The 72089-nt window shown below is 40.6% G+C and overlaps 1 long non-coding RNA gene across 1 annotated transcript; it reads left to right on the top strand.

Annotated features, from left to right (window-relative positions):
- Positions 1 to 21406: 21406 nt before the first annotated feature.
- LOC130142955 (uncharacterized) lies at positions 21407 to 48354 on the top strand. Its single transcript, XR_008819583.1, has 4 exons — positions 21407 to 23229; positions 32629 to 32780; positions 38321 to 38477; positions 42898 to 48354. It is a non-coding gene; the product is annotated as an uncharacterized LOC130142955 (long non-coding RNA).
- Positions 48355 to 72089: the final 23735 nt, after the last annotated feature.

Here is a 72089-nt window from a genome sequence, read left to right as displayed (position 1 = left end):
TCTGGCTGTGGAAGGCAAGCGTGGAGGTCCCATCCCCAAACCCACTGATTTTTAACAAGACAGCCATTACATATGCATGTGCATGAGCTTGTGACTGGAAGATGATCCCTGTTGGACATCCTTTCCTAGAGAGCTGAACATGAACTTTGCTGACCAACAGCTGTGGTCCTCCTTCAGCCAGAAACTCTGACAGTGACTTTAGTTGGAAAAAGTATGTACATCCAGTTGACACTGTGTACTGGACTGATGCTACATTTTGACCTTGAGTATTTTATTTTTTGTGTGTTCCAAGCCATTTTTTCTAAAGGACATTAAGAGGGAGAAATAGCATTAAAACTAACTGTGGTACTTCTCTATAAAAACTGTTTTATCTTCTAGGTGATGTTTTTGAGATTTTCCCTAGCATTTGAATAATAAAGACAAAAGTATCTCAGCATTTTATTACGCTTTTTGTAATTTTTCTCAGCTTCATTAACACAGACAAAATTATCTCCTCAATTTTGCCGTTTCAGTTCTCAAATTTCCTTTCTCATCTGCTGACACGATGGCACCCTGTCTGGGCTATGAGCATTTCCACAGATTTAAGTTCAGAATGCTGTGTTTTTACTGGATGTAAAAAATGTCCCGAGACGTGAGTTTTGCAACTACAACTTCAGTTGTAGTTTACGTCTGATTTGACATCGTCTCTTTGAAATGACAACAGCTTTAGAGAAGGTGTAAAAAGCAGCCGCTGATACCTTGTGATCACTATAAAATAGCATGAGAATGCCTACAACAGTAGGAGCAGTGTCCTGGCTATATTCCAGTTTGGCTAACTACATCCTGTTTTTCTAAATTCAGGCTTATTTGCGAGCTTGATCCAAAGCCTCCTGAAATAACTGTTTTCCCATTGCCATGTTCTGGTCCGGGACTGGTTGTGCTTCACTGCTAGGTGAAGCCTCATCCACGTCCCAAGTTTTTAATGAAGAAATAAACTTTGTTTTTACTAGGAAAGGCTGAACTTCACATCTGCATAGCAAATAAAGGGCCAGTAAAATCCTTTATGTCCTTCTGGCTAAAATATCATATATATATATATATATAAAATTATAATTCTAATTTTATCACTTAACAGTTCTTCCTTTGTCACACATGCCCCCCACCATGTAAAAAAGAGAATTACACCAGTATAAAGGTAAATGAGAACAAGAGGCAGGAATCTGTCAATAGACCTGCTCTGTAGGTAGGGGGAAATGCCAAGAATAAAGTAACTCACGGTGTGGGTGCGTCAATTGTTTAAAAATGACAACATTGTCTGATTCAGCTGTCAGGATATCAGAAACGTATATTTAGGAATGCATGGGATAACAATAAGTTGTATAGCAAACAATGAGTTAAAATTCCAATGTAAGAGAAATCTGCAGTCAAGGGACTTTCTGTGTAAAGCTAGCTGCGTTCAACTAGTTCAAAAGTTTGGTTTTGCAGCAAAAGCCTGGAAAAGGAACTAAACGTTAGGAATCTGCACTTTTGAATGTAATTAACACATAGTAAGCTACAACTTCTGCACAATTTCATATTTAGGGTGTCCGTTTCTTGTTTCCAGCTCTGTCTAGAACTATCCATCTGATTCTGCCAGGTTATTTGTAAAAATACAGAGCTGGAGGTCACATCTTATTAGATAATCATACAGTGTAAAGATGCTTCTCAGCTACAGAAAGAGGGTAAAGCAGTTGCTCTTTAACAGATGCCATGCTATATGAATTATGTCATTTCCATAGTTATAAAACAACTCGAGAAAATGTACTGTAACAATATGATGTATGCTAGGATTGATTACCCCCAAAATCCTTTCAAGAGGAAAAACAGAGCAGGGGAAAGGGAAAGGCTGTTTCTATCCAAGCTTCACATCCTAAAGGTTTAGCTTCTGTGGAGAAAAGCCTCACGTTTGGCTGTTATATAGGGTGGTCACTCCATTTGTGTATTCATTATGCGCATTAAACAGTCAAATATATTCCTTCCAGTAAATATGAATAGTTTAATTTGTTCTGGTGAAAGAGAGACAACTATCAGAAATAGCAATAAAAGTCATATAATGAAATAAGAATACTAGAAAATCTGAGGATTTTAGTACGGTCCATTATTCATTCAATTCCTGGCAGCCTTTATGATTACAAATCACTTGATTGACTAACTAGACATTCTCAAAGTGAATTATGAATCAGGTTCATTTTTCCTGGTTGAGAGTTGGTACATGTTGTAACTCTTCCACTTTGTGATATATCAAGTTCTTGTAACAGTAATAAGAGATATAATCAACTCTTTATTTCAGGACAAATAAATTGCCTTTTCAAAAATGAAATGTGGTTGCTAACATTTTAACAGTGTGCAATGTAATTCCTTCCTGCTATTCTCAGAGTGCAATCTGCTGTGATGACATAGCTTTCGAGTATTTGACTTTGCTGAAATTATTTTAAGGGCCTTATACCCTCAGTCTGTGCATGCTGACCTCCGTGAAAATTTGGCTCTGGGGCAAAGAGCAGCTAGCGGTCCCTTCCCTTGCAGAAAATGAGCCTCAGACACCTAAACCCTGGGACACAATTTGCCCTTTTGTGCCTGGCTCAGATCTCAGCTTGGGAATGCCGAAGAGTTTTAAAGCTGTTTAAGTTTACTTTGGGGGGGAAAAAAAAAAAAAGAAAAAAGTAAAATGAATCTCTTCTAAAGTGTGCTTGACCCTCAAATCCTCTTGCATGAAAAACTCCCTCAGGCTTTTGTGGAAATTATGCAAGGGGAATGACTGGCAGGCTGGGGTGGGAGTTATTTGTAGAACAAATGCACAATCAGATCCCAAATCCCCCTAGAAAAGGTTTAGTGTGAGGTGCATTTCACCTTCGAATGGCTACAGGGAAATAAAATTGGAAAAAAAAAAAAAAAAAGAAAGAGACCAGACTGAGGCTGCTCAAAATCTGTGCGAGTGTCCGAGGTGAAAACCACTATAAACAGCATTTATGCCTCGCATCTGCACATCAGATGTAGGCAGGGCTGCTGGTCTGGGTTCCCTGAGCGTGGTGGTCTCCGGACGAGTGTGTCCTGGCCAGCAGAGCCAGCTGCCACCAGGCTGGCAGGGGCTGGGGACAGGGTGGGCACACCATACACAGCCAGCTCTGAGGGACAGGGGACACGATGCCCGCTGGTACGCTGTGCATCTTCCCACACCGTGTTCTGAGCAACAGCCTCGGCGCAGCTCCCAGCTTTGCAGGGAGGAGAGGATTTTTCCTCTGGTTAGGGAGGTCATCCTGGTGTTTGGGTACTTATTTTGGCTCTGGTGAAGGGACAGGCTGATACTCAGTGGGTTCACATTATTTATAGAACAATTTCAAAGATTTTAATCCCCTCCCAAACGCAAAAGTATGTTTCTAAAGCAGGATCTTGTGGGAGAAAAGATGTATTACCACTTTAGTGTTTGGAAGACCTTAATGTGGTCATTCATTTTAGAAACAGTGGTTACAGACTTCAGATTTATTCCTTATTCATCTTTCTATCTCATTTCTAATCTTCTAATAACCTTAATTAAATGCTGAGTAGTTTAGAATATTATTAAATGGCTTTCACAGGATTTTTTTTTTTAAATTTCTGATTACATCATGAGTACAGATTATTGAATATTCCATTAATTTTAAAATTATGATTAAGAGGATAATCCCAAAAAAGATGTTTGTAACAATTTTAACTAAGCTGTGTTAATTGATTTAGGGGATAAGAAATGAGATTTAAAGGGTGAGCAAAGGGTAAAATCAAAGCCCGCGCAGTTTTAAAATCAAGTGGATTAAGAGATTGGTCAGAATGGAGGAGGTGGTGGGTCAAAAAGTGAACGAACGGTTCAAATAGAAAATTCACTTACCTTTAGGCCACGTTCCTGTCTTTCTCGGAATTGGTATGCCAGGGCATTCAGTGTAATGTGGTTAAACATGAGATGTAAAAAGGAGTTAAAAGTTACAGATCAACAAAACACACATTGTTGGTTGGAGGGCAAAGGTGTGCAACGTGGAAAAGGAGATGGAACAGCCAGCTCACATTTTATGGTGTCTGACAGTGTTGCACCCCTGATGTGCTCAAGCACACCAGATCAGCCCCCAGCACGCCTGTGTCCCACAGGGACATGGGGATGATCGTCTGAAGCCATGCAAGGAGCAGCTCTGAGGGGGCAATGGTTTGGTGCATCTGGTTTAGGATGTGGGGTGTGGGCCTTCCCAGCACGGCTACGCTGTCCTTGTGTGGGTTTGTAATTCACTAGCTGTCAGCATAGTATTAATTTTGCTAGGTTATTTCCTGGTGCTCTGAAATGTTCCCTGGGGGTTGATTATTGCAGCTTTTCTGGTGACCACCTTCTTGATGATGTCCACCTCCCCATTCCTCACCATGCAGAGGGCTTTACGTGTGATGTTCCCAGCTCGCCTCCTCTCGTAACAGCAGCGTAGCTCTATCGTACCTGGAAAACAGGCAAGACATTTTTACTTGTGTTCCTTAAACTCTGTATGAGTGACAGGAGACACTCGCACATTGAAGGAGTTTCTGGAGTCATCAGAACTTACGGAATTGACAGCACCCTTTGCGTTCCCAGCTGGGGACGTGAGAGGAAACCAGAGCCTGTGGCACTGGGACTAGGGAGAAGAAAGATGGGAAAGCGAATGGAGAGAACTTAAGCTACCTAAAACATCATATGTCCCAATGAAGCTGGGGAGAGGCCGACTGCAAAAAAGCCACTCTCAAATCCCAGAAAGAAAAGCAAGTGAATCTGAATTTAACCAAGAAGAACAAAATACTGTAATGACTGGTGGAAGCACTGGTTTTGTAGGCTCGGCTATGTAGGTTGGGATTTAATCTGTTTAGATCTTTTTCTTCCAAGCTTAACAGCTTTAATTATTTTTACAAAGAAAAAAACCCAATACATCCTTACACACTATTAATAAAAAAATCAAGTATCATTGATATTTGAAAACAGAAATCATAAAGAACATATTGCATTCACACCAACTACATACCAAGCAGAATGTTAATAACATTAACCTTTACTCTATCAGATATTTTCAAGAAATACCACTATATTTTTTGCAACGGCTCATATCTGTCATTTAACTGACATGTGATCTTTGCTAAGTTTGCCAAATCACTGAGGCCTGAATACCATTCAGCAATGTTAATTTTGTTTTCCTATTCCAGCCTTTACACAATTATTCTCATGGCAATCATTCTAGCCTTGAGTATAAATAATACTTCAAGTGGTTTGTTTATATCCAGAAAATGATGTGTATCTACATTAAGAGATTCTGGAATCTAATGGGAGAACCATGCATATTATTAAGCTGAAATGCCTATTTCTTTCCTCCCAGATGGGAAGTAGTACAGGGTAGTGCCATGGCATATGCATTAATTTTATTCCTTCCGCAAATTTTAGCACATATTATTTTTGCAGATTTTGAATCTTTGCCTCCTACCAAATATCCAGGAGATTTAAACAGGATTTTGCTGCAGAAAATTCTCAATCTTAACACTTAGGACCCTGGATAATTCTCAGGTGAGCTGGGGAAGAAGAGCATGGGAGCAGTTCTGCTCTGGAGAAGGATAAGAAAAGAAATGAGAGTTTGGTAGGAGGATTCCTTCAGGACTAACAGAGACAAAAAGAGAGACAGTAATTTTCCTGGATCCTGTATTGCAGTCCTACAGATTAGGTATGCTTGCTCTGATGGTTCTAGCAATAAATAAAGAGCACATTTAAAATGAGGGGGATTACAACTGAAGAGCCACGAAAACATAAATCCCAGTATCTGTCCGTTGGTGTAGTTACCCCATTAATACACACAAATACTTTTCTACTTAAAAATTAGTCTGTAACAGATTTCTTCCTAAGTCTGTGGATTTCTTGCACATTATCTTCCATGATTTTTATTTCATGTTATTTGCTTTTTCCAGTTCCAGGCCTCTTCTTCCTTTTTCTTTCTTTTTGGTCCAGCAAGACTTTTTGTTTCCTCAGGACTTGAAAAAGAGGAAGGAGCACGCTGCATTGCATGCTGAATGTTTGTGTGGGAGCAAGTTGTGTGGGAGCATTTCCTCCAGCACTTTATGGATATTCTAAAGGCCAAGTTTAAAATCAGGATTGTTGACGTTTGCAGATGTGTAAGCATAGCGGGGCCTCGGCTGGAGAGGCTGGTGGTCTGAGGAGACACAAGGCAGTACAAAATGAGGGTTGGACTTTGCGTGATTGCTGTGCCTCTCCTCACTGCTTTGCTTTATGGGTTCCTATAACTTGGTCTTTGCATATGTTTGGACTTCACAAGCTGTACCCATGACTTATAAAGAGTTTTAAGTCAACATCGGTTAAGGGCTGTGGCTCTGAAGACCGGAGCCTGGAGTTGATGTTGAGTCTTGAGGAAAGCCCTGGGGGGAACTGGCTCAGGGGAGTCCTGCAGGTTCGAAGTGTGGTTGTCCTTTCAGCCTGGCTCAGCCAACATTTGCAGCAAGACATCCTAGGTGAAGGTGAAGTTACTCTTCCAGCTCCAAAGAGGAAAAAGGATATCCATAGGTGAGGACATGGATGGAGACAAGGCACGTGGTGGTCCCCACAGCCCACCACCCAAAGCAGCTCCCAGAGCAGCCCTGCCGGTCGTGCTTGGGTGATGCCTCTGGCAGGCAGGCTGTGCCCTTCTGCTCTGGAAGGAGCTCTGCTGGCCTTCAGTGGGGGCCACGATCCTCCCCACTCTCCAAAGGCTTTCTGGATGGTGAAACACATCTGTCTCCAGAGCAAAAAAGTGTATTATGGCATACAGGCATACACTGCTTGATCTGAGCAGCCAGGTCCCCCAGCCAGGTCAGCCCCAGCTACCTAGCACATTTAGAAAACATGTATCTGGTGGCCACGCGTCCAGCTGCAAATCTTCATATAAATTGATCCTTTCAGTATCTGCCCAATCCATCTTGGTTCTAATTCAACCCACCTACAGTTAATAAATATCTCAGGATCTTCCCTCTCCTCACTGAGTAACTATGGTCACAACATCCCTAGTTTAGACATTTCAAACACTCTGAATTTAGACATCTCAGTTAAGTGCTACCACTAGATGGGATGAAGCCAGCCTTTATTTCAGCGTTCTTTTTCTGTCTTTATTTTTTTTTTTTCTTCCCCCTTCCCATCAGCATAGATGCAATTTTTGTCAGGATAACTTCTGTTGTGTCTGAATTCCTCTTTGTGCTCTTCCCAGCATTTCAGGCAGCGCTGCACTGCAGCATCACACCCCTCTCTGGAATGCTATTCCCTGAAGACTCCCATGGCACAGAGAGATGGGTAATGTTTTCTGAGCTTCTTCCACTATTACCACGGTTTCTATAGAGGATCAAAATGGATTATTTTCATCTTGACATGCAAATACCTAGGCTGTGCCCTTGGCTGAGATCTCAGCATTGACTACAGAAGTAAAAGATACGGGGGTAGCAGCTTTTTAATATCACATATGGAAGTGGCAGTCTTATTTCTTAAGGAAAGAAAAAAAAAAGGAAAAAGAAAAAGCGACTGTAGTCCATTGTGCCTCACAAAAAAAAAGCCTAATAAAAATATTTCTTCATGCACTTAGTGAATACTGTATTCACATGCAGTCGTTGGTCTGCACAGAGGCAGATGAACATTGTGTACAACTCAGGATCTTACTGTTGTACTCTGATCTGCCCATTTGCTGTGCCAAAATATCAATGGGAAGAAAAGGCACATGAATAATTTTATCAAGTGAGATTACAAACCTGAATACGAATATTTAATAAGAGACGGAATTAGGACAGGAGTAGGAAGGATTTCTGAGGTTCCTTGTGAAATGCTTATAGAGCTAAAAAGGTCAAATTGTTCACCAATTCTCACTCCACGTAACAGCAGTTAAGTAAATGAAATAACATGACCTGCAAATTGGTGCAGGATACAACTCGCAGAATCCGTTGATAAACTGTACAAGTCGTTGTGTGGTTTTGAGTTAACATGAAAGAAATGGTATCTGACCACGAGAGCACCCGCACTGACTCACTGTTTCTAATTATTATTATATTCTTTTTCTGAAACAACAGCAGCGACAAAACACCATCAAGCAATTGCCTCCTGGCTAGCATTCTCGGCAAACCCTCATGACTATTGACTCAAATGAGCAGCCTGGCAAGTTAAGTTGTTAGCTTAAATGAATATTATAGCAGAGACAAAAATGTCAGCCTGGGAACTGAACTAATAAGGGAAAGAATGTGCACGAAGCTGCCGGTGCAGTTTTAAACCTCAGGAAGAATAAAGGGAAACGCAGCCACCAAAATTAACTTGTGAGGCTGAGGTAAACAGAGCCCACATCCACCATTACGTACCGCAAAGCCAGTGAGTGCAAGACTCTTAGCAGCGGTGGCTTTAATACACCTTTACACACTGAAACTCGAGACAGGGTTTACGGTAGGTGGTGAATTAGGTGTGGGCTGAGAGTTTAGCAACCTGGTGACACTGCCAGCCAGTCTAACGTTCCTGCTTTTTGGCTTGCGTGCAGGAAGAGTGACAAGATGGGGTTAGATGACCTGGATGTGTCCTTCAAAGCAGCCTCCCGAGGAATAAAGAGGCTGTTTGTAAGCAGGGGGGGAATCACCCGGGCCCCGAGCTGTCCGAGCGGGGTGAGGAGTCGGAGGGGAAAGGTGATAAGCCACCTTGGGCTTGTTCGGCAGAGCCCCTGGCTGCTGTTCAGGCTGAGGTCTTGGACACGGTCCACCGACAGGCCTCCTGCCAGGGGATTTGTTACTGCGAGAGCTTGGCTTAGGCAGGATTTTATTACAAAAATCGTCTCGATTCTTCTTCTGTCTTATTAAAATCTATCCCACCCTTCCCTTCCACCCCAGGAGGAGGAATATTTTGTGTATATCTGGGTGAAACACACAAACAAATTCATTTCCCTCAGATCATATATTCAGAGTGATTTGCTTTTCGGAGTCAGGAGCTCAAAATGATGAATTTATTATGCAAAGTAATAATTGCAAATTATATTGGCAAACTCCATTCCAGAAAAAAATGGGTTATTAATATAACTAAAAGGATTAAAAAATACTGGCTGTTAACTTGGGGCTACTGTAGATATTTTAAGAGGTTATATATCTCTGTACCACCTAAACCACCAGAGGCAGCAGCTTTCATTTTAAAGGTCTAGTGAGATACCGTAATTAATGGGCCCACCTAACAGCATATGTCGCAGTCGTATTGAGTAGTAGCACATAGTGCATATTATGAAAGTGAAGGAAATGCTTAGCGTCATAAAAATTTGCATCTCTTTCTAGTTCATTTTTCAGTGCAAAGAAATTAAGTAGATCAGGGCTGGAACACAAAAGAATTTGACTCCAGTTTTTGGGTTAAGCTAACCTGTGCCTTTAGTGGGGTGACTGAACAGCATATTTTGACTTTATGGGTCCTTAGGGGGTCCAAAATGCCTCATTAACAGTCCCTTGAAGATATATAGTGCTTCCCAAGGGTGACTGGAGGAGCTCAGCTGCTCCAGGTGAACCCAGGGGCACGTGGTTATTCCTCCTCCAAGTTGCCCACAGGTTCCCTGTCTGACCTGGTTCTTTATGGTCGTCAGCAGAAAGGGGCCCCAACAGCTGAGGCTGAGGTCTCTAATGCAGCGATTGTCAGCTACATGAAATTTATTTGCTCTGCTGGATCTGTGTGTTATGTCAGGGGTACTCAAAGGATTAATTTGCCATCATGGTCTTCTTCACAGAAAAGCACAGCTCTCTGCAGCTACAGAAACGTTTTCCTTTCTGGCACACATCTCCCATTAGGAAGTACTCTGTGGTAGATTATGTTCTCCAGGATAGTTGAGACTTGCGGGTAATTATGAGAAGAATAAAGATAACGTGTTTGTAAACTTTGCAAGTAATGGTTGCAGTACTAATGCTGTAATTCATAGACATGGCACCATTGGAAAGTGCTGGAACTTGTTAAATTAAACCACCAGTGATATTTTGGACACAGTTTTCATGAAAACATTATGATCTGAGTGCAAGGATGGGTTTCAAGTGCTCCACAAGCAGCATTCCTTGGTCTGGCACACGTGCTGGTGGTGCTTTCAAGATGGTCCACAGCTCTTTGCTCCCCATGAGGGAGATGCTTGAGAGTCATCTGCTGCTACCAGCCCTGAAGCAGCTTCTCCAGAGCTTGTTCTGTGAGATCCTTGGTGTAGCTGGGCTTCAGACCACAGCACCAGGCATTTTAAACCATGCCTGCTTGTAGCTAAAGCCTTAAGTGATGTGCCTTTGTGAGGTGGGGATAAGGGTGATAGTTATTTAGCATTTGCAAGGCACTTTGAAGATACAGGAGCTGTGGGAGTTTACACACCACTGCAAGCCGAGAACAAACTGTCTAACACTTATTTCCTCACATCTTTTCTTGTAACGTGTCTCATCGACAGTCATTGCTATGAAAGGAATTCCACCTTGTGGAAAAAAGTCACTGGAAAAAAAAAGAGGGGCAATTGAGATGTTTAGTGTATAAACATTGAACTTATGATCAACAACTTCTTCACTGAACAACAAACCTCTATTTTGCTTTTCAAGCAGAGCAGCGAAGACCATGATTCACAGATTTTTACACAGATCCCAAGACCAACATGCTTTAGAACTGACAAAGAGGAGCAGCCTGCAGCCTTCAGCACTGCCTGCCCAGCTTGCAGTATCAACTGCAGGCACCAAGGTAAACCTACTACCACGGTGTCACAAGGCAGCTCCTCCAACGGGACGTCAAAGTGCCTTTTGGTCTTGGTCTTCCCAGGTAGGTGAGGACACAGACGAGTTAACTCCTTTATACACACACTAAGTCCAACTAAACGCATAAATAAAAGGGAATTTGAATTTAGCAAAACTCAACAAAGCTGAATAAATACTCAGCTAAAGCCAATTCTCTTGTTATTCTTAGAGCTATGCTTGTGAGGGAGATGTTTTGGAAATAGCTTTGGGTCATCCAAAACACTGGTTAATAGCCACTGCCAGAGATGTGTTACCTTGCTTGGTGTAGCAGTGTTTTGATAAGGTTTGAGAAGTTCCTGTCACTTTTGTTGTATGTTCTCAGTGAAATTGCTGTCATGGCTGATGATATCAGCAGCAAAGAATGACGTAATGGGAGCTGTATCACTGAGAAGCCATCGATCCGGTAAAACATGTGCCATAACGTTTAGCAATAAGTAGTGAAGAATTACAAATGTTTACAGCTGAACTCTGCATGCCAAATATATGAAACAAGTGTCTCCTCTTTCCTGCTAAAGTGCAAGATAGTCAGGCCAAGCCAGCTACAGAGGCTCCAGTGTGAGCAGGAAATGCTCAGATTAAAACCCATGTTGGTGTCACCCAAATTACACAAAAACAATAATAGAAAAATGGAAAGTCAGGTCTGTATTTCCTTGCCAGGGTCTCAAATCTGATTTTGAGGCTTTGGTTTTCTCTACAGCCCTGAAACCTGCAGAACTGTGGGATTTTACCTAATTTCATTCTTATAAATATTTGGCAGTCTAGACTGCCTCTACCACTGCTGAAGAGGACCAGGGTGGCCAGGAGTCTGTTCAGCCTGTCAGGTGTGTAAGAAAGGCAGTCTCTGGGTTGCTGGCTCCTGCGGACACCAAGGTGAGCCTGGGTTGAAGTGTCTCCAAGGCTGATCTTGCGGTAGGTGTCTCCAAGTGTGCAATCCGAAATGCTGAATGAGCAGCCTGTGTTTCCTACCCAGCACCTCAAAATGCATTCAAAACAGCTGACAGAAGCATCTATTCGCTTGGTAGCCAAACATCCTCATGAGTGTGGGTCTTGCATTCTTTTTCCTTTGTTTCTCAATGAGCTGAGAAAGGAATCACTGTTTTCTGTTAAAATACTTTGGGAAGAGGAGATAGAAAGTGATAGTGCCTGCCCCTTTCTCGTAATGCAATAGCCTTATTGTCAGAGCAGCACAGAGGAAGGGGGACACGTGGGTCCGATTTCCCCTTCTGCCTCGGGCAGCTCAAGCCCAATGTTTCCCACCCTTCAGAGGAATGGCTGTGGTCAAGGGGAGGATTCAGGATTCGCTGGGCCAGTGAGCAAAGATGAAAGGGAGCATGGCTTCAGGGCTCAGGGCATCCTTTCTGTTCCATGCTCTGCTCCCAGGATCGTTTCTGTCTTTTATTTAAAGACTGTTTCATGTAAGCATACACAGTCCTGGGAGTGGGATGACAGAGTGGTGTGGTTTCGCTGCCTTCTGCTGACCTGCATGACATGGACTGTGCCTTGCAAAAATGTATAAAATGCGCACATTTTCCTATGAAATGAAATTGAAGATTGGGACTATTCAATTAACAGAAATGAGTAAGGAGAAACATACTGGCACTGTTTGAGATAATTAATCGTACTGAGAAGGTAAAACAGGTTCTTCTGTTTATCCACTCCAGAAACAAAGTTTAATGAAGCAGAAGGGGGTGGGGGGTGGGGAAATGTAATCAAAGGAAGCTTTTTTTTTCTCCTTTTCTTTTTCTTTTTTAAACAAAGGCTGCAATTAACCTGTTGAACTCATTTCTACTAGGTATAACTTAGGCCAAGAGATTAGTAGGATTCAAAAAGGATTAGACATCTATATGCATAATGAAAATATCCATAAGCTACAGTGGGTAGAATACTATCTCAAACCCATTTACGGAATAGCTTGCCTCTTAATACCAAATGAATCCTGTGTACCAACTTCTGTCTAGTCGCGGACCTTGTGAAGTACCTTTCTTCCTATCCAAGATCTTTATGCAGCACCCCTACAGAAAAAAGAAAAAAAAAAAAGATGGCACCTAAAATATAATGCACTCTTCTGCATTACTGCTGTTCCAGGAAAGCAGCTGTTACATTGCTTACATGGAATAGTGATTTTATGAACTTATATATTTGTATACCTCTTAAATTGGCATTTTTACACTGTAAGTAACATTCAGTCCTGGTAAATAAAGACGGCGAGAAGCACAATCTGACCACCCAGCTTGGAGCGAAATGTTGGAGCTCTTTCCATAAGAGTCAATCCACAGTGAGGGTCCGATTTCCCACTTTAAGTCTACTCTTACTTGCAGTTGGAGCAAACTGACAGAAAAGGTCTTTACAGAATAGTTGTATACCAATAATGCAGGGAGAGAAATGGATGGCTACCAAATTCTCCACATGTGCATTTCATGCAGGCTGAGGCTAAAACTTTTCCCACCCAGTGAGTTATAGGTGCACACTGGTGTTTGGATAATCAGCGAACGTTTCTGAAAATGAGGGTTGGGTTCTTCTTCCTTCCCCTGGACTCAGTTATGGCAAAATAAATAAGGATAGGCAGATCTTAAAATAATTGTCAAAGCTGTATAATGTGGGTTTTAGCGTCTGCAAGGCCATAGAAGTTAAGTGAAGACTAACTCTTAGATTATATTAAGTCAATTGTTATTTACTGTCTGTAGTAAATGTAGAATCAGAATTGCCTTTGAATATAGACAGTGTTTTCTCCTCTGATCTCTTTTTGCTTGTCCCTCTGGCCAGCTATGCCTTCTCATCCCTGAGGAAGGCTGCCCTTCCAGCCCTTCCACACCCCTAGGAGTGAGAAGACCACCTGATTTTCTGGTTTGTGTTGAATGTATTGTATTACTGCTGTGAAAGTGTAAAAAGTTCTCGCCTTGCTGCCTGTGCCACTGTCTCACATGCTCCAAATTCAGAGAAACAAGCCCACCATCTTTACATCCACCATGCTTTGTTAAGCATCGACTGGGCTCCCAGGTGTCCTCGTGCCCTCAGGTACCACCAAAGTTTTTGCAGTCCAAAGATGTTCAGTGTCTCAAGTGATGGGGAGTTGAGAAGGTATTTCCTAGTGAAAACTCTTTCCACCATACAAATTTACCAGCTAAATTTAGTTGTGGGTGATATTTAATAATTCCATAGTCCTTTTGCTTTTGGTTTACAATTTGTCAGCATTACTTCATTACTGTTTGCAAAAGTAACAAAAGGTGTTGCAACGGGGTGTCATCTGGGCAAATTAAACCTGCAGTGGGATTTCAAATGCAGGCATTTGTCCTCTGGGATTAGGCATCAGCAGCCTGTGGAATTATTTCTGACATTTCATCCATCATACACTCAGAATAACTAAACAAACCGGTGCTGCTCTCTCCCTGCTCAAAGAACAACTTTCACAGAGCCTTCCCACGGAAATATCCCAACCTATTAGTGTCAGGAAATTGTGCTTGGAAACTTAAGAGAAAAAAGAAAAATCTTCCATAAGTGAAAGGCAGAGTTGTTATTGCACGTCAATAATGTGGATTGGGAGGTCTGCTCATAAACAGTGCTTTGGCTGGTGTAAATTGGAATGACATAACTGGTGTAGGTATATTGATTTTGTTCAGCCCAGGAATTTTCACCGTAGAAGTGACTAGATCTGCAGCTGTGAGAATCTGGACTTACTTTTAAAGAAAGCTGCCAAACTGGTATTAGGTGAAACCAGAGGAGGGTTGGGCCTGCAAAGATTGCTTCTTTTCCTCTTTTTTGTTTGAAAAAGCAAATTTTAAAATACACAAGCTTTCCACATAGCCTCTTGCACCCTGTGTTTTTCAGCCTTTTCTTGAAATGCCAAGCACATACTTTGGTGGCCAAAGTGTTTATTTCAGCCAGCTCATTCCTGGATAAATACGATGAGACTAGATTAGCTGTAGTATTTAAATACTGTAGCACCAGTGAACAAAAACTGGACTAGCTCATTATTACAGGATAATACCCTTTTAATCTATATTAAAGAAAAAATTGTATCTAATAGACCTCAAATTGGTTTCCCATTCTGGAGAGACCTCCAAGGATATATTGCAATTACAGGAGTTCCCCACCACCCCCCCCTCACCCACCCCACCCCCCCCGCCTTTAATAGCTAATATAATGTGCTTTGAAGTGATGTGGTCTCACACTGAAATCTACAATCAAACACCTAAACTAACAGAAAAGGTAAAACCCCACAAGGGAGAATTTAGAAATGGAAGTGCATAATCAGATAAATGAGAAGAAAGTTTTGAAAAGGATTGCAGAGGAGTAACAGGAGATATTGCTGGTGTGTTTCTTACTTCATTGTTGTTTTCCTTCAGTAAAAGTTCTATCAGCTGGGGAGAGTTGCTCACTTCTTTGAAGCTAGCTCTTGTTTCTCTGAAATCAGATTCCTTATTCCCAGGGCTCCACTCCGCGATGCCAGCACAAACATTACATCAGCAGCTGCACAGCACTTTAAAGAGTTAGCAAGGAGCTATCAGGCAATTACTTATTCCATTTTAGATCTCTGTCCATTATTTTCACTGAGCAAGTTTGAACCTGGGGGAATAAAAATCAGAGAAAGCAAATAAACATTTTGGAAGTCTGAGCATCTCACCTAAGGAGGCAAACTCACCTACTACTAATGAAAGAGTCCAGACCTGTAGGTGAGGAGTGCCAACAGGAAGGATAAGCCCTTTCCCATGAATAAAGCCTTGAAAAGTACTTGGGTCTTCACTCTGAGGAATATACAGAGTTTTGGTGGTGCTGAGCTGGTGCCAGCCTTACTTCTGCCAGGGGCAGGTGCAGTTCTGGCAGCTTCCATGTGGGCAGCATGGCAGGCAGGCTGGTTTCACCTGTGGCAGAGTTCTAGAGTTGGTAGGGCTGTGCTCTCTGTGAGTTGGGTAGGATGAAGTGAATGGAGAAACACAGCTTGAAATTCTTGGATTATTTCCAAAATTAAGGGCTCTTTTTAATTTTTTTTTTTTATTGTCACTGAGCCTAGATTTGCGTTGTTTTCTGGTGTGTGTGTATGTGTCTCTGTGTGTGTGAAATACAAGCTATTGTAGACAGAGACTGACTTTTCGTATAAACAAGTGTACATTTATCCTTTGGCCTGAAGTACACGATGAATAAAAGCATTAACAAGCTTCCCATAAAATAAGCAATAGTGGAACCATGAACCGCCTTTGCTTCAGAGGCGTCTGTGTGACTGGGGGCTGTTAATAATGCTCGCAGTGTCCCTCACTCGATACCAGCAAAGCCAAACGCCATCCCAGCCAAAAGGCAGCAAAATATCAAGCAGTCCCATGCAAGCTTATGAGAATAGATGGGCTTTGCTGTTTGCCCTCACCTCTGTTGGCTTGCATGGCATGTATAAATTTTACCAGTGGAAGTGCTACACTGAATATTTGGAGGAAAAAGGAAAAAAACATTCAGATACAATTTACTACGGTGTCTAAGTCAGAAAGTTTCAGGCTGTAACTTCCTCATGCTTTACAGTTCTCTAAATCTTTTGCTACCTAAACCCCATCCTTATCTGCATTGTCCTAGGAAAAAAAAACAACTTTTTTTTTTTTTTTACTTGAATGAAGCAAGGGAGAGCTTCTCATATGTACAGTTAGACATGCCTTGGCTGCTGTGGATGTAGGACTTGGGTATTTTGACAGGACACTTTTGACAGTTTTTCACAGTTGCCCCCCAAAGCAAAGCTGTGGGATTGCAGGGGAAGGACCTTTCCCCTCCGCTTTCCTCCTTTCACCCTAAAGCAGTGAGATTTACTTCCAGACGAGCACCCAAGGTGGATCTCCCTGCTTGCATCCTACCCGAAGACGTGGCCAACATTCCTGTGAGAAAGATGACTCAAACTCTGCCATTGATTTACATTGTGGCTTTTCATCTGTCCTCCTTTATTAACCTATGTGTAAGTGCATGCAGCTGATTAAATGTCTCCAGTACCAGAATTTCAGAAAATTGCAGATGGAGCGAATACTTGCCTGCCAGAGAAATTTGATAATTTTGCTGTGGGAGTAAGGTGTGAGCAGGTCTGTGCACTGTCCTGGGAGCCAGGCTTGCTTTCTGGTTGGCTTTTCCATCTTGGTCCCAGACCAGTTTAATTTCTCTGAGAACATATTTTTATGAGCTGGGACAGAAAGTGAGAGGGAATGAGGCAGGGTGGGATGGCTTGGGAATACAGCCGGGCTTTGCATAAACCAGTAGTTCAGTCATTCACCCAAAACATCAGAGGATCAGTCCTAATCCCCGAGTCAGTTATAAAACAGTGTCAACATGGAAGACAGCGCTGCATGTTTTTGGAGACATGGGGTTGGATGTCAGCTTCAGGGAGACATATACAGATCTGAGTTGCAGCAGAGCAGAGACAGGCAACTCAGGGCTAAGGATTTCCCCAGATGCTCTAAAATTAGGTTACTTTATATATTTTTTTTATCCTCCTAGACTTTTAAAAAAAATCTGGTTCTGCTTCTAAAACATTTGCCATTAAGGAAAGATATTGTGGAGGGTATCTATAACTGAGTAATTCGTAGCAGATAGCTTTTTTAATGAATGATGGATTTCCTTTTTTTCCTGTCCAGAAAGAGTGAAGTTATTTTTTCAACCTGCGTGCTGGGAATAGAGAATGTAATTTACGTGTGGTCCCTATATGGTGGCCGCAGCTTTATGGGTTTGTTCAATCAGACACACACAGTTTGGGGTAAACAGCTCTCGAACAACAAAGTACATGAAACTTGGTTACTTTGGTTTCCAAAGTTGTCCAGGAGATGCTGACAAGATAAAGCAAAAGTTGTCCTTAGTTCACTTTCCTGTACTGATCAAATAGTTAGGATGTGAACCTGTATGCCAGACTTATCTCTTTCTTGCACAAGGGTGGAAGCCCAAAGAGGATCTGTGCTCCACTGATGACCCTCGTTCCCTCCATCCCCTTCATGAAGCAAAGCACAGTGTAGAAGTTAGATAATCCCTTGTTTTATATTCCCTGAACTGCTCTCTATTTCTAAGCCTTCTACACACATGAAACCTTTGAAAAAAATTACCAGTTCAAAATGACAATGGGAGAAGGAAAGACACCTGCAGTACATTGTGACAGTCCTGCCCAGCTGGAGAAATCTTTTTTAGACAAAGAGGATTTGGTCGGGTACCCAGCCTGAAATCAAGACACCAGCTCTACTTAATCACTCTTTGTTTCCTGCCCTTTTATTTCCATGGAGGGAAATAAATACTTATAGATGAGAAGAACTAAATTTCAGACAGTTAAACGTGGGTGAGTTGAGTCCCACACATTTTTTACAGCTAGATATTTCTATAAGCAGTATAAAACAAAGTCCCTGTCAAATAAAGGTAAGTTTTATAACATTTTATGGTAGTACCTAAGCATCTCCCAAAAGACATGAAAAAGTTTCAAAAGGTTGTGATATCATTTCATGTATGACAGTAGCTGAGAGAGACAGCACAAGGCCCTAGGCTGCAGACAACAGCTTGATCCTGTATTCCTGAAAATCCTTAGAAATTCTGCCAAAGGGCTGGACTAGGTGTAGTGAGAATGCTAAGGAGAGATACTAGGCTGGGCTCAGTATACTAAGATTAGGCTCAGGGGAGATACTAGGCTTGTCAGGATCCTTTCTAGCTTGTTTTCGGTTCCTCGCTTGTGGTCAAAGGTTAATAGATGTATGTAAGAAATGTTCCAAGTGTGTTTTGCCATATGCACATGCATTCTGGGGAGAAAACCTGACTTTAACTGTTTCTACACATCAAGGTTGTACAGCACTAGAAGGGTCAATAATGGCAAGTCCAGGTGAAATTATGGCCCTGTTGGTGCCCAAGTGGTGTAAGCTTTCCAAGTAAAATTTGCAAATTTCTTCACTGGAGAAATTTGTTCCTTATCTCAGGCAGCTAAGGTCACCAATGCCTCAAAGCAATATGGCCACAAAAGGCACATAAAGAGACAAGCGCTCAACCGCTGTTGCTAAAACTATGGTTTCCTTACAAGAAAAGTTAGCCCTGACTAGAAAGTCTGTTTGTGTGTCAAGATCACAAAGACCAATTATGACTGTAACAGCCAGCACCATACAGGGAATTTAGAGTACGATGCTCATCCCTGACCTACCCTGCGGATCAGCTGGTGGTCTGCAGTTGCTTTACACATCTGTTGACATCAACGAGGCTGACAGAAAAGTATGTGTCAAGGTGACCCTAACTTCTGCTTTGATTAATTCACTTTATAATTTGTCACTTTGGAGGGGGGATAAAAGGGAATATATAATTAACCTCTTTTGAAAGAACAGTACCTCAATCAAGTATAATTATTTTTCTAGATTAAACCATTACAACCTCTTCCCATACTAACAGATATTATCTTAGCTTAAATCTGGTATCAGTAAAAAGTTATTTAATATATTGATGCAAAATAAATTGTGTTAGGGCTTGTTTGTGTGTGGTGCACTCTGGAAAGGGCTGTGCCTCCTCCATCTGAATAACTTACAACAAAGGCCCTATGTTACAAAGGACTGAGTTCCTAAGGACCATGGCTTGGCATGTACTTTTTACTGTATTTTTTAGATTTTGTTTTTTAGAATTTACTGTAGATTACCACTAATAAATCGCTGAGTATTTGGAGAGAGTCCTGAGCAATTTACAAATATCCAGCTATTTTTTTTTTACTTTAGTGCTTTTTTTTTTTTTTATAAAACCAAACAAACGAAGAGACAACAGCAAAATTTTAAGGAGATATATAACCTTAAGCTATATGAAGTGTCAAAATACATTTAAACACATGCCAAGAACTGAGTGGTCTTGCTTTATTCTTATCTGGGGAACATTTTACCCAACCAGAACTTTAATGTTCCTTTCTTATTCTGGGTGTAAGACCACGCTATTCACACTGGTTTCCAAGTATGACAGATTCCAGCCCAATCTGATACCGCAGTGACTGTTCATTTCCCACTGGTGATCACCCCCTCATCTTATGGCTGCAAAGAGAAACACAGAGAACGATCACAAGGCTCTCTATAATAATAATGTACACTTTTACATGCATCCATATTCTAGCACTGAAGTTAAAACATTGTGCTCTGCTTCCTTACTTTGCCATTTAGTTTGGTGAAAATCTTAAAGATTAACTGGAGATCAGTATTATTTCTTGAGCTTGTTTCCTTTATTATTTTTTTTACCTTTCTTGCCAAGATGATTTGTGTAGAGCATCCCATGCCAAATAGCAGGTGCATAAAATAAATAGAGATATTTGTAGACAACACGTTGGCAAAGGACTGAAAATGCTGTTCTTCAAAAACCCCGAGTACTTTCTTCATCATGTGCAATTTGGACTGTACTAATGCAATTGCTTGTGCATGTACTTTGTGTACAGGCTCTTAGGGCATTTTGATTTGTTAGGCTATAGCTTTGCCATACACTTCTTCTGCCGCTTTTTCACTACTCTTTAAAGGATTCTGGCTCTAGCCCTGGTTGCAATGCATGAGTTTAATTAAAATCTGCAGATGTTTTCCACAGACTATGTGGAGTGGGATTTATGTTTCATCAATGAATGTACATTGGCTCCTGCCTGAATATATGCATGTACACTTCAAATACATGGGCAATAAATAGATCCTTTCTCGAGAAACAAGAACAAAACACACAAGCACGTATCCTCTACAGCAGTGAGAAAGAATATTTTGAGATGGGGGCTACCCCAGATCTGGGAGCTGTCACTTGTGCAGCATATGCAGAGATAAGGAGGAAGCTATAACATAAACACAGGGAAGGGACTTGGTGTTCATTCCAGTTTAATTTGCCAGAGCACGATCTTTCACCCACATGCTGGAAACGGGGACGCGTCCCCTCTCAACCTGCAAACCGGCTCGCTGAAAGATTGGCAGCTGCCTGCAGAGCAGGCACACCTTGCGCTGGGTCCGGGGCAGGTGATGTTTCAATCAGGGCTGCGGTGATGAAAGGGCTGCGAGGGCTCACCTTTCACACACCGACCTAAACAAACACAATATCACGTCTCTGCTGCAGCCCAAGCCGGTCCCTGCTTCAGCATTCCCGGCACACACTCAGCTCGCTGCATGCTCCCAGACATAACTCGTCTACATGCTCCTGTGTCATTTTACATCGCTGAGCTTGGCCTTTCAGGAACCGCAGGATAATGCTTCCCTATCATCCCAGCAAACTGCAATTTCATGTTTACCGAAAAACAGGGAAAGGAATGAAACTAATTTCAAAACCCCTGTTAATTATTGATAGGTATAAAAATTGTCCTCTTGTGTTCTGAAAACTGGTGTAAAATGTCACAGCTAGAGAGTTTCTTTCCAGTAAGTTATTCTCAGTAAATTTGGTCTGCTCATTGCACGCATACACATATAGATATCTCAGATCTGTCTTTATATATGCTTTCTCCTCATGAAAAGCATTCTGACTACTTAACAGGCATGTGGGATCCTGCATAAATTATGCTGATTCTATATGATTCAAACTATAAAATATAAAATTACATTTCATTTTCAATAAGCGTATACACAAACCATGCGGAACATGAAAGGTCAGACTGGAAGTTCCTCACTCTCATTTGTGAATAATTTTTTTCCCCATCCAGCAGCCCCATTGATTTCAGCTGGGTTGAGTAAGAGGTCTCACGTAAGACCATTATCTGGCCTTGTTTTAAGACCACTTCAGGGCTCCAGTCTTGCAATCTGATTTGTGCACAGACAGATGCATGCTTAACTGATGTCAGTGGGCTGCTTTTTTGGCTTGGGAAGGCATTTCGTGGATCAAGGCCATAACAGTTAACTCAGCTACCCAAACAAGAAAATGATGAAGCTCCTCTGCTGTGTTTAATTTGATGGCTTTGAGATTATATCAATTTTTAGCTTCATAGATGTGCGGTGTTTCTCCACTAAAAAAGTGTAATATTCTTACCGTACTCCCACAACTTTGAGAAGACAGACAAACATCATGCGAATGTTAGAGAACAAGCAGTATTTAGTGTACCTGAGGTGGACCACACCAGCAGAATGGCAATGCCTACAGAAAAGGCCATCCTTTCAGGACACCCATTCCTTCCCATGAATTATGGCATGCTTGTTTGTCCTTGCTGCCTTACACCGAAGTTTCCAAACTTGCTTGTGTATGTGCGGTCATAGGAGTTAGGTGCCTGTTTTCAGAAATAACGAGTTTATATGAATGCTGCTCAGTTCATGGGAAAATGGATGTGACCTCAAGAAACAGCTGCACTTTGATTCTGGAGATGAGGTTTCTAGCTTTAGATTTAGAGATCTCTGTGTTTAGAGCCTGATTCTGATTGCTCTTGTATTGCACAGAGATCTGCTCTCACAGTACGGTGGGTGCTGAGCCAACACCCTTTGAAGTCCATGGAAACTCTCTCACCGACTTCTAAAACAGACTGAGTTGTGCCTGAATTCTACAGCCCATTTTTTCTGCCTCAGTCACCAGTGTGGTCTCCCTCCTGGGTATCATGGGTATGGAAGCTAAATTAGCCACCCAAAAAATTTAACAGAGCGTTAGACAGAGGTGCAATTTCTGTGACAATGGAACAAAGGTACCTACATATTTTAAATAGCTTTACAGTGCCAGTCTGCTTTCACTGATAGCTGTTTTAAAGTTACCTGTGATCAGAAGTACGAGTACTCTCTACAGGATACTTTTCATATACTTTTACTGGACTCTGCCTGGCACACTCACTGATCTCTCTTCAGCATGTTCTCTTTTTGTAGATGATCAGACATCTCATTTCTTTAATATACGGCGTACAGGAGATGGATGCACCTACATGAACACCGTTGCCACCAGTGTGCACTGGTACAGCAGTCAGGCATGCATTACAAGCAGAAAGACTGGGGCTGGACATGAATAAAAGTGTACTGTCATATTGTACATGAGATGATCTTTAGAGACTTTACCTGACCATTGTTTTCAAAAGCGTGAACACCAGTGTAAGCTTTGTTAGTTATCAAGTGTTAAGCACACTATCATGAAGTCCACATGCACTTACAGTTTTGGTTTTTAGGTGTACTTTCCCCAGGTGTAAGGAAAAATGGTGGAAGACGCAGAAAACCTTTGCTTTGTGGCTTCAAGGTGTCTTGGCTCATAAAGTAATGCTGGTGTGGTACATGTCTACAACTGGTTGTCTGGGTTGGAGCAGGACTGGAAGGTCTGGGAATGAATCCATGCAGAATTGAATCCTTTCTGCATCTCCTTGGCTGGTGAAAAGTCACATTGCTGCCCACAAGGGCGCAAATGTTGAATAAACCATCATTTTGGGTAGTATGAATCCAATCCGTTGCCTGGTTTTGAATGTTCATTTTCATACTTACTAGGAGCTACAGAACACTTAGAAGGTCATCTCCATGGGATGGCTTCTTGCTGGATTTACAAGGAGCTCTCCTAATCCTTCAGCCACACTGCAGAAGGCAATGAAGACAGGTATGGGCTTCCTTAACTGTTACCACTTCTGTTCATCTTCCATTCAGCAACTGTCTCACCCGTGCACGTGTTCCACACAGTTTTCCCTGGCTGTGCACTCAATACGATCTGAATACAGCCGTCAAAATCTGGATCAAGGCACATTTCGAGTTAGATTTCTGTGTCGTAGTGGAAGGAAAGATTCTTGGAAAGTTGCTCCATGCCATATTTCAACTACCTACAGCTAGTTATTTTGGATGAAACTTTTGTTATGGTTAAAAAAATGTAGATCTTTCTAGTTAACTTCTTGCTTTCACTTAAAAAGGCGTCTTGGAGCAAAGGTTAAGACCACAAAGCTTCGCCCAAAATTAAGGGCTTGAAAGTAAAGGTTAGAAAAATTTGAATACTTAAATATAGGAGCTTAAAATGGGAACCAGTACACCTCCTAAGCCATGTTATTTTCTGTATTAATCTACCTGTTTGTATGAAACAGGGGCAGACACATTACCAATTTTCAGTCATTTTTGCTGTCAGTGAAAGGGGATGACTTTAACAAATAATTATTTGCATGATAATGTTAATAATAATGCCAGAAAAATTGATGCCACTGAGTACAAAAGAATGTGTGAAGCAAATAGGGGTCAGGATCAGGAACACTGAAATGTGAATATTCAATTAACAATAATAGAAAAGATGTGGGGCATGGTATGTAAATGAAGGCTGCCTGGGGCCAAATGTTCTCAATAGCGAAGCCAACAAGATATTAAAAACATCCCACATGACTTTGTTTTTCAGTTCATGAGCAAATCCATGTTGAAAATATGTTTATCTGTTCTAACAGCAAAAACAAACACATTCCATAATGTATGTATTAGGAGGATGTATAACTGGTGTAGCATTCATGGCTAGGAAAATGTGACTACATACAGTAAGTGCTGTGGAAGGGAAGGGGGGAAGAGGGAAAAGTGGTAAGAAAGACAGATGCTTAGGAGAAAAAACTTGCTAACCAGAGGTTTTTACATGGACCACAGCACTGCATGTCCCACATGCTGATTTCTCGAGCAGACCTGTTGCCAAGATAAATTTTTTCTTGGACTCTAGAATTTATAGGATGTGCTTGGCTTGCATCAAGAACACAGCAGTTCCTTCCCCACACAAACAGCTCTATCTAGCTAGGCTGGATATAAACAGAAAGACTGCTTCACTAATTATTTATACAAAGACAAAGATAGCTGCATTCTGGAAGGTTCGTAGGAACTGGAATTTTTTTTTTTTCTTTACTGTGTTTTTGACTTTCAGGGCTGTCAGACTCCACCGAAATCTGTCTAGACCTTCATCCACAGGAAGGTAGTTCACAAGTTTACTGCTTTGATTCATGCAATGATCGCCCTCCCCCCTCCCCCCATCTCCCAAAGAGTATTGATACTCTTTATACAATAGTAAAATGCTTATATAAAACAGGATCTTTACCTGGATAAGGTGTTTCTCTTCCTACCTGACCCCTCGGCTTTTGAGACTGTTTGTGTGACCAAGGATTACTCCAGACCTACCCAGCACCGACCTCACTGTAAACGTTTGCATTACAAGGAGTTTCTTACATGTACTGCAAATGCGTTACACTGACATGTTCCAACAAACAGTGGCTTTTTCAAATCAATATGACTACTTTTATGAGTCAAGTGGAACTCATTCATAAGTGTTTTCAGATGCAAGCCAACTGTTTCTTATATTATGCTCCATCTTCTTTCCCCCTTTCTCCCCAGTTTTAGAGCAAGGGGTTGAAATACTGAAACAGGCTTAGCAAGGGGAGTAAGAGGAAAATAATTTTCCAAGTGCTTCACATACCATTGTCCTTGTCCTCTCACTTGTGCATGAAATGCAGCTGAAATACGGAATCCATGAAATAAGCTCCTAGCAGTTTACAGCAAAGCCACAGGAAAAGGAGGCGAGAGAAGAAAGAATAATGCAGCCGGTGGAAAGTCAAGTAGCATTTTGGACAGGCAGAATACTGTTGAGCTGCAGTCACCTAGGTCCATAAAGTGAACCTTGTAAATAGTCTTACTCTATTTTAGGCACATTTTAAGGGCCTGTGGGATTGGGTCTCAGTTTAGGCTCCAGGATTAGCATTCCTCTTGTGCAGAGTACCATGGAATTTTAATGAATACAAGTAGTCAGAATTTCTGCTGTCTCCCAGAGATTTGTTTATTTACTAATTTAGAGACATGTTTAAAATCTTACTTCAGTGATGCATCTGTACCAGCTCCATACTGAGGCAATAGTTAAAAATCGACACTGAGAAAAGAATGGTATCTGTGAGTCATATATAGTCCTAGACACACATATAAATGATCTCTGAAAATACCATCCCCAGGTTAGATAATGAGATATTAAAAGATTACAATGGACACGAAGATATGGCATCAAAGAGTCCAGTCCCACTTGCTATGGAGCTTTCTGTGTTTAAAATAAAAGAAATGGTTAAGATACGGTTTGAATTTCTGTTGTAAATGTATGAGTATTTTTCCTTAGGACATGGTTGTCTCTAGGACCTGATTAGCTTAGTGCCTGGTTTGGTCAGATAGAGTTTTTATATTGAAATAACACATCAGGCTCTTTATCCCAGGTCCTCCAGGGGAACCGGGTATTTAACTCCGGTTGGCAGAACCAAACAGCCCCATTTCAAGGTCTATATCTCAGCTGCTCTCTTTCTTTATTTCAGGTTCTCTGAATGCTTTTCCCCTTTAAAATCTTCCTTTAAAGTCACAGGGACCCGCTGGCAGCATGAGGGAGGGGAGCTGGGTAAGAAACTTTCTGAAGCCCTTGGTCTCATCAATGACCCGCTAAAATGCGTTGTCTAGCGTGAGAGTCAAGACGCTCAGCCCAAGCGTCTCTTTACATTCACAGCTCTGTGTAAGCAATCTATACGGATTTAAGAGGGCTGATCAAGAAAATGTTTTTAGCTTTAAGATGAGGCCTTGTGAGTTGTGCACTAGATGCTTTGGGACAAAGTTTTAAACCTTTCATTGGCATTTGCAAGAATTAAGTAGCTGCCTATATGGAATCTGGTTGCACAGTCCTGAAAATCTGGCTGTATTCTTTCTGTTAAACAGAACCAGACAACAATACGCAATGTGGTCATTTTTATTTCAATAGTATGAAATATTTTGGATATTAGCCGCTTCTTAAAATGAATATGAATTTCAACAAACACCAGGAAAAACAACAACTTCAAACAAAAGTAAAAAATTACACCTCACCACAACTCCGAAATCTTCCCAGAGCATTTTATACAGTTTCTGAGGCTTAGCTGTGCTCTCAGCAACCCTCTGTTTCAGTTTCTGGAGCTAGAAAAATCCATTCTCTGTCACTTAATTTGTCTCATAACATTACAGGTAGAAGTAAACGATTATTTGTGGAATTTTCATCTTCTTGAAAAAAAGATACATGTTTTTGTTATGATTTAAAAGTCGCTTGAATGTTGTAGACTGCTGGAGTCAAGCCAAGCTTTGGTAAAATCTGGCTAGATAATATATTCTTTTTATGATAAATTCAGCAGAGTGAATATTCATAGCTGAAGTTGTGTTCCCTGAAATACAAAATTTATAATAGAAGTGAGATTGTGTTCTTACTGTGTTCTTAACAGCCTATATGAGGCAGATTTTTTTTAAAGCAGCTATCTAATTACCTTTTAAAGTCAATTACTCTACTTGTTCCCTGGGTGACTCTGCTCTCCAAAATGTATTGGCTGAACTTTTTCGTTATTATTTCCCAAACAGGAAAATAAAAACTATGAAAAATCAATAACAAAGTTCACATGAGCAGATGTTAATATTCTTCATAGTTCACTGTAAATTCAAGGTAGCGATCTTATTGGCATGAAGACTGATATTTTGGATGGAGCTTTTTTAGTTAGTAAAGTCAGTAGCAGTAGATCCTTGGAGTTGGTAGCAAAAAGTCAACTGCACATTTGAATACTTAATTTTGCGGCTATAAACAGACACGTCACATTTCCAGCAACAACAATGGGATGGTTTTCAGCACTGCTCTACCAAGCAGGCATGTTTTCTATTTTCTTCTTGTATATACAATTAAAAGCATTCCCACCAGAGAACTCTGCCCTGCATTCACTTCTGAAACAGAGCATGAGAGATGTCTCTCCAAAGTAAAAAATCTCCCTTTCCTTGGGCCAAATAATGAAAGGGCAACCCAGCAGTGCACCGCTACTTCTAAGGCTTTTAGTAAAAGTTTGAATTCACCGAACAGTCATCAACACTTGCCCTAGTGCACAATTAATAAGTAGATCTCTGGTCACTAGAAAAGTATTTTTTTCTTCTGCGTGGAAAGGTGAGTTTACATTTTACCTGGCTAGAGATAAGGAATTGCAAGCGTGGAGTATAGGCAAGTTCTCATCTTGCTCTAGGGGATATCCACCAGTGCCTGTGTTCTTGTTGAGTAATAATGAGATACCATAACCAAACAGTAGAATATGCATGTCAGATGGTTCTCCAATAACATTAGAAAAAAAGCAGCTGATGTATGGGATATTGAAGGCAGATTAAGTTGTTAATGTATATTAGTATATTCTTAATTTCCTTTTAATTGAAAAAGACATATTGACTTTAATTAGAACCATTTCACAGGAACTGTCAATTAGCACATGTCAAACTAGTTAATTCAGAACAGAATTCTTTTAATTAGGGTCTGCTTTCCTTTAACTGTGGGGCCAATGAAATCAGCCTTTCCTTATCAAGATTTTAAATGTCTCTAAGACATACAATACAAATGTAGTCTCTTATCTATTATTAGAAGCCCATATGGATAACATTAAAATGATGATGCTGGCATTGTTCATGCAGCACAAATCAGAGTTTCCTTTATGACTGTTTGAAAAAAAAAGAAAAAGAAAAAGATGGCTTTGAAGAAAGACTATTTTAAATACACAGATTTATCCTACTTTAAAGAGACTACAAAATTTATGACACGCATGTTCACATTTAAAGTATTATTTAATACGTCTGCTCAAATAAATGGGCCTATTCAAACGTTTTGTGTGTTCTATCAGCCAAAGACACATAAAACATTTTCAAAGCATGCAGTAACGTTCTTCCCTTAAATGAACTGTAATCAAAAGGAGAAAACAGACTCGATGATTTTTTTGGGACAATATAAAACCAGCATTGTTAACTTTCATTGCATGTGAAGATTTAACACTGATTGCTAATCCAGTGGCTGCGAACACTAGTAAGCTAATGTCGTCTCAGTTATCAAACAGCATATAATCCTGGTCTTGACTCTCACATACATTTTCTGAATATGTCTCAAGTTTGCTGATGGATCTCAACTCTTGGCTGACATACTGGTGTAGAGACCTTCCCCATGGTTCCTGGGAGCTGCCATGTGCAACATCTATAATGATGGTTGCATCCCTTTGGGAGTAAAGAACAGCTGAGAAAAATAAAAAAAAATATATAAAAGGAATGATTGCAAAATCTAGACAGTTTTATCATATGAGGTTTAGCCACTGTTTTACTGACCTATATCAACAGAGGATTACAGAGATTAGTGAAAGAAATACTTAATAACTGAACTGTGGATTCCAAAGAGGATTATCTGGTAAGATATTTCATGCATCCTGATGCTTTGTTGAACATATTAAGGACCTGATTATGGGCCCGGGTAACCCAACAATAAAAGAAGCATAGTTTCCCAAAATGAAGTACAACTGGGATGCATTAAAATTTAATGAATCCTAGAAGTACACTTAGCTAGGATCCTAACCACACCATTTTTTTCCCCCCAGGGCAACTCTTTGGTATGCAGTGTGTAGTAGAGTTGTAAGAGTGCCGTGTGCTAAAACTTGTGTTAAGGTTGCTGCAAAACTTTGAAAAGTGGATGCACTTCAACTAGATGATCTTCAAAACTGAAAATTTGCATCCCAGGAGTTCTTCAGATCAAGCGAGAGGCTCTGTAGACACGTCACTTCACTGCTACTGTCCAGTCTGAAGCGTACCCTGACTGTAACTAACAGCTGTAGTTCTACTTTTAAATGTGATTGTAAATAGGTAATTTAAGACCCTGATATTCATTAATCCTATTGTGGCCCATATTTAATCTCTGCTTATCAGTTTAAATGCTTACCATAATTTAGAAGTCTTTAAGCAGATCTAAGTCACTTTGGCACTGAATTGCATAATCCAAGTTCTTTTATAACACAGCAGAAACAATGCTTTGGATTTTGATCATATTGCTCAACTGGCAATATATTGTTTGTTTCAAAATGGCAATTAGCAATAACTCTTCTTGTAAAATCATCCCCACATTGGCTGTGCATAGGAAGTATGGGTACTTTAGCCACCAGTGTCACGAAGCCTTAGGTGACTGTCTTTGTGCTTGCATACTATGTATTACACTGAACTTCAAACTGCTGGAATATTTGAACAGTTTAAACTATAGGAAACTTTCTGGTGAAATTTTTAGTTCGTGTGCTATCCCAGTCAGGTGGGTAATAATTTACCAAATCCATCCCTTACAGCTGGAACAATGGAGAAACAGTAGTATGGGGAGAAAGTACCTTACCCAGGGCCCAGACCAAGTCTGTTAGAAACGGAATTAAAAGCTGAAGCTCCCGATCCTCTGAAGTTGCATGATCCTCCCTGCAAACACACCAATGCACCTCTCAGTGCAGCCCACTGTGTGCTGTGCCCTTAAAGCAGTGCAAAGCATTTTTTTCCCCTAATTAATACTAAGGTGATTCATTGCTTAGCAGCAGCACTAATATTTACACACTTATGGATCTCATGATTAAGTAGCAAGCTTTGACTTCAATTAAACCTGACAGTTTCTGATAGCAGAAAGTCATTACAGAACTTCAAAAGCACTCGAACTGCAGCAAGATCTTTACAATTACCTATATAATATCTTTCAGCCTCTGTTGGCTCCTTGATCTTCTGCAGCAGGCCCAAGTTCCCTGTCAACTTTGGTCTATAAGAGGTTGAACCTTAACGCATGCTATTTAAAAAAAAAAAAAAGTGAAAATGCTGCAGTATACAATGGGTTTCACCCAGTTGACATTCTTTTTGGGATAAGTGCTTAATAAAAATTGCCCATGTGAATCATGTACTGTTCATGTATTGTTCACGAATCAAACCAAGAACCATTTAAAAATAACTAGCATTAAGGAAACGTAATAGCTTTTTAACAGATTATTTAAATGACTGTAGCTCTGATTTCCAGTCATTTTATCCAAACAGCCATGGCAGAACTATCCCTGAAAAGGGAGTAACTTTCTGATTAAACTCTTTTGTTGTTGGATTTGAGAAATATTCTAGAAGAGAAAATTTCTCAATTATGCATTCATCTTTCAGAGCCCCGGCATGGAGGGTGTAACAGTTTGATCAAACCCAGCTGAAAGCACTAATGGTTTGGAGGACTCATTTCGTTCTTACAATCACTGTGAAGAAAGCCTTTAAATACATTCAGAGTAGAACGGACAGTTTGTTCAGAGTAACCATTGCGTAAATCACTTCCTCGGTAGTTTCTGGTCCCCACAGCTTGGCTTGCCTGGTACTTTCGTAGCATGATGTGACAGCAATCGAGCAGCGACTGTGCATTTTTGGGGCCAGATTATCAACCCATCTGATTCTTTGATTTTTGCTCTGTTGGCTGTATGCATCCCAATGTAAATGAAACCAGCAGATACCCTCATCTGCTCATGTGCCATTGGCTCCTTGGCCTGGTGCTGCCGGTGGCTGAACTCTCCATCACTTTCTCCTTTTCCGACAAGGGTGTTTAACCGTGGCACTTGTGCTCATCTTAATTAAACCATTACAGCAACTGGTTTGCAGCACCTGAAGATGGAGCCCCCTCTACTCAGACTGGGAGTGTTCCTTGCTCCGAGTCCTCCAGACCGATGTCTTCCATTTACTGGTGTTTTGAAGTGGAGTTCAGATTTTCTAAAAAACTATGGTCTTTTGGACAACTGCATTCCACTGGCTCTTTTTGATAACACCTGTGCATCTTCGTGTTAATGATGAAAACTTCTCACTGGAAAAATAATGCTAAGGCACCTAATATATGCCTAATTAGTTGCAATGTGGTTTGGTAGCTGCAAACAAGGACAGTCAGACGGCTGTCCTGTCGTCTCAAAGAAGGGATCTGCAGACCATCAGCAGTTCACTGATCATAGATGAGGAGCTGCTGCTCTTGCTCCTGTAGTGTCTGTGGGCATATTCCTCCAGGTCACATTGCCTCAAACTACAGCAGTGTTAACTACTCCTTTATTAAACAGTTCTCCAAGCATAACTAAAGCATTTGGGTTGTTAACATACATAATAAGTTATATTTAATAAGGTTTCAAATCAGCACATTGTATTTTGCAGCAAAGTCATAAAAATATGCTAACATGATAACATCTAATGAGGGAAATGTTGCATGCAGATGTCTGTTTGCCTATTATCCCATAAAATGACTGTATATTTTTATTTATATGAGTAATGTTAGACACAAACATGTTACCAAAAAAGCATTCATTTAGGAAATGTATAAACACAATGAGTCTAATATAAGAAACTGTTTTAAAACACATTTTTTAGTGTTTATAAAATGAAGAGAAATTAAAAAAAAAATTGTTCCGAAGTACATTTTTTTTCTCCCTCATGATGAGAAAGAAATATAGGTTCTCAGCTGGCATATTATTTGTGATGTGGCAGCAAAGTGAAATTTGTGCCTCGCGTCTGTATCCTTTACATGATGCAAAGGAGTATAATTTTATTTTTGTTTTATTTGAAGGCTCTGTCTGGGCACATTGGCCACCAATTTCATTTTTATTGCAGTGCATGGATAGCAAAGTCACATATCCTTACGTTAATGCAAAGGGTATAGGAAAGGAAAGGGAAAGTATAATTTTTGTTGTTGCTGTTGTCATTTGAAATTTCCATAGTGCCTGTGCACATTGGGTACCATTTCATTTTTATTGCACTGCACTGATAGCAATGTCACATATCATTAAGTTAACACCAAGTTAAAAAAAAAAAAAGGAAAACAGATTCCTCCCCCCCCCCCCCCCCCCCGCTATTACTATTGTTTGAATTTTTTTGTACTGTGTGAATATAATTTCTGGGGGGTGGTGGAAGTACTGAAAAATCTAATATCCAATGTTAAATAGATAAAATGGTTTACATCTTTGTATTGCTCCATGTGATTGTGGATAGAAAATGTAACAGTACACACATTTCTTATCAGAGGGATAAAGGTTTGTTTGATATCTAGAAATGGTTAATATGGAAACAACAATTTTTCAGGAAAACTGGAATAATACCAGAACTTAATTTCCCCAAATCAGTATATTTTATTAAAGCACTTATCTCATGCATCTTGAAATGTTTTTCATGTCCACCTCACTGCCTTTTAACCCCTGAACAGAGAACATGACCTTCACTTTGGGATCCATAGTTGTGGCGGACCTACTCCTCAAGGCCGATGTGTAAATAACTGCCACCAGGATGGAGATGGTGCTCATGGGGAGCACCAGACAGCTCTTGGCTGCTCTGTTTTACGTGACAGGTCTTGTACAGGTCAGTACTAATAGCAGGCAGGAGTACAGCCCTTGGGCTCCTTTGGGAAATTTGTGCCTTAGTATGGTGAATCTATTGCCGACAATTGTCTCAGTTTTGGAGAGCAAAAGAGGCCAACTTGTTTTATTCAATCTATTATTAACCATTCCCATATAATGCACAGCTCTGCCTCTTTATCCTTGATCTTTGGAGCAGCTGTGTTGTGGTTCTTTAAGTCAATGTCCATTTTTAAGGACCCATTCTTGGACAATCAAGTACAGGGCAACCAACCAGAGATGGCAAGATCCAGTATTCTCCTTCTTGGTCTACAGTTCAGCTGTATTGCTGCTTGCAGCTTGCACCCTGCTCTCCAGACAGACTACCCCATGCTGGGCAGCAAAGCTGGGCAAAGGGCTGGAAGGCACATCCCATGAGGAGTGGCTGAGGGCTCTGTGTTTGTCTAGTTTGGAGAAAAGGAGGCTGAGGGGCAACCTCATTGTCGTCTACAGCTTCCTGAGGAGGGGATGTGGAAAATGAGGTGCTGAGGTCTTCTTCTGGGATCCAGTGACAGGACGCATGGGAATGGTTTAAAGCTGTGCTGGGGAGGTTTAGACTGGGCGTTAGGAAGCCTTTCTTTTTGGGAAGGGTGGTTAAATGCTAGAACTAGAAGTGCTTAATGCCCAAGCCTGTGAGTGTTTAAGAGGCATTTGGACAATGCCCTAAAACATGCTTTAACTTTTAGTCATCCCTGAAGTGGTCAGGTAGTTTGACTAAATGATTGCTGTAGGTCCCTTCCAACTGAATCTATTCTATTCTATTCTATTCTATTCTATTCTATTCTATTCTATTCTATTCTATTCTATTCTTCTATTCTATTCTATTTCTATTCTATTCTATTCTGTTCTATTCTATTCTGTTCTATTCTGTTCTATTCTATTCTGTTCTGTTCTGTTCTGTTCTGTTCTGTTCTGGGTCTGTTCTGGGTCTGTTCTGTTCTGTTCTGTTCTGCTCTGCTCTGCTCTGCTCTGTTCTGCTCTGTTCCGTTCCATTGCGTTCCATTCCGTTCTGTTCCATTAAATTCCATTCCATTCTATTCATAGTCTATTAGCTGGCTGCTGTAATTCATAATTGAATTAATGGCTTAAGATAAGGAGGCTGCATCTAAGGGGCAGCCCAGACACCTTCCATTGCTTTTGCAGTGTTCCCACCTGGTGCTTGCAGTGGAGGTCAGGCTATGGAGCATGGCCTAAAGCCGCATATTCAGCAGCCGTAATGCCCCTTTCTTTTCTGTCACAAAACATTTTGAATATGAACCTTTTTGGAACATGTGGTTTGACCCCAACATGACAGAAACAAAGCTGTGGCAATTCCAAGCTTGTCCATGGGCCTTTGGAGACCCTGTTACTTGAGGTGGGATAAAACAGCTTCCAGGGTCTTCCACTTTTGACCAGGAGTAGGGCAAGGAAGGATCTTGACTGAGATTCGTGGTCTTCATGAACCAGACTGAATCTGGAAGGACAGAAGAACCTCAGCCAACACATGTTTAATGAAAGCTGTGTGACATTGAACAACCACAGATGTATGTAATAGGTTTTGTGGTGTCACAACAGGCTACATCCCAATAAGCCACCTGAACACAAACATGTGACAGCTACCATGGTTTTCATTTTTAATTCATTTCCTTGTGTGAGGCTTGGAAAAGCCTCCTCCTTGCCCATTGCCACAGGCTACTCGTGTGCAACGGCAGCAGCACTCCATCTCTAAAACGTCATCTATCATGAAAAAGCGAATCATAAAAGAAAGGCTGGCCAGAGGAATTCCACAAATCCATCCATTCACACCAAATTCAAGGTGTCAGCATGTGTACTTCTGCTGCCGTTCCCTGGATGGTGTCCACGACACAAACGCCCCTCTGCAAACAATGCTAAGGCGGTGGGGATGGCTCCTTTGGGAGTGTTGGTTGCGGCGTTGGGCACAACCTCTGATGGTGCCAGGGTCCTTTTTCTCCTGTACCTTGAGCGAGACAGAACAAGTGTGAGATATTTTGTAGCAGGTGTTAGAGAAAGCAGGATAATGTGGCAGATTTGGAAGAAGTGCTGGAATGGGAATACGCTGCTGAGCTCTCCATCTGGAGAGGAAACCCAGAACCACCCTTTCCTTGCGAGCTGCAGGAAGAACAGGGGAGCGCGTGTTTGGGGGTTTGTAGAAGACAAATTTTAGCTTGTTTTTAAATGCCTCCATATGTTTTTATTTTTGTTGTATACTTTCCTCTTGGCTGTCCTAGAGCTCTTTTGTTTTATACTGGCACGTCCCAGAACATTTCTACGTTATAAAAAACCTACTTATCTCAGGGCTCCACAAATGAACTATGACTTTTTCCCCTCCCTGCGTTTTTATTAAGCTCAGTGGGACTAATTCCCTATTGCTCCCACCTTTTGTAGGCCTTTGTACTGGTGCCAAATGGGTGTAAAATGCTGGCTAGAACTACAAGACATGCCTCTGACTGATAGAGCTTGAGGTCTGGGATCACACACCAGAAATTTGTGTCCAAACCTTACATCTCCAGTGTGGGTTGAGTCTCTCCAGATGGCAGGCGATATTCCAGGTGTTAATAAGCTACTTTCTCTCCTACTTTTATCTCCACAGCAAAATGCCGGCAAGCCTTTCACATAGTCGTTTAAATTAGGAGAGATCATTTACAGACACACACATAGGTATACGCACAATTTCTTTGTAAATCAAAGAGATTATACATGTATATGATCTCTTCTACATATGTACATATACGTGTGGTATTTTAAAATAACAGACTTTTAGGAAAAAAAAAATCAGTCTGAAGTACCATTACAGAAAATGAACTTACTTTTTTTGAACACTGTGCTATCTAAAAGCAGTTTGTTTTTCTGGGGAAGGAAAGGCAGAAGAAACACCGTGTGTGAGCAGTTTAATGCCCTGCCTGTGCCAGGACCTTGGGTACCAGGGGAGGGATGTTTGCACACAGCTTAACTCCTGGTCCGGAAGGAATGGCAATACACCATCTCCACACAACGGCAATTTACTTGCTTTAGTTGGATATGAGTCATGGTGGTTTTTGACAGCCAAGGGATACCATGCAGAGTACAAGGGCTTGGCTCTTGAGGACTGGCCAACGCTCCCAGAGGGTCAGAGCTCAAACAACAGTTTTGCATTTTTAGGGGTCCAAGAGACACCTGGGTGGGGCTGCAAGCAGTCTGGGGTTGAAGCGTGGGATAAGCTGCCTGTGTTGACATGGCCATTACTCATCATAACCATGCCGACAGAAATTACCAAAGTTCAGCTTTGGTAATTTCAAACCCACATTGCAGCGGCTATGTAATGGGAGGAACAATAGAGAACTGGACTCCGCGTACAATGCATTTTAATAAAATTCTTTACAGGGTTTGATTTCTAAAGGATCTCTCATCAGCCTATTCCCTGCACTTCTGTGAGAATCACCACAAACATTGGCATGACACTGACTTAGAATGGAAAACATTAGCTGGAAAAATGGGTTTTCTCAATATGCTGAATACACTGCTGAAATCTCTTTGCAATCCACCTGCAGTCTAAAGACTTACTTGTTAGAGTAACTGGAGTTAAATAACCAAGTATGGACTTACCTACTTCTCACATGCTAAAACTCCTCTACATCCAAAAAGGCAAGAATTTTTTTTTAATCATTATCAAACTCATATTCATAATATAAATTACTAATGACTTTCTGTGATTAAACTCCTCCATGTAAAGCTCTGGGATAACTGTAATGGATGGTGATAGACACTGGTCCTCAGGTAAGTTTAGGGTTTCTGTTAGAGAACTTATCCTTGGGGCTTTTTCATTAGCATCTCTTTAGACCTGGTATCAACCCACACCTCCCCTCTCAAAGACTCTTCAGTGGCAGATCTCTGCTCTGATGCACTTCTTGAATAATAGCTTATTGCTTAAACTTCAGAGTAAAAAAAGTCCTGCTTCTCCTAATTCAATCATTTATGCATCTGGTAGCTGAGATACAAACAGTCTGGTGTCATAACCTTTGGAAAATAATAAAAAAAAAGCAGCTGACTCACAATAACCAAGAATAGGTTTTGCCCCATTCTTTACAAATAAGACAAATTGAGTACTGATAGTTTATAAACATTACCATGCTCTGGCAAAGCCAATTTAAGTATGAAGTACAATGTTGAACAGTAACTGTCTTGATAGCAACAGCAGGAAAACACATCATTTTTCTAGGCACTATATTTACCACAGTCAAACCTCTATTCATCCCCCACTCAGGCAAGACTACATTGAACAGGAATTTTCTCTGAATTGGAGAAATAGGGATATGGCCATATGTAGAAAGCTAATTTTCCCCTTTCATGAACTCAAGCTCTGATTAAAAAAGAAGTAATTATAATTTTTCACTAAATTAAGTTTATTAAAACCATTCAGTCTGATAATCTACATTGTCAAGTTATGTTTAATACTTATTATGAGACTAAGCCACTGAAATATATCTAGTTCGAGGAAATATCTTCAAACTTCAGCCATAAAAGAACTATATTAAAGCAAACATTCAGATTAATTGATGATGGGATTGTGTTGTGTATAACTGCAAAGAAGAAACCTCAGACTAAATCTGTTAGTGTTGGGTGAAATCTTGAGGTCATCACCTACTCTTTGCAATCACTTCCTCAAATGTTTATACATGTAAGTCCTGACTAAGAGTGAATTAATAACTTCAAGATTTAATCTGATGTTATTAAAATTTTGCTGATTGTTTACTGTGTTTGACCAGCTTATGTAAATACTCTTAAGCTATTGCATAGTCTGTAATTACTGTGCAATAGATGAGGTTACAGGCTAGCTAAAAGCATGTGCCTTGGCAGTAAAAAGAAAAGAATTATGCTAATGTTAACTTAATTGCAAAATTTCTGTAAAAATAAATGTATCGAAGTATAGTAAAGCATCTGAATTTTTAGACCCAAATGTTAAAATCCTGATAAAATGCTAAATATATAATAATTAGCAAGTACTTTTGAAACAGATAGTTCTCCGCTGCATTTTAATACACTTAAGAACCAAAACCTGCGCTAACAAACCAAGAGGTTGCTAGCATGTTCTACAACAGGCTTGGTAACGTTTAATGAAAAAAAAACAGCAAAAACATGTCAATACTTCTTTGAAAGTCACTTTTATTGTGGAAGCAATATTAACGCATTTGAGCAGAACGTGAGTAGCAGAATATGATCTGATGAAAATACGAAGTAAAAATTATTGGAATGGGCCAGAAATTCAACAGAAAAGGCTTTGGTAAAGGTTATTTTTCCAGACACCTAGTGCCACAAGTACGATTATTGGTAACATTCATTATTTCCTTCCATTGACAAATATCAGAGTCAATGCTGAGGGTCTTTAATTTTCCTGCCATGCCAAAGGTGTGGAAAGAAAGATATTCGGGAAGGAAACTATTACTTCTTTGCTCTAGGTTGATGATTATATTCATCATAGGAACTGACGTCATGTTTTACCATCAAATGACTCTGTGTATTACCCAACAGCTCTTCTACCTGGCTCAAGGATGCACCCCAGAGATTGGTCCAGAGGGAGAAAAATGCATGCTGAAAAGAATACACTCTTTTTCTCAAAACATGAGCATCAGAGCATTTATCATAGAACACAGCATCTGGCCATGGAGAACCTGCAGCAGAACGAGAGGTAAGACCTGCAGATTTTCAGGTGATTGCCTTCTGTAAATGGAAACACTGCTGACGCTTGATGCTGTGACTTGTGGACCACAGGTGGAAGTTACTTGACATTAATAATTGATGTTGCAACATCTCCTAGTCTGTTTTTGTGCCAGATAACCTCACTTAGTTTAAAGAACCACTGCCAGGAGCTTAAGAGCCATCCATTTTGGTGAGCACCAAATGGGCTAAGACTCCTCTCAATTTTTTTTTTAGAAACATGTGAAAAACAACTACTGGAATTCACAAGGGAATAGTGATCCCTCTCCATAAATTCAATTGTTCCTAACCTTTTGACACAGCCCATAAATAGCCTTCATATATTTCACACACACAGACACATGTAATAAATTACATGAACAATGTATATAAATACTTACTTTACAAAAATACAAACTAAATATAAAGTGCTGTATGAAACACCCATGTATTAGCAAATGGTTAATTTCCTGTGCCGATCGATAACTGGATTGCATACCTGCCTGCTCCATTTGCTGTGCCACTGTACTAGTTGCAGGTAGAAAGTGGTAGCAAAGAAAATATTAACCCACTGGCAGTGGGGCTGTTTTAGCAAAGGTTACAGCATAAACAAAGGACAGGGGAAGCTGAGATCTGGCTCCTGGAAAGGCTTATATGATTTTCTGGAGGAGGTTATGAAGTCTGGAAAAGGAAAAAAACAACCAAAAAGAACAAAAAAAAGAACCAGTTTTACTTCTGATTTTTTTTCTCAGTGAGTTTATTTAAAGTTTTATTTGCACATGATTGACTTGATAATAATAGCAAAAAATTAAAGAATGTGCCAGTATTCCAAAGTGCTAAATCAGAAAATGTTTATGGGAGAGAATAATTGTTCTTCCTCAGCTTTATACCTAAAAACCAGCTACCCTACAGGAATCAAAACCAGAATACCAGCCTGGGTTTCTAAGTTTTTTCCAAATTCCTCCTTGTACTTTAAAAGTACTGGAAAAGGTATCCTGTCTGATGAACTGGATGCTTTATTTTTTTAAATAATATCATTAAAAATGTTGATGATATTTAGGGTGGAAAAATAATTGGAAGGGTAATATATAAGAAAGTACTGAAATTTATTACCTGTGTCAATGTTAGCACAATTTCTTGCTGAAGATTCAGGGAAAGAAGATTAAATTCATAGACTAATCTATTTTGACTTTTCTTTAAAATAAAAATAAATTAAATTTGTGCCTTTCAAATATAATGATGCTGATTTGCATTTTCAAAGAAAAAAAGTATTGTTAAACAGTGAGAAGCACTGAACCATTCTCACTGCTGGCAAATGCCCATGGTACTTTTTTTTCCCATCTTCCTTGGGCGTGCAGCTTCTTCTATGAGAAACTATTGGTTTGTCCCATTGCCATGAGATAGCACAGGGCCAGACAATGACTAGATTGAACAGTCACACACACAAAAAAGATGAGTGCCATATAAATGCTCTGCTTCTTGTACACCTTTAGGTGACCGTGACCTTAACCCTAGAAAGTGCCATAGCAAAATGGGCAGAAAGCAGGCAGCCTCCTCCTTCCCAGACATGAGTTAAGAAAACTTGATGGATAAAAGGATGTTGTAAACTCAAACACATCCTTCTGAAACAATGACCAATCCCATCCATACGTTACCCACAGTAGGCCAACTGGTACTGCTGGGTTATGGAAACCTGAGGAGGCATCTGATCTGCAAGTAATGTCATGAGTTGCTGTGGACCAGCTGAAGTTGAGAAGGAAAACCCTTTAGGACTATTAACCAAAATGGTAGTGTTTTGCTAATGCCTATTTAATTGAGAAGTACTTTATTTGGTAGCCATTAACACTTTTGCAGCCCCAACTATTTAATATTATGTCATGACAAATAAAGGAAATGATGGTAGTGCAAGCTATTCCCGTAACCAAATCATAAAATGTAGAATCACAGAATGGGTTGGGTTGGAAGAGACCTTTAAAGGTCATCTAGTCCAATCTCCCTGCAATAAGCAGGGACATCTGCTACTAGATCAGTTTTCTCAGAGCCCTGTTCCAACATGACCCTGAATGTTTCCAGGGACAGGGTATCTACCACCTCTCTGGGAAACCTGTGCCAGTTCCACCACCCTCATCGTAAAAAATTTCTTCCTTACATCTAGTGTGAACCTAACCTCCTTTAGTTTAAAACCATTACCCCTTGTCCAATTGCAACAGGACCTAAAAAGTCTGTCACCATCTTTCTTGTAAGCGTGCTTTAAGTATTGAAAGGCCATAAGGCCTCCCCGGAGCCTTCTTCTTTCCAGGCTGAACAACCCCGACTCTAAGCCTGTCTTCATAGCAGAGGTGTTCCAGACCTCTGAGCATTTTTGTGGCCTCCTCTGGACCCCCTCCAGCAGGTCCATGTCTTTCCTGTGCTTGGGACCCCAGGGCTAGATGCAGTACTGCTGGTGGGATCCCACCAGAGCTGAGCAGAGGGACAGAATCACCTCTCCCTTGACCTGCTGGACACACTTCTTTTGATGCAGCCCAGGACACGGCTGGCTTTCTGGGCTGCGAGCGCACGTTGCCAGCTCATGTCCAACTGTTCATCCCCCAGCACCCCCAAGTCCTTCTGGGCAGGGCTGCCCGCAACCCCTTCACCCCCAGCTTGTACTGGTACTGGGGGTTGCCCGACCCAGGCACAGGACCTCGCACCTGGCCCTGTTGAACCTCATGAAGTTCATATGTGCCCACTTCTCCAGCTTGTCCAGGTCCCTCTGGGTGGCATCCTGTCCCTCAACTGTGCCAACTGCACGGCTCAGCTTGGTGTCATCAAAATATATGGTTTGTGAGTGCAAAAAGTAAAATAGGAGATAAATCTGAAATCAATACACTTGAGACAATTACATGGCTCTACCACAGATTTAATTGTGATGATCTCATTTGGGTCTACCTTTCTATGGAACTTCCAGTTTATAACGAAATGAGGGCCAGTTATGTGGAGTCAGCTAGCCATGGTTCCTATAACTTCATGTTTTCACCAAAGCAGTTGGAAACAATCCTGCTTCTGCTTTATTTAGGAAAGTATAAAGTTCAGGCAGGACCTCAAGAACTCAAAGAAATCTTGAGCTGAAACTCTGCCAGGTAACATAGATTAGAGCATATACTGACAGGCCAGGAGCCGTTAAGAATAAAAGATCAAAGAAGCTCTGAGAAATGAAAATAGCCAGAGATCTCCAAAACAGATATCACATTATTAGATTAATTACCAGTGCAGGTGGTACATGTGTAGACAGTAGCATATGCTAGAGAGGACAGCCAGGTTGGATGTTGAATTTCCCTGTTCCTTCATTTCTTCCTTTCTCCACTTCATCAATCCCCATGTCAAAGGACGGCTGTTTCTGACCATAGATTTCACTGGAATTTTATCTAGTTAATGGGGATTCTGCAAATTAATCTGGGATGCTGCAGCATAGTTCAGTGGATTATGCTTTCAAATAAAATTTCCAGACATATCCCTCTATTTTCTTTTTCATATTTTCACCCCATTATCTCAGTGGACTGTCTTACAGTGGTTGTGATTAAAGATTTAAAATTAACACCAGTTACCACACCACAGTGCCTGAAATACTGAGCTCATTTTCTCCAATAAGATAGATATATCTGGATAAATATTTTAATGACAAAGTCAGTAATTTTTTCTCTCCATGATTACTGTTAAAACCCCTCAAATATTTATAGATTTTTATTACATCTCCTCATTGTCAACACTTACCAATACTCGGAACTTAACCTTTTCCTAGTGAATCAGCTCTCCTACTCTTTTAATGTATTTTTGTTTCTAAATTCTATTCCAAGGTCACTTTTCACAGGAAATAAAAATGTGGCCTTAACAGGCTGATGTATGGCATGAAAAAGATGGAGCAATTTGAGGGATTCAGTAATAGCAAATTACCAGGACTGAATGATCTCCCTCCAGAATTCTGAAGCTAGAAAATTATTAAGTACAGTATGTATAGATGGGAATATACATTGTCTTTTTAAGACAGTAATAAGAAAATATAACACCCCCATCCCCCCTCTTAGTGACTGAAAAGCACTAATATTGTTAACTTCAGGGGTTTGAGTTTCTTTTAAAAAATGGTGTGAAAATCCAGACTCATTTCAGTGCTGGGGAAACTGAGTTCTTCAAAAGAAGATGATAATGCAGGACTTGAAGGAGAATAACCTGAAAGGGCTAAACCCATGCCTTTTCTGCAGAAAGGAGCTGAATTAGGGCAAAACATGTGAAAGTTAGCAAGGAACAAAAGCCCCCTGGACTTTGAAAATCCTGTGATAAGGATAATCTAAAGAGAATGTTTAAGGAAATAAATCTCTGTGTAGGAAGTAATAGACTCCTACCTTGAATTAAACTGGGTATTATTTTATTATTTGTAGTGCATCAAGCCTCTCCTAGCAGCACAAAGGTGAATTAAAATTGCGTTAAGGATGGATAATCACCTCTGCTGTGTTACTCTGGATATGTCCATACAGCAGACTGGGAAGGAGAAGGTAAGAGCTAGCTACTGTCAATAAGTTGCTTTGGGGGGCTGTAAAACTAATTTGGCCAGTGGAAGGCTGTTGGGGTAACTGAGATGGCTGTTGAGCTCCAACTGTTTCTCCCAGCTCTTTGCAGGGTCCCACACTACACAGCAACCTGTTCGTCTGTCCGTGTCCAAATTGGGGCTGTGTCTTCTCCCAAAACAAAGCCTGGCTCTCCTAATTTGTCCTGTGGAGGAGGTTGCAGAGCCTACAAGGTTGTCCTTAGCTCCAGTGGAGCTCCATGGAAGATTTCCTTGTGAAGAGCTGTGAGCTAGCTTGTGTTCAGGCAATCCCCTATTTAAAAGAATAGCAATAACTCAACCAGCAATTAAATAAGGTTTTTTGGTCCTTTAAATGCGTGAATAATACAGGCACCAGTGTCATATTGCCGTACTAGCTACATCTTGTTGGGTGTGGGAGCACATCCATATTTGTTCACCTCATTTTGGGAAGGACACCTTTCTCATTCGGGTGACAAGCCTTGGACATAGGTTTCATTTAGCTTGTTGGGTTGCAGAGCAAGTGCTTAGAGCTTCATTTGAGACTCATCTTTGATTCACCCAGCCTGTAAAAGAGAAGACTAGCTGAGTGGAGGTAGATGAACGACCAAGGTCTTCTCCTTTACTCTACACAGACTCACAGACCAAAAAGACCACATGGATGGATGGAAATAAGGGTTAGTTCCTCTATCTTACTTGAAATCAAACTGGAAACCAGCGCCATTCAGTCAAATATTTTGACTGGATTTTTCGAAAGGGTTGGATTAGTTCATTCTTACTATTCACTGTAGCTACTCATATAAACAGATAAATATGTGACTATTTAAGCCAAATGGTCTTTTCCAGCTTTGAAATGATATAACTGAGAGCAAACTTTGGCTATCTAAAAGTAATCAAACTAATGTTTCATGCTGTACAGTAACCTTTTTGCCTGAAGGAGTCGGGGAGGAAATATTTTCCCATGCCAGTGGGAAACCTCAGTTTTATTTTTCAGCAGTTGACCTGTTCTTGAGGTACTTGCTCATTAACGTTGGAGACACAACATGCCACTGCCTAATTCTTTGTGGCAGAGGTGTTACTACTGCAGTTAGGAGAAAATGTTGAAAAGAGACCCAGAATTGAGGGAATAGTTGTTCCCTTTGCTTCTCAAGGTATGGTTCAATCATTCCTCTGTAGTCCTCCAACTTTCAGTCTATTTTCTTACATTCTCAGTCAATCAAATGTAATCTTTAAGGTATCCAGTAATTATTTATGCCTGGGTTTTATCTATGAAACCACAAGCAAGCACAAAAGTGATGCAGGGCACTGGGTAACGGTGGCTCTCCCACGCACGTAGGTACAAAACTAGTGGAGTACACCTCTGCCTAATGAGAAAGCACAGGTGTTCTGACAAGCAAGAACAACAAATAAAAAAAAAAAGTCACTATCTTGTCAAATACTGTGTGCATATCAAGGATCCGGAATACAAAGCAGACTTAACAGCAATCATATTTTGAGTAGAATTTGCTTGAATGTAACACCTTCTCCCTCTAAGGTTTTGAGTGTGGTATCTTAAAGAAGATCACACAAATTACTCATCCTGGGAACAAAGGCTCTTTTTTTGAAAGCTGTCAGCTTGCTGACAGTTATGATGAGCATTTACTTCAGGCTTGTAAAACATATTAATCAAACTTGTTCCTATAACTTCAGTCCAAGGAGGGTTACTGTTTCTTTTAGAGAAATGTTTTACATAAGTGAAGAGCTCTGAATACGTATCACCTTGAATGCAAACCACATCTATGCCATTCATTTATTTGTAATGAATAAATACTAGTCTACACCAGGCTTAAGGAAGATTAAAGCAGTATATGGAAATCTGTTTATTACAATACTATTTGCCAAAGACCTATGCACCATTCATTGAACCTTGAAAAACATTTGAAAATATGGGTTGCATTTGCAAACTTCAATGTATGACATGGAGAGCTGGCAAGCTGCCTGGTTTCTACTTAAAGGATTGTCATTCTGGGAAAAATAAATTTCTCTAACTAGACAAAAGTCAATGTTTTCATGTTTTACTGCAATCAAACTGATATGGCTGACAATTTAATGTCTCAACACTTAAAATATCTGTGGATAATCAGTTACCTCAATCAATCATAACTACAAGATTCCTCTATTTTCAAAGCCTGTATACATATGACTGAGATATTTAACAGTTTAGAGAAACCTTCCCATCCTTAATCCTTCGTGATTTCTCTTGAGCAGTGCATTAATTTTTTTTTCCCCCTCAAATGCATGACTTTATAATTGCTGAAAAAAAAAAGAAATGCAACCCTGTACTCTAATCAGATTTTGAAACCTTTGTGTTAATGTCCTGTTTTATTTGATTCTATGTATATTTTATAGTCTGCTTGCCTGTCAAAAAGATGTGGAAATGTGCTGGCATTCCAGCTGAAGACATCCTTGTGAGTGAGAAAATGCTCAAGGCTTTTTTGAAAGTGGGTGCTGAAACATACGTTTCTCTTCTTTGACTCCAGGGGATGCTAACAGCTGCCCCAGCAGACAGGTATTACAAGGTCAAAGGCTACATGAGCTGTGCACCTTCAGGATTTGCAGACAGGAAAGTAGATGGGTAGCTTCTCAAAAGTAGTAATAAAAATACCAACGACGATGAGAAGAAGAAGGAGCTGACAACAAAAATGAAAATGAACCCGAAAGAAGCGAATTCTGGGTAGCATAACACTTGGCAGAGCTGATTTTAATATCTGACAGGTTGAGTTCACTAATCTTTGCTATTCATATTGACGTGAAACTTCATACAGTTTTAGAGATTTGTATCTATTAAGACATACAGCAGTGTTCCTACAACATGGGAACAAGTTTGCTAGTGCCTGCCGTTCTTCCTCCATGATAAAAATTGATATAAACTGTTTTAAACGCCTAACAGATAATTACTCTCAACACTCAATAAGGAAAGCTACGTCTTTAGAGCCTCCTTTATCTTTAAAAAATAATACAAAAAAGCAAGCCCCCAAACCACCAACAAGACAAAACAACAATCTTCCCCCCACTTTCCTCCCTCTCTTTTGTTTCTTTGATTACTTGGAGCCTTGTAATCAAACTAAGCTTAGTTTCAGGACCCTTGGGGCAGTATCTCTTAGTTCCCTGTCAGGCTGTGTTGCAAAACAATCAATCTTGCTCTTGCGCCGGCTTGGTGGAAGTGCCATGACACGAGGAGTGCAATGCTTTGCTCTTGCTGTGAAGCTTCCATGACAAAAGTTTTTATCAGAAGCTGACTGTATTTAGGATTATGAATATGCAATGACTCTCATTAGTATTGAAGCACAGAAGCATGGGCTGACATCCCCCGCCACTTTTAGCTGCTGCAGAGTCGTCTAATGAATTGTCTTGCTCTTTCACTAGCACAGGCTTTGCTGTTATGGCTCCCTGTTCCAAGGGGAGTTGCCCAGTTTGAGAATACTGTTGACGGCAGAAATTAATTGCCAAGAACATCTCTTGATTTTGTTAAACAGTGCTAGACAGCATTTAAATTGTCAAAACAGAAAACCATTACACCCTACAGGAGACAAAACGGTCACCAGCAAGAGGGCCCGTGTGTCCTTAGCATAGCCATGCACAAGGATACAGGTGTGGCACAGGTGCATGTACGGTTGTACCTGTACATACAAATGTATGTGAGTGCATTGGTGATGGGTCTCGGAAACCTGACATCCTACTGATTTATGTGTTATTCTTCTAACTAGAACAAATAAGGATAACATAAAGTTCTCCAAATGTGCAGGACTCCAATATATTGCTATTTGATCAACCCTTTAATACGCTTTCTTTTCCCTTTGGGACCCTGCCAAACATTTTTCAGCTCACACATCTGCAATCTTTTTGAATAAGTTACTGATAAGGATGTTTCCAACAGATGATTAAGATATCTGGCTTGATTTTTCATATTTGAGGAGATGTGTAAGCTTTCAGAAACCAGTGGAAATGACCCTTTTTTTCCCCCAGTTGGTTAAATTAAGTATTTTTTCCCTATTCATCTGAAATTTCATCTGACATAAAAGGAGCTTTTGTGGCTCTCTGCAGATTGTGAAGGATAGAGTGAATTGGAATGGATAATGTATTCCAAGAAGCGTAAGTAGCATTCTGAAAGGTGTGCTCATACTGCAAATAATAAAGAATATGAGGTTCTCCCAAGAAGATGTCAGCCCCGAGCAGCTCTTTATCCATTTAATCAGTAATGGAAATGGTCCCAGTGCAAGGAAGGAGGATCTGTTTAATTTTTACTGCGATTTTTGGCACCATTGCTCTAAAGCGAGCTTGGCTTACTTCTTGACCCAACCCCAGGAGTGTCTGTTCTCATCAGCTGGAGAAAAAATCAACATAAAGAACATCTACATGTTGGGAGTATCAAATGCAAGAGCGGTTTAAAATAAATGCAGTTCTGACAAAAGTGGCTCAAGTATCATACATCAAACACTTGTTACCTCTCTTGGCCTTAGTGATTGCACGTGACTAAGAAAGAGTGAGTGATAAAATCTGAAGAAAGATGAAACCAATCTGGGCCTTTTTAAAGATCATCAATCATTCTGTGCGGCCATGATATTATTAGTTCCAGTAAGCCTTGTTCTCCCATTTTATGGACATCATAAACCCCCCACCCCTAGACCAATGCTACCATGGGAAATCATTTTTATGGGCAGCATCTTAGTGTGGGCCAATCAGATCTAATCGCATAACAAGCTACTGAATTATTCAACGTTCTCCCTAATTTTGCATTCTTCCTGCACTTTGCTGTCACTGCAGGGTTTTAAAAGTATGTGTTTTTACAATATTTATTAAGAAGATAACCATACACAGGAATTTCGCTTTCTCTGTCTTTCAATAATAATTTGTTCCCTTAGATTGTAGCAGTATATACATTACTATATAAACAATATTTTTTCTAAAAGTAATAGCAATCCACAGTGTGGCACTCGCCTTTAAACTCTTTCAGCTTTTAAAATACCAAACGTAAGGACAACAATGGTGAAACAATTGTGTTCAAACATAAAATATTCAGATTTACTGAGCAAACTGTAACCAGCATGTCTCTTAGCTGTTGCTATGAATACAGGGCTCACATTGTATATGAAAATATTTCAGTTTTAATTGCAAATCTGTGCAGAGATGATTTGGGGTCTGTAATTAGCACATAAATTCCAGACTTTGTGACTGCTGTGAAAACACACATTATTTATGGAACTATTATCTAAATATAATTCAGTGTTTTTTGCTTTCAACAACTACTGTAAAAGTCTGATTTAATAAAATGTGAAAAATTTCCCGTCTCTTGCACTTCTGTTTACATTATGAAGCATTCATTCCTCTGCACTGCCATTTCTCACCCGACCTGCAGTGGACTTTGCTTTCAGTGGCTCCATACTTCACTCACACCTCGGGGAGGTTTCTTCACAGCCATAAAGTGCCAGGCACTTAATTTGTTTAAAATGAAAGCTTGGATTATGCAAATAGCTCTGAACTGCGTGAACAGAGTGAGTTTATGTGACCTCCATCCTCGTGCTTTTCATCCTGGGTAGAAGTGGGAATAGACAGGAGCCCTGTCTGAGCTGCTTTTAAGCTACTGTATGCAGATTTCCAGTTATCCAGACAGGGTTACTGGAAGGACAAAGTGGTCTCTTGTTCCCACCCACTTATTGTAAACTGCATGCTCTGCCACTTCCAGCTCCCATCAACGCAGGGTACAACCAGCACAAAATTTGTCTTCCTCACCTGCAGTACCATGCATTTTCGGAGCTCGTTACTTTCACAGTCTGTGTTACAGCAATAGTTTTTCAGACTCTCTTACATTCTAGAGTTTAAAAGTGTATTTTCAGGCTATATGGAACTGAGCATTTCCCTTGCTAGTTTTGAGCTTGTCTCTAGGTTAAGGGCTGAAGCTGCCAGTGAAGTGGCTGGGCACCAGGTATGCACAAATACCACAATGGCAGGTTAAATAATACAACAGAGCTTGCAGTAACAACAGCAAAAATTTATTACAAAATTAAATTGCAAAATTAAAACTTATTTACATCAAAATGTGACACACTTGAAACTTCATCCCTTCTTTCTTTTTCTCCCAGCCTTTTGGCTCGCTCTGGATATATAGTTTTGCTGTCTTTGAAGGAAAATCCTTCCCCACTTTCCCTCACCCTCCCAACTTCCAGACATCCACTGCCTTGCTGCTCTGGCAGCTCTGTGCAGTGGTAACCTTAACAGCCAACACAATAATAATAATAATTGCAATAACCACCAGTGCAGTTGCCTTGCCTCTCCCAGGCCTGCATCCCTTGGCACCAAAAGCTGCGCCTGCAGGAGCATCCCCCAGCCCACCCTGTGGGAATAGAGCAGGTGGGCTGGACACCGACCACCTCAGTGTCAGAAATGTGCAATGTTTTTGCATGAGGCTACCAAGATTTGCCCAGACCTGGGAGTTACACCTCCCTGCATCTCTTCCCAGTAGCTGGTGATGGAGTCAGGCAGGATCCGTGCACGGCGTACCTTGCAGCTCGGCCCCCGGGCGTAAATTTCGATTTGAACAGCGATATCAATGTCATGGCACACACGCTCCGGGAGGGGAGTTACGAAGAGTAATTGAGAGATTCAGCTTGAAGCCACTGAAAGCTGTAATTTAAAGTTCCAGTACTACTATTACCATTAAAATTTAAAGTGACAGAGGCCCAATTATGAATGGTTACTTTCTTAAATAAAATTGCTTTTTCCCCCCCTCTGCAAAGCACTCATTTTTGCCTAGCCATCGCTGTCACCAGGATCTGTCTTTGTGGCTTCTAGTGTCAGTGAGATGCTGAGCCTCCCACCCGTGACAAGAAGCAGATCAACAGGGAGGCTGGGAGCCTTGCAGGGGGTGGCAGGGCAGATGGCTCTGCAAGGAGGTCTGCGAGGGTCCAGCCTGCTCTCCAGGCAAAATTAGGCATAACTTTAGTATCTAAAGAGGACCCCAGCCCTGTTGTCATAAGCTGGGAATGGCATCCAGGGACAGAGGAGACACTGAGTACATGCTTAGTGAGGAAAATAAGTATGGGTGAGACTGGAGATCTTTTCTGACAGATGACTGGGTTAGTAATCACTATCATTGCTTCCTTCATAATCTTCATGCAAAAATTTGCTGGTTGTTTACATGACAAACCTTAGCATCCAGTACAGCTTATTAGACTGTCTACTCAAATAATACAAAACATTCCCCTGGATATTTCTTTGGCTGGTGCTACACCCACATTCATTTCAGATGAATAGGTTATACTGTCTTCAAAATATCAGTGGGACAGATGGCAGGAAAGCTACAGGACCCAAGTGCTTGCCATGTTCTCACACTGTTGGTATATTTTTTCATAATGCCTGTCATGATAAGATGCCACAAGGACCCAGACTTTCATGTAAGAAGGAAGGAAGGTATTGCATTCTGAGAAGGCAGGCAGTTTTAACACAGAATGTCCCTGAGAAGCGGCAGAGTTCTGCTGCCTTTCACACAAGGAATTCCAAAAGTGAGAGTAGGATTTGGCTTGCAGGTAGCACAAATGTAGTCTAAGAATTTGGGGAAGTAGAGCTGTCCTAAGAATATCAACCAGACCATCCAATGTGTGTACATACACAATTCAGATCAATCAGTCTGATTTTTTTTCCACTTTGTTATCAACATAAATGCATCTTAATTCGAGATGCAGAATGATGAATCCAGTGTTTTCAGATGAGGTCAGTGACACATGAATAACTGGGGCAGTCACTAATAAATACCCAGGGAGAAAGGAAAGAAGAGCACTTCTTGCAAGACAGAATCAATTATTTCTTGGTACAAGTGGTATCCACGTATTAGGTTATTTTCCTAGCCACCTGTCACACAGCTACACACAAGACCATGACATACCATTCTCACCTTCAGTGATGTTAAACAGAAGAATATGAGATGTTTTCCATACACTGGTCTTCATCAGCCTGAATATTTTTTGGTTTTAATTCCCACATTTAACCAAATTGGGACTGTTCACAAGAAAATGTCTGAAAAATCCCTCAGACCACACTAGAAAGCATTCACCAGGAGGGCTGCAATGCAGAAGCAGAAGGATGTTCTCTCTGAAGGTACTTCTGGGGAAGCAGAAAATGATTGCAAGAGCGGAAGACAGGAGTACACCCACCAACTCACAGAATAGACTCTGATAGTCAGGAGTATCTGCATGACAAAAGAACAGAGCAGGGAAACAATCTGGTGATGTGGTGGATTTTGTCCCTGGCTACTCTCCATAGCAGAAATTAAGGTCATGAGTGGAACAGGTTTTTAATGATGGACTGCAGACCACGGTCAGCAGTTGCTTTCTGCAATACTGGCAAACTCAGTGTTGGGGGTTCATCTGCTACTTTAAACATTTGAAACGGGACACTGCATAGCAGCTGGAGGCCAGCATCCCTCTGTGCTAGGTGCTGTACTAACACAGGACCAAAAACATCTGGAGCTTACAACACAGGGAGCTAACTGGAGACACTTTGCTGTCCTGTTAAGGCCATGCTGGCAGTGATGCTGAGCCCCAGAGGTAAAAAATCATCCCTTATGTTACCCCAGCAGCATCCATGCACTCAGATCATCATGTATGTGGTTCTGAGATTGACCTGGCCAGGGCTGGCCCCACACTCAAACTAAGGTAGCACCATGCAGCATCACCAATGCAGCACCTCCCAGCACCATCCTCACAGCTGGCTGAATACCGGGGCCAAGTGACCCCCATGATTCAGCTAGGGCCTTCCTGCAAAGACCAGTAAAGGCCGGTCCCAAAGAGGGTTAATTAGTGTTGGCCTAGCGAATGCTGGTGAAATCATTCAAGGAGGGACACATGCTCTGTGCAGATGGACAAAGCTGTGATCTGCTGCCAGACTGAAAATAATAAATAAATTTTATGTTATGCACTGTAGACACTCCTTACCTGTTTTAATTTTTAGTAGAAATGTTCCTTTTTAAGCACCAGGAGCAATATGAGTTTAATGTGAGCTCTGAGGACCATGCAACACAAGCATAATTGACTCGTTGCCATCACTTGCTAGATATTTTTTCCTTTCCCTTTCCCAAGTCTTAATGTTTCCTATGTTCTTGATGGCAACAGAACATGCTAGAGAGCCAGAATTTGACACAGAGCTTACAGCTTAGTAGTCAATATTGAAATTGGAATTGAGTTACTGTGTAAGTAATTGCCGATAAGAAAGCTGGAGTAAAAGGGCTGTGGAAAGACATAAGGCACCTTCAGGTCACAGACAAAGGAAACCAGAAATAATAATGTTTACAGAGGTCAAAGGTTTAATTTTTTTAATTATTATTGCATCAGTGAAAGGAGGCCACTTTTTATGTGTGTGGCTTTCTTCTGTAAAATTTAAGTTTGTCTTACATGGAAGTTTGGTATCTTTCCACAAACTGGTGTCATGGCTGAAAAGCCAAACAGATGAACAATATTTACACTGAACCTTTGAACTGTTGGCCTGATATTATCACTCTTTTTAATCACAAAGTACCTTGGTGTTTAACTAACCTTACTTTCATCTTCTCTGTCTCTGCTTGTGCTATATTACCCCATCTGCAATAAACAATGAAGAAATCTGTAACATCCTGAGTAGTGACTATAACCTGTCCTCCCCTTAATGACAGGTTTATGCAGTTCATCAAAACCCATCATCTGAACAGATAAGATCGAATTCAGTGGCTGCTGAACTGGACATATGTTGAGCTGAAATGAAAGCAGTGAGGTGTCTGTGCTTATTAGGGTCTTCCGAATAAAAGAAGTCTTGGTGTCGTACTGAAAGGCAGCTTTACTGTCATCCATGGTGTCTTCTGGGAGCTGAAACTGTAAAAATAAGTGAGAAACAATATTTGCTCTATTCACCAGACAAAACCTTGTAACGCTACTTAAACTGGGAAAAGAGTTTTAGGGGGAAGACTGGGGGAGATGAAGTCATCACATCCTCACCCAGGACTACTAACAATGCTAGGTATTGCACACAAAGCTCCCGACCAGAGTGACGGTTCTGTTAAAAAGCTCAGTAGTGTCATTTGGGATGTAACCTGAATTTCCCAGTTAGGTTTCAAAGCAGACAGCATGCTGGGCAGAAACAGAGCTCCTCCAGTCTCTAAGAGTCTTCTGTTTCTCTTTCTTACCCATGTTCTTAGTAAAAACCAAGCCAGAACAAAATTAGTATTTTTTATGTGTTTTTGCAGAGAAGGACGGCTTGGCAGCTGAGTCTTCATCCTGCGAACAGGTGTGGCTACATGCACATGAACAGTCTAACTCAGTGACTTTTGGGTATTACCTGCTACCCATAACAGCATGAAACAGAGAAGGAGGGGATCTACTTAGCTGCAGTCTGGACTGGTGGTTCTATTTCCAGCTTCATCAACAACTTTTTGTTATTCTTGATAACAACGTTTATTTTTTCTGCATTTCAGTACCTGAAAACACACATAATAATGCGTTTCCACTGCATAGTGAGGCTAGTAGTCTTGGTTTATGTAAGCAAAGTATTTTGAGATCCTTGTAGGATAGGAGGTATAGGAAAAAGAAAGCTGTAATTGGAGATTATCTGGCAAGTAACACCACCTTTCAGTACCACCACCTTAGAGTGATGCCATCACATCATGATATGCCCTTTTCCCCTTTCCACTGACAGACCCTAGCTCAAACCCTATAAAGATACTATTTGCACAGATGCAGAGGTGAACATGGCTCTCAGAACTGTCTCTGAGACAAAGGAAAATGTTTTCTTGTGGGGAAAGCTCATTAACAGTCTAAGCAACGATGGAATCAGCACTTGGGGTAACTCCAAAACCACCTACTCAAACTGGCGAGGAAGAGAGTTAGAGACAGATCCTGGTGGCAGGATTAATATTTCCCCTGGCTTGGCTTTTGTGATTTATGTTCATGGCTATTGAAAGCAAAAGAAAGAAAGGTTTCAAAGCTGTGTTTGTATTCCCCAGCAGAGCTGTTTGTGATTTCCATTTTGTAGGAGATTTTACTTTCTCTTTTATCCATTATCAGGCAGACAAAACTGAAAGACTTTTACTAATTCTTATTCCCCTCTATTGACATCACCACCAGATATAAATTTGGGAAAGCTGCTCGCAGCATTCAGTTCAATTAATATGCTGGTGTTGTCCCTGGACTGGAGAATGCTTGTAACTACATAAGTTTGCTGCTCACTGTCCATTCAGCAAAGGGACTGGAGAAGACAAGGGAAAGAAAGGAAAATTTTAACCTGTTCATCTTCTTTCCTCTATCTGTGCAGTGCCTTTGCTGCCAGATAAATAGAAAACCAGGATGTGTGCCCGTTAACACCTTTGTGAACAATAAAACGCCTGTGTATATGAGATAAGCAAGTGGGCACTACTCTGAGGTTTTGAGTTCATGTTTTGTTTACGCTTCTTCTTGGTCCTGTTTCTCCCTTCCTTCTTTAATTTGTGTAAGCACATAACACACAGAGGGCATTCACCCAGCCAGCCTCCCAGTGCACAGGGTGTGGAAGAGAATGAAGGAGCCATCATTAAAACACCTTTCACTTCACTGCATCTGCATTAGGCATACTTTATTAGGCACACTGATGACCACACTGTGAGGAGCAAGAGGAGCTTACAAGAATTGACTTTAGTTTAGGCCTAATTCCTGGGAATTAAGCAGATATTGAAGACTGTCTTTGCTCGGGAAAGCTCTCACTTAAACCTATTTGAGAAAGGATGCAAGACACTCTTTTAAATGTAAGCATATGCTGTTCCTGATAATCAGACTTTGCATTTTGTAAATTTAATTTGCATCAACAGTGAAAAAGAAGTGCACATTGCTGTATGACTTTCATTTCAGCCCCAGCATCGTACCCTCACTTCCAGAGGTATAAAAGGTAGCTCAAACTGCTTTTGTAAACATGCAATTGGGCAATATCTGCACCGACCTTTTACTTAATGATGAGGCTGCTCTAATGAGCCTGAATTACATGGGCTGTAGTTCCTGGCTACTGGGAGTGCTGGGGCACTGCTCCCCATGCGAGCTCTACCCATGTACAGCTCTCATGAGAGGTCACAAGAAGCATCCCAGGGTCTCTGAGAAGACGACTGGGAATGGGACCATCCTGATGAAGTGTGGTTAAGGGGTCTGGGGTAGTTTGACCTGAACTCTCAGCACAGACCTAACCATAACACTTTGTAGCATCAGACCCTTGATTTAAAGCACTAGTGGAAATCTTGAGGCAGGTTAAAAGTGTCAGATACAGTGAAACGATGACAGATCTGTCCGTGGATGTCCAGCTAAAGGCATGGATGTTCGTCAGTAGCACTGAGGACTGTAATCATACACTGCAAGATGGACACATAATGGGGGAAATAAAAGAAAAACTCTCCTTCATCCTTCACTCTCTCAACCCACCACCCTGCATAACCTCTCATAGCTTGAAGCAAGACAAGAAAGTCAGCATTTCGCACCCTCCAACAGCTTTGACATGACAGGTATGGTATTTTCTTACCCACAGAATTGCCAAGGAAATCCGCCCTAGCAAAAGTGCAAAAGTTTTCAGTGTAAGGAGGTGGGGTGCAAAAACTGGCTTGTAGGCAAAGGTTGAAATGACTCAATCTGAAACAAAATGTAAAGCAATTACTGCTAGGAAAAAAAAGATCATGCTGACATTTAAAGGCTGCATTGATAGTATCTGTCCCTTCCCAAGCTGACATAGCAGCCTTGATTTGATCCCCAAATGTTTTTTTTTTTTTAATTTATTTTTTTTTAAATATATTTAGGATATCCCTTATTTGGAGGTGGGGGGCTGCAGGATGCATTGCCTTAACTTCAGTTGTTGATGCAAAGAAATAATTGCCACCCCAGAAAGGTAATTACATATGCCATTGTTTATACACATAATAGGCCTGGAAAAGCATGTTCTGCAGATAGAAAAAAAAGAAAATCCTGCTTTCACATCAGGGCGGAACACTATGTAAAGTGACAGATCGCCACAAATAGCATTCAAACCCGTGCACATTAGTGGTTGATTTTTCTTCTGGGGAAGAGGGGGAAGGGATGAAGGCTAAGGAATAGGGTGGAGAGAAAAAAAGAAGACTGTTTTGTTCAACAACCATAGTAACATATCCAGTGGTTTTTACTCTCATGATTGCTGCTAAATGAACCTGATCTTTAAGAAGTTGTTTTTAAAGTCACTGCCTCAAAGGGACATTTTCTGTTGTTGCCATCTTGTGCAAATACCACTTCTCCTAAAGTGGCCTTAATTTGAATTGCTTTGAAAGCAGACCACATAATCTGGTAGAATATGGTATGGCACAATACATCTACTCTTTGTGCCTTTAGTACCACATAGAAAGTGAATTTAGGTCACAAAAGGACAGCTAAAGTCTCTTTCCCCCACCTCCCATCGTAATATATGTAACAAACAAAAGAATAAAACAAACAGTGTGCTATGATGTCAAACCCATTTTGTTGTTTTTTTAAAAAAATGCAAAATGTGTATTTCTTCAAAATATTAAAAGTATCAGGGCTAAACAAAGGGAAAAAATACATATGTATTTCGATATTGAACTAAGCATTGTTAGATGCTGAAGCAATTCGTAGCAGGGCTATTCTCTGCTGCAGTGTCCAGCAAATTGCATGACCTGCTTGTTAGGCTTGACAACAGTGTTTTACCTAACAAAGGCCTCAACAGCTCAGAGCAGCAGAGGAATGTCAAAATGAGCACATTTCACACACAGATGTGTGACCATAATAGTCTATAAGAAGATGCATGGGGTGGAGGGAAGGGGCTGGGGGCTGGGAAGGCTAACAGTTAGCAGTAGGGACATGGCCCTACTGACCACATTTAATCAACCCTTCTGTAAACAATTCAACGTTTTCATTGTTCTCTAAAAACTAATAAAGAGAAACAAGCACTTTTCATTCATCTTGAAGTAATTTTCTGTCAGGTTTGAGCCCCTTGTGGCCTACAGCTTGTGCATTGCTAGCTGTGTGATACAACAACTATTTCAATTTATTTTACAAACTCTGGCCATTGACATGTCAGTTAGTGTTCACCAAGCCGGCATCTGAAATTGTGCAGTTAACGAGTTTTACAACATTTCTATCAAGAGAAACTGTTTAGCATAACTGACTCTTAAGGAGTTATTATACCTCTAAAAATCCATTTTAAGGGGCATTATTTAAATAAAATAGAAAAACGGTTCACTGCCTTTTAAAGGGGCTACAAAAAAAGTCCATCAGATCCAGTGCAGTAATCCTCAGCTTAAAGCACTCTTGAGAGCACTTCTGGGAATTATCAGCATAATGAAATGTTTTGTGAAATGTCCAGATAGATTCCTCTACTCAACAATTTTACTGCACCATATTTATTTTCCTTCTAGTTTTTAAAGAAGTGAATTACTTTTTTGAGGGGATGACTCTACATTGTGCAGATTAACTGAACACATTATTGCCAAGGCTGTAGTCTGAGCGAGGGGTTCAGTCTGTGTGCAGTCTATATACATTTGCAGCTGGGCGGGGGGAGGGGGGGGGAAGTCAAGCCCTTTAACCTATACTCAGCTCTAAAAGGGTTAAATTACAATGAGGCTTATGCAGATTTGCATTTCTCTTGTACTCCATTTTTCCCATACTCTTAAACAACTTTGTTATACAATGGCACCTGTAAAATGCTTTATTAAAAACAATTCTTAAGTTAATTAAACAAACAAAAAAGCTTCTAAAACTGAAAACTGGTTTAAAGTGCTCTGAAAGGAGAAATTTCTGAGTTTTAACTTAGAGACTAGATATCTATCTATTAGCTGTGGTGACCAATGATCTAAAACCGCTAATACCAAGAGTCCATAATGGTAGAGAAACTGCAGCATATGAGAGAGTCAATCTCAGCATATTAAACCACCTAATGGAGTAAAACCTGTGTCTGCCATGTAAATTAGTGTTTCTGCCTAAAATGAGCACTGGTAAGAGAAAAATTACATTACGGTACAATTACAGATACAGTAGGTACAATACCCAGATGTGCGTATACTATGTGCACAGATACAGTGGGAAAGCATATGCAGTGGCCTGTCTGGCCCTATTTGTTCAATATAATTTCTATCTAGTTCCACTAAAAGCCTCAGAATTACATGCCAGGAAAAAAAAAATAAATTATCCCAGGTCTTGAGAGTTTTTTGCGCCGATTCTGATGTTGCCACGCCTGGAGATCGATGAACAGATGTTCAGTAACTTTGATCCACAAGACACCTGGACAGTAATTTGTGGTCTTGGCACCTTCTCAGAGCAAAGGCATAACCTTTCCCAAAGGTGTAACCTTTCCACAATCACTGTAGGCACTGCTACAACATCAGTGCTGGAGGAGACATCTCCCAGGATCTCCCAAGGCAGAGACTCATGTGGGATGGCTTCCAGACTGTTAAAGGTATGATTGATCAACACTATTAAGTGAGATGGTGGACACTTTCTTAACAACTGGGCTACAACTCAGTTTTGCGAGATGCTGAGCGTTTTGGCACTGTCTCTACGTAACAGGTTTTAAACACGCAGTCAGTGGCAGAGCTGGTTACTCTGTCATTAAAGCAGTAGGCTTGTTTACAAATGAAAGCTTTACTGGAGTGGTGTCATGCTCCTTAGCACTCTGCTTCAAACCTTGGCATAGCAAAACACATAAAAGAGGAGAAAAAGGAGAGGGTTTTAAAAATATATTGCTTAAATTTATGTTAGAATCAGGAGAGAACTTAACTACACTTAAATAATGTATGAGTGGCTGGACTACTGAAAGGTAGGGAAAGATGAAGGCTATCAGATTTCTAGATACTGAAGAATTTGGCCATGACATTTAAAAGCACCCACTGTACAGAGAAAAACTGTCCTACTCCAGAGAGCAAACCAAGGAGAGACAAGACCAGAAGGGAATGCTCATTTTGTACGAGACTGCTAATACGGCCAAAATGGTTGAAGAAACAGAAGAGCTGAACTTCATTCTAATGATGCTTTCTAGTCCTGTGCATTCAAGCTTCGTTGTTCCTAGCTTACTGCATGGTCCACTGGCAGACGCTGTAGCAGGAGCAGGAAAGGTCTGCTGGAAGGAGGTAGAAATGGGTCATTAAAAGATATCCTACATGGTCCTCCCATGTTTACAGTGTGTGTCTCCTCCTCATTACAAACCCCACTCATGTTGGCTTCTTGGACTGCAGAGAATTTTGATGGGAAACTCAGAGCGGTATCTACAACCATGGGCAGCAGCAGGAACTCTGAAGTGAAAAAGAGCAGATAATCGCAAATTTGAAGACCTCACAGTGTCCTGCTTTGCTGTGTGTTGGCGAGGTTTAAAAGATGCAAGCATCTAAGAAGAAGGCAAGGATAGGAAGCAGTTGACTGCAGTCACGAATTTCAGCACAGTTACTTACAGTCATGTATTTTCCATGAGTTTAAGTACTATGGCAGCAGGAATTTTTTGTCCCCTCATTATTTATACATAAGTATTTGGCCAAAATGGAGGTAAATACTTCTCAAGCATGCACAGAGGTGTCACTGATTTTCTGTTTCACAGTGGAAGGTCTTTTCCTTTGGGGGAAACATCCATGTAAAACAGGAAAAGAAAAAGGAGGGTGAATTTTAGGTACGACAGATTTATTTGTAGTAAATGAAAACTCAGTAACTGATTTTTTGTGTGACCAAAGCCTTAAATTCTGCTCCACTGCTTTTTCTTTAGTTCACACTGGTTCAATTTTTGTATGGGAGTTGTTTAATTTTTAGTTTTTCTCTTTTTTGAACGGACTGGTTTCCCTCTTGCAGGTAACATACACATCTAATTTAGAGGAGGCTGCCGCAGGGCTTGGAGATAGACAAGCTTGGAAGGGTCTAAGCTGGGGTGGAGGCAAGCTCTAACTATGTCCTCCTGCAGCCCCATGCGGGGCAAGGTCCCTGCCAATGAGCTGTGGGTGGGAAGCACCTTGGCTGAGTATGTTTGTCCTTAGCCTGGTGTTGCTGGGAATAGGCTTTTGCCTGTTCATTAATTATTCCACTAAAAACTAGCTTGGCTATCCTTCATCCCACACTGCAGTTTGGACACCTCAAAGCTCTAAAGTATGAGACAACATTGTTACTTTAACCCTGCGCCTATATGCACAGCTTTTGGTTCATATTCCTTTGCACTGCTGGGCTAGCTGTTTTCCGTCCTTATTCCCTGGAAAACATTTCCCTTATAAACAGGCAGGTAGCATGGTCAGTGGAAAGCTGCATAAATGCACTCTACCTCTCTGGGGGTTTTGTTGTCCTTGTTAAACCTTTTCCCCTTTAAAAAAGGCTTGTGAAAGCTTTGCAGCACAAGGTCTGAATTAAAAGAATAATTTGTAACAATGAAGACATAATTTAGGTTTAGGTAGATTTTCTTCAAGTTATCATTTAAAAACTTTCAAAATCATGTAGAAATAAAGCAAAACCGAACAGCCACATCAAAGCTGACACCGCATGGTGAAGAAGACACTTCTGTTCACAACCTCTGTCCCTAGGTTGCTGATAATCAAAATGCCAAATTCCCTTGCGTTCAGCAGAGCTACGTATCAGAATAATGAGATGCAAGTACATGTCTGTTTGGTGCTACCAGTAATAATATCAAAAAGCTTTGTGCTGAGAAACTCGTGACCTTTCATAGTCAAGAAGAAGGAAAATGAAGAAAAAGAAGGGAAAAAAATACATTAAAAGAAAAAAAAATCAAAACTTTTTTTCAGCTTGCCTTTTATATATTGTCAGTTGACTGAGGCCAGCTTTCCTTGGCCTTTCAGGATGTGGTGACATGGCTATTTGCCATAAGTCTGAAACTCCAGTCTGACACTTTCAAAATAAAGTTTCTTTTGCCTGTGAAGTTGAGGTTGGTTGGTATAATCACTTCTGTGAGAGCTGGAGATGCCGCCTGCCTCTGTCACCACCACAGCTGCCTACAAAAATAAAGACATAACAGCAGGAATATCCCTTTTATTGCTTTTTTCTACCCTGGCCTCCAAGAAACAGAGCTTTTTTGGTCATGACAAGGCTGTGTACATGTCCTAATAAGTTTTGCACTCATTAGGTAATTGCAGCTGAATTGCTAAGGGTATGGAAAAGACTGTGAACCTAGAAGGAGAGCGAGAAACTGCACTTGAACCTTGCCATGGTCAGGTATATCCAAAAGATGCGTGTTCTTTCCCATCCCATAATATACCCATTGACTTATTAATATCCTAGTCAGCTGCTAGATGTTTTTCCATTCATTTCTGGATCACTTCTGGATCACTGGTTTCGCCCACGGTCCCTTTACCTTTCCTTCCTCTTCCAGCCAAGCCAAGCGCCACTCACAACAAATGGACCCGTTCAGCCTCACACTGAGTTGCCACAAAAATTCAAGGTGAGGCTTGAATTCACTCAAAAACACTTCACTTGCTACTTCATAGGCATTGAAGTCTGCTTGTTTCTGAAGGATGATGTAAAAGAATATGTAAAAACCCACAGTTCTCTAACCAACTGCATGAACCATAGACAGTAGAAATGATGAGTAAAGGGTTACAACTAACCAAAAAGAAGTCCATGAACACATCCTACCAAAGCAGGCTGTAGAAAACACCCTATGGAAGCAGCAATAAAAAGCACAGTGCTTCCTATCTTACTGAAAGAACAGGTGAGCGAGCAGAGGGGAGAAGAGGAAGCATCGGTGTCTACCCTGTGAACCTGGAAGGCGTCTGGGTGTAATGGAATCTGGGAAAGGACCAAAATGTGTAGACACACCCATTGCAAGAAATGTTAGGGAAATTTTTCTGAAAGGGAATGATGCTTAAGGCTCCTCTGCCTTTGGCTGCTTGTGGGTGTTTTGACCATGGGCTGAATGTTGGTGGGGCAGCCCTGGCATGGAGCCAGACCCACAAGCACAGTCAGAAACCGGGTCGGGCAGAGAAGCAAAACGACAGCTTACATAGAGCTCATGTGATTTAATAGATTTATGTCATCAAAGTGGTCTGGGACCTGTCCTGGTGTATGAGAAGCTTTTGACAGCAAGCTGACAAGGAGACTGAGCCATGCATCCCTGGGGTAGACCGAAGCCTTGTCCTTCCTTTGTCATCTTGGCTGGCATCAGGACTGCTGAGATACATTTCCTCAGGGAGGAGAACACCCTGTTTGTTTGGGCAGTGCCATTTTCTGCAATTAAACTGCTATTTCTGCTTTCACTGAGTGCAGGATGCACATGCTTTCATCTGTCTGTGGGGAATTTTCTTCATATAAATAACAATGGTATCATTGATACGGTGATTTTCTTGGGAAGGTCTTGCAGTAGGTTTGCAAGTCAGACAGAAGCTCTAGCTAGCAATCGCTTGAGCAAAAATAATATCTTTAATGTCCTGGAATGCCGGTGCTTGATGTTTCAGGAGTAGCTTTTATTTATCATTCTCTGTGTCACCTACCTACCTCAGATGATAGTGTTAGCTGTTCTTCCTGGATGAAAGGCAAAAATAAAAGTCTTGTATTTTAGAGGCACTTCAAATACATATATTCTTGCATCGTGAAACCCACAACACCTTTAAAATAAAAACCTTCTGAAACAGAAGAGAGAGTGGACACTTAATTAACATTTGGCAACATCTTGCGGCCAGTCAAAGCCCATAATCACAGGGACATTGTGCCATGGCTTGTGGGACAAGCTCCATTTTGTGGGACCTAACCTAAAGGTTGCAAGGCAGCTGCCCCCATACTCCTGCAGGCAGTGCAGCACAGAGCCATTGGGAAAGAAAACCACGAGGGGATCTGTCTGCTGCTGCCTGCTCTCAGTTACCCAAGCTCATGCTATAATATTTGGATGAACAGAGGCAGATGTCTCGAGTGGCCTGATCACATTGAGGCCAGATTTAGTGACTTTAGTGGCTTTAGACCAGATTCCTTCTTCACTGCCAGTGGAAATGTGATGCTGGATAATTTACTAATCTAGTGATCTAGGATCTTCAGTGCTCCAAGAAAAGGGAGAGCAGGGAAGAGTGGAGAGATTTTTCCCTAAAATGCTTCTAAGAGTATTTCTTTCCTTCTGACAAGATCTCGCAGTATTTCATGTATTTTTGCACTAATTTGGCTAAGGGTGAAACAGGTATTTCAAGATTCACCTGTAGCTTATGAACATGGGAACTGAGTCTTATGTGTTAGAGCAACAGGTCAAATTCAGATTTCAGGATTTCAGAAATGTGAGCTAACCATGACCCAAAAGTCAGGAAAAACCTAACAAGCAGAAGAAATCAAATAGTGATTTGGTCTGTCAAAATAAGCCTAAGCAAGAAAAGCACAACCTGTAGTTATTTTTTGTTGTGTAATTCTGTTTGAAAGGCCATAGGAAAAAAATTGTCCATTCAAATATTTGTATGTAGATCTTTGACACAGGGCTCTCCAAAGCGATTTGCTCAGTTCCCTTGAGTGTGTTTTCTAACCATACATCAAACTACTCAGAGTTGCAAGTTATGCTACAAATTTATCACATCACATGGCTCTGTGATGCTGTAAGTAAAGTGCTTGCTAATGTAAGCTGATCTATATGAGCTCTCAAAGAGATGGGAGTATCTTTCTTAAACACCCTGATGCTTTCCTCAAATACTATAGTGTTGTCCATGTATAAAATGTGCATTTGTTTTACCTAACTTATTTTACATTTATTTCATTAAAATAATGCAAATGCTTCATGTGGACTTTTAAATATATTTATTCTGGGTTTATACTAATTTATGAACTTGGTTGATTACTAAGTTTTGCTGGACTTTTATCTAAATAAATGTGTTATTAATAAGCTTATTAAACTGGCTGTCTCACCAACACATCTTTCACTTAATGTAAGACAAGGTCTAAGTCAGGATACATGTAGAAAATCAGGTGGTAGCAACCAAATGCATATCCGTTACCAACTTTTTACTTTTTTTTAATCACAACTGACTGTCTAACTGCCTCAGTGTTAGACATTGTTATACTGTTTGCCACAGAATAGGTTCATTCAGGGTTTAAAAGGTGGATGCGTGGCTTTCTCAAATTCCCATGCAATAATTCCTATGTAAACTCTGAAAATGTAACTGATAATATGTCAATGATTACTATACAAAGAAGTTAAATATTACAGCTAATTTTCTCACTGAAATCCAATCCAGGGATTAGCAACAATGGGGAATCTGTTTTATTTGCATTTAATTTGTACCTTCACACTATTATCTCCCATGTTTTAGTTTCAGGAAATGTGGTCTCAGGCTATTATAACCACATTTCATGCTGCAGTTGCACTGTTATTTGAGCTCTATGCTTGGAAACAACTTAGTGAAAAAATAAAGCCAGCATACTTTATTTTAATTATACTAGGGCTGTGTCTAAATACAAAAAAATACTACAGTATATATTTAATATGGAGCACAGATTAACAGTTTTATGAGACATAAAATCTATCTATATCATTTTCTATTTAAAAATCAGTTATATATCTTTCAACAAAACAAATGCCTATAGTGTAAAAATGAACAAGGAGAGCATCAAACTAGCAATCACGTAAGCAGTAAATAACATCTTAATTGGCCTGGAATTCTGGAGTTTGATTTTTTGGGGACTGGGTTTTATTTATTGATCTACGTGGCATATTTATCTTCCCAGTGATTTGTACAAGTCTATTCCCTTTCCTCAATATCGGATCCATGTATGGTTTTATATTGCAAATCCCATCTGGGGAAATAGCCAAGTAAGAGAAGCACTGTTGCTTCTGGAAAAGCCATCCATTTAAAAGCTTTTCCCAAGGCAAGGATAACTTTGCAGTTTTTACACTTTGTCTTCTGATAAAAAAGAAGGGGACAGAGGGAGAGGGAAGAAATGCTGCTATTATGCAGTTGTCACCCAACGCATACTTCAACAGTCCTTTACTCGTCACTGGTCTGGCAGCAGCGAGAAAACAAGAAAGGATCCCATGTGCACTGGGAAATGTCTTTTTAATGCTCCTGCCTATGTTCCACTTACCAGTGAGGCCAGCAGACAGAAATGGATAAGGTGGGCTTTATACATCATCTGCAAACTCCGGGTTCGGTTCTTTGCAGAGGAATTTGTGCAGATTTGTTCTTAATACCCATGTTGTATCTCAAGCCAAGCAGCACCTCACTGCACGCATTGTGCTCTGCTGTGGGGCTGAGAACTGGCAAACTCAATCATCCCCAGCCTGGGCGGCTGGCACTGGCATGGGATTCTCCTCTTTGCTAAAACTAGGTGTCCACTGCTGAAGTCAGTGCTGGGGGAAGAAGGAAATCTATCAATGACTTTCTTCCTTATAAAAATGTTGCTGGAAGTGTCACCCCGGAGATGTTGCCTGGCTGCTTTGCTTAGGGTGGTTGAAGGCTGGCCCCTAGAAGCACTTCTGCTGCTGGCTGTGGAGGGAAAAGTTTACAAAGCAGCTCTGCAGTTGCCTGACTTCTGCTTTTGTGAAAGTGACGTTATAAACACGGAAAAGATCGTGTGCTGATAGCTGTCATTGCTCTGGTATAACCTTAGCTGTCTGGAGATGAGCTAATGAAATTTTTTGGTGTGTCTTTTAGAGAATACATTTGCATTTGACATAATTAGTGGTAGGCAGATCCAGCTACATCCAGGGGGAATCTCAAGACAACTGCTTTGCTGACTATTAGTGCCTAATTTCTGAATGTCAAACCCTGCACATCTTAATTTCTAGAGAATAAGCTCAATTGAACTTGCTCCCCAGTTATGCAAAAACTGCTCAGATAAAACCAAGTGGACACCAATGTAATGAATGTGGTTATTAAATTGTTTCAATTGAAAGAACCCTATTCTTACACCATCATAATGGGAACAATTTATCCCCACTGATCGGCCTGTCTCTTTTTTCTGAGCTCTCTTTGATCTTGAAGCATATTGCAGTGGTGTGTCCTATTGAAAAGCAAAACTGGGGCAATTTTAATGCTTTTGTACCTTACCAGTGCTCTATTTTTTCGCTGTTTAAAAATAGCTGTTAATTATAAGTGCAGTTTAAATGTCTCAAGTGACCCAGAAATGCAGGTTGGAATGAGACAGATTGTGTGTCTCATATAAAACAGATGTACTTTCACAGAGCAGTCTGAATTCAGCCCTCAATATGTATCTTTCTCTAAGGTTATTTCAGTCAGGTATTGAGCTTGTCTAGCACTAAGCTATAAAATCCCACACATTTTGAACAATGAAGAGAAAACTGGATCTATATTTACCTCAAGAATAAAAAGCCTCTTTTTCTGTGTGGGTGTATTTTGCTGGTAGTGGTTGATGGGATGAGGGCATTTCCCTTCGACTTCGGAGACCCAGGAGACCAGATGCCTCATTTAATCTCCACCTCTTCTGCCTCTTGACGTAATAAGCCCATGCTTTTAAAGAACATTTAGTGGTAATAAACTTTCAGGAGCTCCTCTTATTTCGACTGGATTAAGCGCTGCATGACTACCAGCCATACCTTGCAGATATAAAATTTCAAGCTTTTTCCTGCATTTTGAGTGGCTTGAAGTCTTCCCCCCCCCCCCCCCCCCCCCCTCATCTGCCAACAATCCCTTTTAATTCCTGTCTGTGATGAGGTTCATCAAGAAAAGTCTGAAGAGTAGCATGCAAATTAAATTAAGGCATATTAATGATTTACTGGAGGGCCTGAACAAATCAGTTATTTATATGTCTATTTATTTGTATGTTGTTAGACAGCAATTTACAGACATTTCAATTCAGCAGCAAGACTCTGTTTCAACTTTCCGATTAGAATAGGCTGTCGAGTGCAATGAGTTTGATGAGCTCTCCCCTGTCCCTGAAGATCAGCGGTACACATTTCAAAGCCACCACCACTTCATGAAACTGAATGGTTTAATGGCGAAGGAAGCCAAGGGTCAGCCGAGCTTGGATTGTACATTCAGATCTCACTCATTAAGAGAGACTGACACCCCGTGAAGGGGTGGAGGCTGCAGGAAGGACCAGCATGTGAGTGTGGAAGGACCTACATGCTCTGCAGCTGAGCAGGAAACTTGAGCCACGAGAGCATTTTAAAGTTTTTCCTCTCTGCTTGGCTATTAACTGTCACACACATTTCCTTCTGCATGCCACCTAAGAATAAGGCAAACAAAAGCAAAAGAAGAAAAAAAACAACCCCAGTGTATTCAATTCACTGGCTCACAAAAACTTCTTAAAAAAAATACAGAATTTTGAGGTTCATGCTCAGACACTTACATCCTCACATAGTCAGATGTTCATGTGACGGATAGAGAAATATGCTCGTTTGATAGTGGGTGTAAGTGTGTTATTTTGTTTTCCACACTCCTGGAAATCATTTTCAATTCAATGCTTAGGAAACTTCTGAATCTCAGAGGATGTTAGAAGAATAAATTGGCTATGATATATTGCAATACTATGAGTCCAACTTCAAGAGAAGCCACAGACCTCACTAGTTTCGAACATCAGTCCCCAAAAGACCACAGTGATTATATCTGCCTTTGGGAACTTTCTAATTGTGGAAACAAAAGTGCTTCCTTTAACTATTCCCACATTAACACTTAATGCTATCACGATGGAAAACATGGATTTGATAGTAGTTGAAGCAATAGCACATCTATATTTGAAACAAGAAAACTAGCATTTGGAAAAATGTTCATCAGCTATCGCTATCTTTCCACCTCTTTGGGACTATATTTTGGTGCATAAAGGATTTCTCAAGACAGTGATGTCAAGAGGAAATTTTCTACTAAAACTCCATGGGCTTTGTTTTAGCCTGTAAATTTTCACATTGTTATTCCGTGAAGCTCCAGGGCTGAACCTCAGTTTAAACATGTGGATGAGTTAACCACCTCCTAGACAAAGCAGTGCAGACTCAAACGCATAGTTAGAATGGAGCACTATGCAGATGCAGCATGGACACACACATAAAAGCTCTGCGGCGCTGAGACCCTTAATCTGAATTTAAGTAAAAGTATTTTAGCCACGCTCGAAATAATACCTCCTAGACTGTCTTAAGCAGGGACAACCGCATTGCTAGAGGAATTGTGCTCAGTGCAAGAAAGCTTCATTGCAGTGGTGGTTTGGGCCCATAACACTTCCTGAGCTTTAATTTTAAATTTCCCTTCTCTACTGGGTGACAGTGCCTATGTTACTCTACTAAAATCAAAGCCTTTTGATATATGAAATAATGACTTGGGTTTTTTTTTTCAGCTTAGAAAATGTTTTCATGTTTTGCTTTTCATAGAAATAGGCAAAACAAAAAAATTCTGTCTCTGAAGTGAAAGAACAAGCTTCTGGAAGCATAGCAGGTCACAACACGTAAGGAGAAAATGGAGAAGCAACTCTCTAAGAAGGTAGAAGACACAAAGACTTTTCTGAAATCTTCCAGAAAGACTGTACAGATCATGTAAATAATAAATAGGTAGCAAAGAAGAGCAGACTGCAAGGTTAACAGGTGGCAGTGATAGAGGACTTTGCTGCTTTATGTCTGCCTTCGTGGCAACACGTCTCTGTATGAAGTCCTAAACTGACTTTCCCTGAACAGCTGAACTGGTTTTATGGACCAGTAGTTCTATTCAGTCTTGGCAAAGTTCATGCAAACATGCTGACTTCTTGTGTTGGTAACATTAATTAGACTGATTTCTTTTTTTTTTTTTTTTAAGCTTGATAAACAATCTTTTAGTAAATTCCTCTTTGTCAGGGAAAAAACCCACTGTGTCAGGGAATTCATTATGCTTGCTTTATGCAGTATTTCAGACATAAAACAGAACAGCTGTATGTTGCATATCAGACAGAACATATACATGCATATAAATGCTTTCTATCTTCAGCCTTTGAATTTTCTGTCATGAATTGCAATGAGTGAACCTCAAATATTTGGAGACTCAGTTTCAGAGGGGGACCTAATGATTTAAATATCTAGGATGCCTCCCATGAAGCCATCTTTCCACTCAGCGTTAATGAAGCTTTTGCTGTCAACCTTTATCTCATTTCAGATGCAACATGACTGAAGGCTTTTGGAGACAGTCCAGAGGAGAGGAGCAAGAACAAGGTCATGATCCATGAAGAAACCCTGAACCAAAGGTGTTTAGCCCATAGAAATTAAGACTGCTAAAGGACATGGTCACAGTCTTCCCCTACTGGTGCAAAACAGCACAGAGATTTGTCCTCCCTGAACGCAGAGGGTGGACAGATTAGTTATAGGCTTGAGCTGCAGAAAGGTGGAATCCAGCTGGATACTGGGAAAAGGCCATTTTGGGGGGTTGTTGTGGGAAGATACTACAACCGTAACATTGTGAGGTGTTGAAGGCAGGTTAGGCAGAAATTGAAATAGTTTGTTCTGCTTTGGGGGTGCACTTGAAGGGCTTACAAAGCCTTTGACTTCATTCTCTCCTAATTACTTTTTCCATTTCCCTTCCCACTAACCCATTGCATTGCTTCCTACAAGACTTCCAAATAAACATTTGTCTTCCATAAAAATATGTTTATCAGCATGTTGCTGCTTTTCTCTCCTTCCCCTTTCCTTTTGAAGTTTTCATCTCTCCATTGCAGCTATCCTTGAAGATCTAATTGACAAACCAAAATAAATTGAAAAAATACAATGTGAGGAGATGAATAGGATTTTTGGTGGCCTGCCAGCATCCCTTTGTATTTGTGTTTACAATTCTCTCATAATCAGCAAATTTATGATTTACATTTTGTGCTTAAATCCAAACTGATGGTCCTAAAATTGATGCCAATGTTTCAGCTAAGCTAGATCCATCTGAGTTTTGTAATTGCAACTGCTTTGTATTGTTTTCCTAACAAGACTAATACTTTGCTTTCATTTTTGCCCACAAGTTCCTCGGCTTTTACAGTGATGAGGAGCTTGGAGCCAATTTCATGCTTATTTTATGGTAATCCCAAAACTGTTTCATGTAAACTAAATAAACTCTCCTTACAGGAGGGACAGAACCAGGATCCTTTCCAGACAGCATCCTAATGGGCAAGCTTCTTTTGGCTGTCTAATTCCTCCTCTTTTCTTTCTTAGTCACACTTTGCCTCTTACTCTCTGGTTTGATGAATTTTATTCTGGGTGATGGACCCACTTCAGTAAGAAGAAAGGAAAATGTTCAGAATAAGGGTTGGCATGGCAGATAAGGCACTTTTTTTCAGGCAGGGAGGGCTTTGAATACAAAAGGCAGGAGATAGACTTAATGGATGGGCTCTCTCATCCCTGAGCTACTGCAGAGACAGGAGAGAAAACCACATCTCCTCTGGCTGTGGTTTAAAGGGAAAGAATGAACACACATTATGCATTTGGTTTTTTGGATTTAGTCCCAAATCTGAGACACTGGTGATAGTAACTCCATTCATAGAAACTGTAGGAACTGTAGCTGGAACGAACTCCTTTCAGGAGAAACCAAGTTGGTGATTACCCATACCGGTGCTCAGGCATCTCTGTCTCAGGCACTGGATGGAGGCCAAGTCAATGAATCTGTAACATGCTGTAATCCTGGACTATACCGAACAACATCTGGGGTTTGATTAAAAATATATTTAGTTACATGCATACTTTCAAATTCTTCTATGCAGTAGATTTATCATAAACAGCTTAGTCCCATTTCCCAGGGCTCGTGCTTTGTGCTCTCACTCCTTGCATCCCATGGCTGCTACCAGCACCAGTACCCAATTATGGTGCCATCAGCCACACGTTTATCAGGTGTTGTCTGTCACCGTGGTGCAAGCTGTGGGCAGAACTGCCACGCAGATGCTGCTTATTACCTCTTCTGCTCTATTTGTTCTATTTGTGAGCAAAACTAAAGAAAAAAACCTCAATAAGCTGCATAATGCTTCTGTAAATTATATTCCACTCAAAAAGGCCAAGCAATTTTTGCTGCCTGCATTTTTGTGCCGCACCACCCTTCAAGACAAACTGGTGTAAGGTTAAGGATGTTTTCCCAGGTGCTAAATCCATGCTAATCACTCAGGGGGTAGGAAAGGAGAAATCTGAATTTCTGTGATTCCTGACCCTTTACTCCAAATCCATTAATACACATGGATTTAGCATGATTGGACCTGCTGGCAGCCAACTAATGGACTGACTCTGTAGTTGGTGATAAGGAAAATGAGTCCACTACAATTCAAGCACTTCATTACCTTCTGCCCCGAGCCTGTATTATACATATTTTCTAAATTTTTAGATTGAAGAGATACAAGCAGTCTAAAGACAAGAGAGTTACGCACATCTTTGTGCACAGAAAATTGTAATACAGTCCTTGATTTTTTAATATACACTGAAATAAGAGGACAGTTTCCTTCTGTCACAGTTCCTTGCTGGCAGGGTGCCAGAGGAAAACTCACTGTATATTGGTGGGAGAAGTCCAGTCTCAGAGGTCAGTTTAGTTAGCACATAATTGTAAATTAACTTAGTTGGTTTATCCAAGTGTGTTATTCATGCCTTTTGTCCTTAAAGTGGGGGGAAAAATTTTTTTGAGGAAGCTTAGTCCTATTTCTAGAAAAGTAGAGAAGATATAAGCCTGATGCAGTGGGTTTGTTTCTATTTGATTTGCTGACTTGCAGAGAAACTTTGGATCAATCACATAACTCTTCTGTGGCTGAGTTTCTCTTCTCTAAAATGATGATGATAAAACTCCAGAATATCTTGGGAAGGGGTTCAGACAGAGATCAAAATAAAGACAAAGTGACACTATTTCCATACAACCAGCTGGGGTTTGATTACTGAGCCCCCACAAGATACAAATGGGGATTTTGTTTCTACTAATCACAGAGGTAGCTAATTGCAACAAAGCTGTGGTGAAAATGATGAGAAGTTTGGGAAGATCTGATGTGACAGTGTGAGGGGAGACTGAAAAGATCAATTAAGTTAGAGGGAAAATGAATTAAAGCTTGATCTTGTTCTCCCTGGAGTCAATGGCAAAACTCTCATTGAATTTATGAAGCATAAAGATCCAGATGCAGAGAATGACCAGAAAGTACAAACATGTATACATGAATAAATGGTGTAGAGGCAGTCAATCCTTTAAGGTAAAAAAGCAGA

Source organism: Falco biarmicus, chromosome Z (assembly GCF_023638135.1).
Source record: "Falco biarmicus isolate bFalBia1 chromosome Z, bFalBia1.pri, whole genome shotgun sequence".
Classification (NCBI taxonomy): domain Eukaryota; kingdom Metazoa; phylum Chordata; class Aves; order Falconiformes; family Falconidae; genus Falco; species Falco biarmicus.
Note: the sequence above shows the minus strand (reverse complement) of the source record. Positions and strands in the feature narration are given on the sequence as shown.